A 66827-nucleotide genomic window follows, 5' to 3' on the forward strand; every position below is an offset into this window, starting at 1 on the left:
TGTGGCGTGTGCCAAAGCGAGCCAGCCGGCCACCGCCACTGGGCTCGGGATCAGGCCGGCCCAGCGCCTCGGCGAGGCGTTTGGCGCCGAGCTGGAGGAGCGGGCCGCCGCCGGGCAGGTTGGCAGCGTGGGCGCCCTCCACCCAGCGCAGCAGGGCGGCCTCCAGTGCCGCGTCCCTCCCCTCCCGCTTGCGTTTGCGCTCGGGGTCGCCGCTGCGGTGCCACTCGCTCAGGATCCGCTCCCGGTTCTTGATGATGCGGCAGATCTGGGGCTGCGACACGCCGAACCGCTTGGCCAGCTCGTTCTGCGACACCTTCGGGCCCTCCAGCATCTCCAGCACCCGCACCTTCTCCGTCAGCGACAGCTCCTTCCGCTCCTTCCGCGGTGCCGCCGTGCCCCCCTCTGCCGTCCCCGGGCAGCGGCTGGCACAGGTGGCTGGGGGGCAGAGGCCGCCCGCCGCGGGGGTCCCGGCGCCCAGCCCCACCGGCTCGGTGAAGCTTCTCCCGCAGCGGCCGCAGGCGTGGCCGTGCTCCCCGCCGTGTGCCAGCCGGTGCCGCACCAGGTCCGGCTTCTGCCCGAAGCCTCGGCCACACTCGGCGCACTCGAGCGGTGGCTCCCCCGGCCGGCAGCGGCGGCTCTCGAAGGCGGGTGGCGGGGCAACGAACCCCCCGTTACCGGCACCGGGATGCGGCTCCGGCTCGAGGACGCCGCAGTAGCTGCAGCCCCGTTCTCGCAGCAGGACGGGGAAGTTGCTGGGACCGGCGCGGCGGGACTGGGGGGAGCCGGGCGGCGGGGACACCCCCTCCTCACTCTTCACCTCCTTCCCCAGCCAGTCGCCTGCGGAGACAGGAGCGCGTTGGCGAGCGACACCCTCACCGGGAGCCACGCGGGGCCGAGCCCTCCGGTTCGGTGGGATTCGGCCACCGCCCAAGCCCCATCCCGCCGTGTCCCGCTCACCCTGGGAGGGACCGGCAAGCACCGCATGCGGCCGGGGGCTCTGGTGCTCGCCGTAGCGCCCTGCCGCCGCCGCCGCCTCCCCTCGCTCCACCTCGGCCAGGATGTCGGGTTTGGTGACGGCGTAACCTGTCACGGAGACAAGACGAGGGACGGTTGGCGATGCCGCCGGTGACGGTGGCTGGTCGCGACGGGCCTGGGCTGGCGTTCCCGCACCACGGCTCCTCCGTGAGGACCGGGACACCGACAGCCCCGCGGTGACCCTGGAGCCGCCTCGCAGCCGCCCGCTGCCGTCACCCACCGGGCTGGTGCCAACCTGCCGCCAGCCTCATGCATGGCCGGGCCGTGACCGGCAGCGCCAGGACTGGTGCCGGCCCGGACCCGCGTGCCTCACCCAGGGCGACGGGGCGCTCCCGGTCCTCCTTCATGGCACCGGCACCGTCCCGGTCCTCGGGGAGTCACGGTGGCTGCTCCCGGTGCTGCTCCCGGCGAGGCCTCGCCTGCGGGAGGGACAGCGGTGGCTGAATGCTGCGCCGCACCGGGATGACGGTGCACGGCCGGCCGATAGCGACCCCGCGGCGGGCGGGGGCCTGGGCATCGGCCGGTGCAACCGGTGCCGGGGTCGCCGAGCCGCGGTGACGCGCCGGTGCCGGTGCCGTACCTGGGCCAGGCCCCGTCCCCTCCCGTCCGGCCGGGCCCGGCCTGGCGCTGCCCTGGCCCCCCCGCCGCCGCCGCCGCCGCCGCCGCCGCCGCCGCCGCCCCTTCCCCGCGCGGCCCCGCTGCCGGCGGCGGGAGCGCGCGTACCGGGCCCGCCCGCGCGCGTGGTGCCCCGCCCCGCCCCGCTCCCCTCTCCCCAGCCATTGGGCCGCCGCCAGCGGGCGCCGCGCGGATTGGCCGAGACGCCGACCAATCAGCGCGGGGTCGGAGGTGCGGCGGCGGCCGCCCCGGCGCGGTCCGTCTCTGCTCGCTGCCGCCCGGTATCGCTCCGCCGCCGCCCGCCGCTCGGTCCTCCCGCCGCTCGGTGTCGCTCCGCCGCCCCTCGGTCCGCCCGCCGCCCGGTGTCCCTCCGCCGCCGCCCGCCGCTCGGTCCTCCCGCCGCTCGGTGTCGCTGCGCCGCCGTCCGCCGCCGCCGCTCCCAGCGTGCGCCGCGCTCTCGGCATGGCCGCTCTGCCCCGCCGCTGCTGAGGAGGCGCCGGGCCCGCGCCGCCGCCGCCCGCTCCGCTCCGCTCCGCCCCCGCCGCCGCCGCCCCCCGCCGCGCCCCGCAGGGCCATGGCCGACTGGGCCCCCGCTCAGGTAAGCGCTGCCGCCGCCGCCTCCCCCCGCCCCGGCCGCTGCCCCCCGGCCCGGCCCCGTCTCCCGTCCGTCCCCCAGCGCTCTCGGCGCCGGTGCGGGCCCGTTCCGTCCCCCCCCCCCCTCGCGGAGTCCCGCTCACCCCGCGCTCACCCCGGACGTTCGGCCGCGGTGCCGCCGCGCTCGGTCGGCGGAATCCACGGCCCCGTCTGTGCCCCCGCAGGAGCTGGAGTGGGACATGGAGCCGCAGGAGCTGGCCCTGGAGCAGCCCCCGGCCGCGCCCGAGCAGGGCCCCGCCGCCGAGGCCGAACCGGCGGCCGCCGAGATCTCCCTGACGCTGGTCACCGAGATCCAGGCCGTGGACAGGAAGGTGGACGCGCAGGCCGCCCAGCTGATGAACCTGGAGGGGAGGATGAGGATGGCGGAGACCAAGCTGATCGGCTGCGAGAAGACGGCGGTGGAGTTCGGCAACCAGCTGGAGAGCAAGTGGACCGCGCTGGGCACCCTCATCCAGGAGTACGGGCAGCTCCAGCGGCGCCTGGAGAACATGGAGAACCTGCTGAAGAACAGGAACTTCTGGATCCTGCGGCTGCCTCCGGGGGCAAAGGGGGAGGTCCCCAAGGTAACGGTGTCCTCTGCTCCGTCTTTGAAACGGGCTTCTCCCGCGTGTGCTCCATGCGCGCAGCCCCGTTCCAGGGCAGCTGCGGTGCTGGGCGGGAGGCAGCTTCCCCACAGTGGCATCCGTCTTCTGGCGCCCGGGGAGAAGCACCGGCACGGGTCGTTTTGTGTTAATTACGCGCCGCTCGTTACTTACGTCTGATCCGTACCGAAACGCCTCGGATCAGCCGCTCTGTGCGGGGTCGCGGACTCCGCAGCGTGGCTGGAGCCGTGTTTGAGTCCCGCAGGATTGCCTGGCTCGGCCCCGCGTGCCCGCCTGGCATCGGGAACGTCCCCGGTCCGTGTTCGGAGGCGATTGCGGCACATCCGCCTCAAAAACCCCGCGGAGGGAAAGGAGTCTGTGTCCGGACACTGCCCGAGGAGGGGCGAGGTGCTGGCGGGTGGCGAGGGAAAACCCCGTCGTGTCCCTCGTGGGCAGGGGTGACCACCCGAGCCCGGCGCGGGACCGAGCGAGGCGCGCGGGATGGAGTGGGCATCGCTGCGTGGGGCCGTCCTGCGCAGTGCTGGAGGAATTTGGATGCCCAAACATCTCCGGGTGTTTTCTTCAAGAGGCCAAACGACCGAGCGTGTGATGCTTCTAATTGCAGGTCCCTGTGGCCTTCAACGACTCTTCCTTTAACTTCTCGGAGGAGGAATGGAAGAGCTTGAACGAGTGGCAGAAGGAGCTTTACAGGCACATCATGAAAGGCAACTACGAGGCCGTCATCTCCATGGGTAAAGACAAGCTGGAGCCTTCTCGTGTGCCGGGTGTTCCCGGGGCCCGGCGGATGGAAGCAGCGCGGTGCCTGGCAGGATCGGGGAGGGTGGGGGGTGCGCTGGTCTGGGAACGCGTTGTGCCGGCTTTCAGCAGCAGCCCTGGCGATTAGTTTGGTCCTCACCGGTTCAGTTTAACGGTGGATGGATGTCAGGAGCGCCGCTGCGGCGGCCGCGGCTCCCTGGTGGTCTCTATGGCTGGTAGGAGCCGAACCAGCGCCGGGGTGCTGAGGAGGAGGGGAGAGGACGCTCAAGCCAAGTAAAAATCGGGAAGAGGGGAGTTTTTGTCACGCAAAGGTCCACAGATCCACTGCGCTGGGTGCCTCAGCCCGCTCGCCGCTTAGAGCAGTCACTGGCAGCAGAGGGGTGCCCTGCCTCGGAGCTTCCTTCCAGCCCTTCCTGTCCTTCCAGCTGCAGAGCCTTTCCGAGGGAGAAGAGCGAGTTTGCCAGCTGCTGCTGCAAACTGGTGGTGCTCTGACCCCGGCCTCGCCTCGGGGAACCTTTCTTGCTCGAGGGGTTGCGGTTTCTGCTCCCGTGTTGCCAGGGGTAGAGCTGGGGCGAAGCAGCAGGCGAAGGCGAGCTCTGCCTTCCGCGTTCCCCTCCGGCGGCTCAGGGCAGCGTGTTCACAGCTAAACGGACGCGCTCCGCTCGCTCCTTCCAGTCCCGGCTGCGGGGATTCCTGCTGGGGGACGCGTTGCCTTCCCAAGCACCCCCGTGTGTTCTGAGAAGCGACTTTGCCTTGGCTGGGTATCCGCGTGCACCCCAGTGGACAGGCATCTCCTCCCTGTGCTGGTGTGCAGGCTCATCTGCTGTCCATCTCTGGGTGATCCAGGCCTTTTTCCCCCTTTTTTTTCTTTTTTTTCCTTTCTTCCTTCATTATTTTGGACAGAAGTCTTCTGCAGTCCCTGTGTGCGAAGGAAAAAGGTGAAGGATAAATCCTGGCTCCCATCCCCCTGTTTAAAAGCCAATCCTGCGTCCTGCGCTAGAGGCGCAGGGATGTAACAGTCCCGCTGAAGGGGATCTGTGGATCTGAGCCCGGAGCTTAGAAAAATGTATCTGTGCTTCATCTGAAGGTCTCCTTGGAGTCCTGAGGTTTAGGGGTTTGGCCCTCAGGTAGGGCAGACAGGTCCACCAGAGCAGCGGTGGAAGTGAATACCCAGAGCTGACACTCGTTTGGGAATGAAGTTTTCCGCTCTCCGCCCTAGGAGAGATGGTGATTGTCCCCTTTCCCCCACCAAAATCCGCAAGCAGCCTGTGACTCGGACGAGTAGGATGGAGCGGTCCTGGCTGGAGGGAACCGCCTGGGGAGGGCACTTCCCCTGCTGCCGCTGGCTGACAGCTCTGGCGCTGTCCCCGAGCTGAAGTCCCCATTGTAATGGATCCGCGGACCTTAGCAGAGAGGAGAAGAAAGGAAGCCTGGAGGTAAGCACAGATGCATTTTCTTATTCTCCTCCTCACGCTGCAGGCTGGGAGGTGCTCCTCACCTGAGCAGAGTGTGCTCCTGCAGTCCGCTCATGTTCCCAGGGCCCAGACAAGGTGAGCGGTGCAGATGTGTGGGAGCGTCTCCTTAAGCCTCTCTTTCCATTACCCGTCATCCCCAGCAGCGAAGGAAGGTTGGTGGGCGAAGGTTGGAGAGTCTGCCTCCTGCCAGGGCCAAGGAAACCTTCTCATCCTCTTTTCACGTGCAGATGCTGCCATTTCGAAGCCTGACCTCCTGTCACGCATCGAGCAAGGAGAGGATCCCAACGCCGAGGATCAGGATGAGTCGGAGGGAGGAGAAACCCCTACAGACCCCAGCACCGGTGAGCCATGAGGTTCCTCGGACTCGGCGAGGAGGCAGAAAGCAGGACACGTGGCTGCCAGCGCCTGCCTGCGCTCTTCCGCTTGCCTCTGCCCTTGAGTTGTGCCAGCTCTGCCCGTGGGTACAGGGGTGGCTTTGCTTTCCCGGTCGGCTTACTCGATGCAGCCGTCTCTCCCGAAATCCTCTGTAGAGCGGCGAGGTGTGAGTGTAAACTCCTGTCCTTCTTTCTCCCGTGCGCAGAGTTTTCCTTCCCTGGTCCCGACGACAGCTCGTGGGGTAAATACGAAGAGACTCTGGCTGAAAGCCACGAGGGCTCTGAGGAAGAGGAGAGCATGGAGGTCCCCGGTACATGTGAGTTAGAAGCACAGAGCTTCGCCGAGCGGGAGGTGGGCTCAGGCTCTTGGCACGTGCTGGGCATTGCCCAGGGTGAGATCCTGCCTTTGCCACAGTCTCTGCTGGCCTTGCCCCCGGGGTCAGCGTGGGAGCCGGCTGGCACCCGTGCAGGAGAAGCTGCGGCACACGAGCAGAGGCTGCGAAAGCAGCCGTGGGCTGGCGCGGGGGTGCGGATCACCCGTAGGGCGTCGCATCACTCGGCGAGGGAGCGCGTTTGCTCAGCCTGGAAGCGGGGATGAGCAGGAGCGCGCGTAGTGCAGGCAAGCTTCGGTGGCATTAGCCACAAAGTCCTTAAAAGTCTTTTCCACGGATATGTAAAGTGGTATTCCTCACAGCTTGCTCCGCCAGCCAAACGTGAGGCTTCTCGTGGCGCAGCAAGAGGCGTCTCCTCGCCGCTGCCCGCTGCTCCAGGTCCCTGCTCTGAAGCCCGGGGATGCGTGAGCCGCTTTGGGCGGCTTGTCTCGCCAGGACGTGCCTTTGGCTTCCCGGCCCTGTTCTTGGGAGCAGCTCCACTGTTCTGGCTGATGCTTTCCCAGGATTTCAGCCTGATGCAGACAAAGCGGCCCGTTTGCAAGCCGCACGTTCGGTGTCTGACGGAGCGACAAGCAGGCGAGGAGCCCTGTGACAGGGAGTGCCCAGCGGTCTTCTCTGGGCACGCAAATGCCCGGCAAAGCTTTACCTTCTCGTGCTCTGCAGAAACCTGCGTTTTTTCCAGCCCTGCTCTCCGCATCCCCAGATCCTCTGGGCAATTTTCGTTCTCCCTTTGCCAGGGTCCTTGGTGGTTGCTCTGAGTTACCATTTATACCATGGGACATCCCTCGGCCTCAGGCACTGTAGAAGCCCAGAAGGAAAAGAGATTTTTTTTTTTTTTCCCCCTTCTCTCAATTTTTTTCTTTGCTTTTGTCCTAAAGCACGTTTCTCAAAGACCTGTTCTGCTTCACCTCCTGCTGAGGAACCCACTTTTTCCCTTTGTCTAGTTATATAGAGGGACCTCGTCATTGCACTGTCTGAGCTTTCCCAGGAAGCCTTTGTCAGTGATTTGGATGAGGGGATGGAGTGCACCCTCAGTGAGTTTGCAGGTGACACCAAGTTGGGTGGGAGTATTGGTCTGCTTGAGGGTAGGAAGGCTCTGCAGAGGGATCTGGACAGGCTGGGTCGATGGGCTGAGGCCAATGGTATGAGATTCAGCAAGGCCGAGCGCCGGGTCCTGCACTTGGCTCACAACAACCCCCTGCAGCGCTACAGGCTTGGGGAAGAGCGGCTGGAAAGCTGCCCAGCAGTAAAGGACCTGGGGGTGCTGGTCAACAGCTGGCTGAGTGTGAGCCAGCAGTGTGCCCACGTGGCCAAGAAGGCCAAGAGCTTCCTGGCTTGTACCAGAAATAGTGTGGCCAGCAGGTCTAGGGCAGGGATTGTCCCCCTGTGCTCAGCACTGGTGAGGCTGCACCTCGAATGCTGGGTTCAGTTTTAGACCCCTCACTATGAGACAGACATGGAGGTGCTGGAGCGTGTCCAGAGAAGGGCTACGGAGCTGGTGAAGGGTCTGGAGCACAAGTCCTGTGAGGAGCAGCTGAGGGAACTGGGGTTGTTCAGCCTGGAGAGAAGGAGGCTGAGGGGAGACCTTCTCGCTCTCTACAACCACCTGAAAGGAGGTTGGAGCAAGGTGGGGTCGGTCTCTTCTCCCAGTTAACAAGTGATAGGACAAGAGGAAACAGCCTCAAGTTGCACCAGAGGAGGTTTAGGTTGGATAGGAGGAAAAATTTCTTCCCCAAAAGGGTTCTTGAGCACTGGGGCAGGCTGCCCAGGGCAGTGGTGGCATCACCATCCCTGGAGGGGCTTAGAAGCCGTGTGGATGTGGTGCTGAGGGACGTGGGTAGTGCTGGACTGGGCAGTGTTGGGTTAACGGTGGGACTCGATGGTTTTTAAAGGTCTTTTCCACCCTAACTGGTTCTGTGATTCCAAGTCAAAATAGGTTGGCTCTGTTTGTGTCAGTACTGCTTGGGCAGCTCCCAGATGGGACGTGCCGCCCCGTAGTGCCAGGCTCTGCCGCCAGAGAACCGCGGTCTAAATACCGAGGCAGTTCTTACCTCCGAGAAATGACATGAATGTCTCTGCTCTGCCAGATGAACAGCAGTGTGATGAGGAAGGTTCCGAAAGCCTTGAGCTCCCTGGCTCCTTGGCCGGAAAGTGGGAAGAGGTTTTCTCAAGCCCGGAGGAAGAGATGAAGTCAAGCAGCAAGAGCCAGAGCGGATCGACCCCGCAGCAAAGAACCCCAACGGGCAACGGGCTGAGGCGCTCCTCTCGCCGTGGGAGAGACTTGGCCAAGAAGGATGTTCCCGAGGATGTGGCCGTGGAGGAGGGGCCGTACATCTGCTGCGAGTGCGGGGTGAGCTTCCTGGACAAGGAGCTCTTTGCCACCCATCAGAAGGAGCACGCCAGCGAGGAAGCCTGCACTTCCCTGGAGCACGGAGAAAGCTTCCGGCAGAAATCCAAAACTCCGAAAGGCCAAGGGTCTTCCCGCTCCAAACCGTCCAAGCGCCCCGATGGGGAGAAGAGCTCCGGTTTCAAGTACGGCTTTGTCAGGCACCAGGTGAACAACATGGTGGAGAGACCGTACACCTGCTCCCAGTGCAAGGAGAGCTTCAGCCTGGAAGTGAGCCTCATCTTGCACCAGAAGCTCCATACGGGGAAGGGCGACGGGCCGCTGACGTGCACCTACTGCGGGAAGGACTTCCGAGACCTCTCCAAAGCCATCCGCCACCAGCGCATCCACACCGGAGAGAGGCCGTACCAGTGCACCGAGTGCGGGAAGAGCTTCATCCGGCGGGACCACCTGCTCAAGCACTGGCGAGTCCATACCGGGGAGACCCCCTACCAGTGCCCCGTCTGCGGGAAGCACTTCCGCTACAAAGAGTCCCTGAATTGTCACCAGAAAATCCACTCCCGCAACCCCCGGCCCATGGAGGATTCGCAGCACAACCTGGAGTCGGCGACCCAAACCGGCGACTTCTGCGTGAAAAAAGAAACTAAGCAGTAGCGCTGCGGTGGGAGGCCGGGGCGGAAGGGCTCGCGGTCGCGGTCGCGGCCGAGCAGGTGGACGTGCAGCGTGATGGGAGGGGAACTTGTGTCGCAGCTAATCCGTGTCGTCGTGCTACAGAGCCCGCTTTGTCGAAGCATCCAAGGAATTCCTCTTAAAAACTCTCGTCGGTCGGCCCGGGCACCTTGCCGACCCCGCCGGGTGACGTGAGACTTCCGTAGCGGGCGCAGGCTTTGTGCCGGTTGTCCCCTACGCAGGTTGGGATTTTCGCCTGTGGAGAATAATCCCGAGCGATTTTCCGGGGTCCGTGTTTAGCAGGTGTTTCCCCACCGATCTTTGTGCATATTCCGGAGTGACAAGCTTTCGCTTTCTTTTTTCCCACCCGTTTCACCGCACGGCTGGAAGCGCCAGGGAAGGGGAGAGGGAGGGCAGGAAGGTGCCATTCCTGGGCAACCGGCCGCCCGCTCCCGTCGCGTTGCCGTGTGCTGCGAGGCCAGGGCTGGGACGAAGGGAGGAGAAGCGGGGCGGGAGACGTGGGTAGGGGCACGACGCGGGATTTGTCGCAAGCGGAAAAGCGGAGAGGGGAGAGCGGCGAAGAGCAAGGTGAGAAAAAGTAGGTGCAGGAGGAAGGGTTGGGCAGGAGAAGGGGCTGAGGACATGGGAGCAGGAGGAGTTGGGAAGGGCGGCGCGTGGTGGCTCGCCCGAGGAGGACACGTCTCTGTACTTTTGAAGGATGTCACTGGCACCAGTCGGGCTCTGGTTTCCCTCTGGCCCCAGGGAACGGAGCCGCTGGTCCGTCGCACGGACTCCTGTCGATGAAGGCGATTTTATGATTATTTTTTAACTGGGTTTGGTCTCACACTCAGGTAAGTCAGATGAGTGGAAGCGACTTCTCCTAACCCTTGTAAAGAGCTGTTTGGGTTTTAGTTACACTAGAAGTAGTATATTATTATTATTATTATTAATTATTATTATTATTATTGTTATTATTATTATTATACTACTACTACAAGGAAATGTGTGGCACTATACTTCACGGTTGACCTAAAACACTTCAATGTATGACGTAACTGACCGGAATTTTTCAGCCGCCCCTGTAAATATCGGTTGAGTTCCCGGAGCTAATCGGTGTCGTTCCTGCGGTGGCTCTAAGTGGCGTCTCTTCCGCTGTGTGTCGTCCGCTGCTGGTTCGTGCTCGTGTTTTGTAATAACTTTTGTAAAGTCTGTCAATACAGTGTCTCCATTCTGAAGCCCGTCTCGGGTGGGTGGTGGCAGCCCCGGGCACCGCGCTGCCCTCCGTGTTTCGTCCTCGCTTGCCCCCCCCCCCCGACTCCTGCGGCAACGCCCGCGGCGCCCGTGCCCGCCTGTTATTTATTTATTAGCGTTTTCCAGGGAATGTGCAGAACTGGGGAAGCGCACGAGCCGGGTGGGCACCGCTCAACTCCGTTACTGTCCGTGCTGAGCCACCGGCGAGCCGCGGCCGGCAAACGAAGCTGCTCGGTGGGGTTGCCGCGGTCGGCATCCGGCGTTGGGTTCATGTTTTTAAGCTTTTTTTTCCTCTGCTGCTGCTATGGCTGGAAGCGGATTCCAGTTTTACGCGAGAAGCTCCGTGGCACAAGTGGGTAGAGCCGGGACAGTCCCATGCCGGGAGAAGCGCCGGTGCACGCGGCTGCCGCGCTGCCCCGCACCGCGGAGCTGGGATGTCACGGACTGGCACTCCGGCACTGACTGCAGCGGGCGAGAAGAGTCCCGGCGTGTTCTGCTGAGCGCCGTGGGTTTGTGTCTCACCAGACGGGGTGGCCCAGCCGCCCCATGGCACCTTGGTGGAGCTGGAAGGACCTTGGCACGTGGGGCTGGGGTCGCTTGTGCCCGCTTGCCGGTCGGAGCGGCCGAGCCGGGCCGCGCTGGGTTTGCGTCGCCGCTTCCTCGCTCGCACGTGCCCAACTTCTTTGTACTGGGGCTGCCAATAAACTGTTGCTGCCAGCCTGGCCCCGCAGGGCAGCGCGCCGTTTGTCTCACTGCGCCGGGGCCATGGGCGTCCCAGGGAACGCGGTGCCAGCTGGCGGTGCCAAACCGCGTGGCCTCGGGGATGGGGGCTGGCAGGGGCAGTGGGTGCCCCACAGTGTCCCGGGAGGGTCCTGCCCCTCCCCAGCAGCACGTCCCCCAGCGCTGTGCCCGGTTGGGCTGCGCCCCGTCTGTCCTCACCCTCTCATCTCACTAGGGGGGCATGCCGGGGGGGTCCCCTCACTCCTGGGGTGTTCACGGAGGGGAGACTGGCGCAGCCCCAGCCCTCCCCAGGCAGAGGCTGAGTCTTCCGTGCCTGGCACCAGCACCTGGGGCTGCTCCTGGGTCTCTGCACTTGGACCTCAGCTGTCCCTGTGCCCCCTCTGCCGCCTTCCCCCTGCCCAGTGACCCACAGCTCTGCAGGGTGGTGGCCACAGCTCCAGCAGATGAGTCCCAAGCCCTGGCTGGCAGAAGCTCCCAGTTCTTTCCCCCGTTCACATACTGGAGCAGGTACAGGGCAGCCACCCAGCTCCTGCTCCCCTCGGCCACTGCAAGGAGCTGCCAGCTGTGCCAGGGTGCCTGGGCGGTGCTGCACACAGGGTGCTGGGGGGTCCGCATTGCCCTACCAGCAGCTTCCCCTGCCAGCCCAGCATCCCCCAGTCTTTTCTGTGCCAGAGTCCAGGGCAGGACGGTCCTCTGGCCTCCCCGGGGGGCCACCACCAGAGCCCCCCCCGAGCTCTGGCAAGGCCTGAAGGGTTGTTCTGGCTTGGGACCAAAAGTGGGACATGGGCAGGGCAACTCATGGGTCCCATCCGTAGGGTAGAGCCGGGGCAGGGACGTGGCACTCGCTGCCAGCAGGTGCCCAGCTTCCCTGCTGGGCTGAGCCTGGAGGGTGCTGGGTGCCCACAGAGCTGGAGCGAGCGACCCCGGCCAAATCCCCCCCAGCCAAATCCCCTCCATGCTCTGGAGCAACTGGGTGGGATGGGGCTGCCCCACGCAGGGAGGGGTGTGGGGACGGAGATGTTGGGGGTGGTGGGGAGGGAGAGAGGAGGGACAAGGAGTGAGCGCACAGACAGGGGAACAGCACCGTGCTGGATCCTGCAGTGGTGCTGAGCGCCGCTCCGGGTACGAGCACACGGAGACACTGAACATACACGTATGTACTTTCGTGGTGGATACATGCGCTGTCGGTGTAAACATGTACATACATGAGCATATGAACACGGTCTGCAGCCCAGGTCTCGCAGACACAGCACCATTGGCCACATCCTGACCCCTCTTTGGCTGATCATGATGAAGATCCACTGGTGGGAAGTAAATACACCTGAGAAACTAAATTGGTGATGGCCAGTGTGGCTTCACTAAGGGCACATGGTGCCTGACTAATCTGGTGGCCTTCTCCGATGGGGTTACGGCGTTGGGGGATGAAGGAAAAGCAACTGACGTCGTCTGCCTGGACTTGTGCAAAGCATTTGACACTGTCCCACACAACATCCTTGTCTCTAAACTGGTGAGATATGGTTTTGATGGATGGACCACTCGGTGGACAAGGAGTTGGCTGGATGATCGCACTCAAAGAGTTGTGGTCAACAGCTCGATGTCCCAGTGGAGACCAGTGATGAGTGGTGTTCCTCAGGGATCAGTACTGGGACCGGTGCTGTTTAACATCTTTGTTGGTGACATGGACAGTGGGATCAAGGGCACCCTCAGCAAGTTTGTGACAACACCAACTGTGTGGTGTGGTGGGCACGCTGGAGGGAAGGGATGCCATCCAGAGGGACCTGGACAGGCTGGAGAGGTGGGCCTGTGAGAACCTCATGAAGTCCAACAAGGCCAAGTGCAAGGTCCTGCACGTGGGTCGGGCAGCCCAGAAAGCCAACTGTGTCCTGGGCTGCACCCAGAGCAGCGTGGGCAGCAGGGCGAGGGAGGGGATTCTGCCCCTCTGCTCTGCTCTCCTGAGACCCCCCTGCAGTGCTGCCTTCAGCTCTGGGGTCCCCAGCATCAGAAGGACACAGAGCTGCTGGAGCGGGTCCAGAGGAGGCCACGGAGATGATGGGAGGGCTGGAGCACCTCTGCTATGGAGACAGGCTGGGAGAGTTGGGGCCGTTCAGCCTGGAGAAGAGAAGGCTCCGGGGAGACCTTCCAGCACCTTCCAGTACCTGAAGGGGCTACAGGAAAGCTGGAGAGGGGCTTTGGACAAGGGCGTGGAGTGACAGGACACAGGGCAATGGCTTTGAACTGGAAGAGGGGAGATTTCGATGGGATCTGAGGGAGAAATTCTTCCCTCTGAGGGTGGTGAGGCACTGGCACAGGTTGCCCAGAGAAGCTGTGGCTGCCCCATCCCTGGCAGTGTTCCAGGCCAGGTTGGATGGGGCTTTGGGCAACCTGGTGTAGTGGAGGGTGTCCCTGCCCATGGCAGGGGGGTTGGAACCGGATGGTCTGTGAGGTCCCTTCCAACCCAAACGGTTCTGGGATTCTATATGTATCTCTCCATACGTACAGCAGGACTCCACGCTCCCTCTGCCCAGCAGCTGCCCCTGGATCTCAGCCTCCCCAGTTGCACTGGGACATACAAGCCCAGGGCGGTGACATCCCCTACCCTTCCCAACAGGTGTCACCGCCATCCGGGAGCTGCCGCTCCCTAGGACAGCCCAGGAGAGGCCTGGACAGGGGGCCCCTGCCTGCCATCACACCCCTGTGCCCCCTGGTGATGGCCTCATCCCCATCCCCTTCATCCTTCCCTTTTTCCACAATCCAAAGAGTTTCTGGCCATTCCCCATATTCGGTGTCACCAACTTCCCCCCATTGTCACCCTGTGCTGGGGGTCCCTGAGGGCAGAACCAGGAGTGAGGCTGCGTGCTGGGGGCTGCTGCCACGCACAGGGCCCTCAGGGTGGGATGAGGTGGGGTGGGGTGGGGTGGGATGGGACGGGACGGGATGGGGCAGGGGCAATGGGATGGGACAGGGTGGTTGAGCCAAGTGCGATGGGATGGGATGGGGCAGGGGCAATGGGATGGGACAGGATGGGATAGGACAGGGGCAACAGGATAGGATGGGACAGGATGGGATAGGACAGGGGCAACAGGATAGGATGGGACAGGATGGGATGGGACAGGACGGGACAGGGGCAATGGGATAGGACAGGATGGGATGAGAAAGGATGGGACAAGGTGCAGTGGGACAGAGGGATGGGATGGGATGGGATGGGATGAGATGGGATGGGATGGGATGGGATGGGATGGGATGGGAAAGGAAGAGGGTGCGATGGGACAGGAGGGATGTGATGTGATGTGATGAGATGTGATGTGATGTGAGAAGGGAAAGGGAAGGGGAAAGGGAAAGGGAAAGGGAAAGGGAAAGGGAAAGGGAAAGGGAAAGGGAAAGGGAAAGGGAAAGGGAAAGGAAGGAAAGGGAAAGGGAAAGGGAAAGGGAAAGGGAAAGGGAAAGAGAAAGGGAAAGAGAAAGGGAAAGGGAAAGGGAGGAAAGGGGAAAGGGAAAGGGAGGAAAGGGGAAGGGGAAGGGGAAGGGAAAGGGAAAGGGAAAGGGGGGAAAGGGAAAGGGAGGAAAGGAAAGGAAAGGAAAGGAAAGGAAAGGAAAGGAAAGGAAAAGGAAAGGAAAGGAAAGGAAAGGAAAGGAAAGGAAAAAGGAAAGGAAAGGAAAGGAAAGGAAAGGAAAGGAAAGGAAAGGAAAGGAAAGGAAAGGAAAAGGAAAGGAAAGGAAAGGAAAGGAAAGGAAAGGAAAGGAAAGGAAAGGAAAGAAGGAAAAGGAAAGGAAGAGACAGGGTGCAGTAGGACAGGAGGGATGGGATGGATTGGGATGGGATGGGATGGGATGGGATGGGATGAGATCCGACACAGTGGATGGGATGGGATGGGATGGGATCCGACACGGTGGATGGGATGGGATGGGATGGGATGGGATGGGATGGGATGGGATGGGATGGGATGGGATGGGATGGGATGGGATGAGATGGGATGGGATGGGATCCGACACGGTGGATGGGATGGGATAGGACAGGATGGAATTGTATAGGATGGAACAGGGTGGGACAGGACAGCACAGATGGGATGTGATGATGGCACATCACATGGATGAGACCTCTGGGATAGGATGGCACAGGAGGGTACGGATGGGCCGGGCCGGGCCGGGCTCGGCGGGCCGGGAGGGTCCGGCGGGCAGTGCCGCCCCCGCGGAGCCCCGACAGCCCCCGGTGCGCGCGGGAGCCGCGAGGCGGGGCTCGTCCCGGGCGGACGGGGCCGGGGCCGGGGCCGGGGCCGGTTGCCATGGCGACACCGCCCTCCGACCGCCATTTCACGGGCCCGCGGGGCGCGAGGCCGCAAGGCGGGGGGGGGCGGTCGCGGCCGAGGCGCCGCCAGGGGGCGCCCGCGTCAGCCCCGCCCCCCGCCATGGCGGCGCCCGACGGTGCGGGCCGGGGGGAGCCGCCCCTCGCCGCCCGTGCCCCTCGGTGCCCCCGGGCCCCTGCAGCGGCCGCCCCAGCGACCCCCCCGGCCGCCCTCGCCCCCCGTCTCACCCCCGTCTCCCCCCAGTTCCCTCCGGTCTCTCTCACTTGCCCCCCACTCAGCCCGGGCCCCCGGGACCTCCCGGTGTCCCGCCATAAGCCCAGTCACCCCCAGTCACCCTGCACCCCCCCAGGCCCTTCCCAGTTACCCCTCACCCCCTCCACCTCAGTTTCCTCAGCCCCTCCTCAGTCCTTCCCAGTTACCCCGTCACCCCCGCCAGCCCGGTTACCGTGGGAGCAGCCCCAGTTCCCCCCCCCCCCATCCTCTCTGTCAGCCCAGTTACCCCTGGGGCTGCCCCAGTTTCCCCCAGGCCCTCCCCAGTTCCCCCCGGCCCGTCCTAGTCGCTGCCAGCACCTCCCCAGTCTCCCCCAGTCCTTTTCCAGTTCCCCCAGCCTCCCCAGTCACCTCCAGACCTTCTCCAGTCTTCCCCGGTTACCCCCAGTCTCCCCCCGTTCACTCAGCCCCTCCAGTTCCCCCCCAACCCTCTCCAGTATCCTCCCATCCCTCTCCAGTTCCCCCCCCGTCCCTCTCCAGTCACCCCCAGTCTCTCGCCAGTCACCCCCCGTCCCTCTCCAGTCGTCCCCAGTCCCTCTCCCGTCGCCCCAATCTCCTTCCCACTTCCCCCAGTTCCCCGCAGCCGCTCCTCGTCCCCTCACCCCCGCTCAACCCCTCCCCCGTCCCCCCCTCCCAGTCCCGCCGGTCTCCCCGTTCCTCTCGCTCCCCCCCGCCCTGGCTCGCGCGGACGGCCCACGGGCCCGATCCCGGAGCACCCCGGTCCGTTCCCCGCGCCGCAGTGGCGGTGGCGGGGCCGGGCGGTGCGGGCGGGGGGCGGGTGGGGGGGGGCCCCGACGGTGCGGGGCGGCGGCGCGGTGATGCCGTCGGTGCGGCAGGGGGCGCTGCGGTGGCGGCGGGTGCCCCGCTCCGCCCCGCCCGGCGCGGCCCCCGGCGCGGCCCCGCGCGGCGGCGGCGGCGGCCCGCCCGCCCCCTGCCGGCTCGGCGGGGCAGCGGCGGGGCCGGAGCGCCCAGCGCGGAGCGGCGGAGCCGGGACCCGGAGCCGCGCTCGGTCTCTCGCCGCGCCGCCCCCCCCCCCCGCCTCACCCCCGCCTCGCCTCCCCCGGTCGGGTCGGGCCGTGCCGCGCCCCGCCCCGCCGCGCCGCCCCGCCGCGCCCCCGCCCCGCCGCCGCCCCGCCGCGCCGCGCCGCCCCGGGCCCAGCCCGATGCCCGGCGGCGGGCGGAGGTGAAGGAGCGAGCGGGCGCTGGATCCTTCCCGGCCGCGGCCCCCGGGGCCCCGGGCAGGGAACAAAGGGCCATGGCCGAGGGGGCTCCCGCTCAGGTAAGGGCGTCCGCCGCGCCTCGCCCGTCCGCCGCGGGTCGCGGCCCGGCCCGCCGCCGCTCACCCGGCGCCCGCGGGCCGCACGTCGGGGCGGGCCGCGCCGTCGGGGCCGCGGCGGGAGGCGGCGGGGAGGGCGGCGGGGCGGGGAGGCCGGCGGGGGCTGTCAGCGCGCGGGGCCGCGGCCGCCCCCCCGGGGGGACGGGCAGGGCCGGGCAGGGCCGCCGGCGGCGCGGGCAGCCCCGGGGGCGCCGTGCGCCCGGGCCGGGCCGGGCCGGGCCTCCGCGGCCGGCGGCGCCTGAGCTGCCGTCGGGGGCCGGGCCTGCCCGTCCCGCTGCCCCCCCTCGCCCCGGCGGCCGGGCCCTGCGGGGCGGGGAGCGGCCCCCCCCGCCGCCCCGGTGACAGGCCGCCCCCCCCCGCCCCTTCCCGTGTCACCGCCCGGTCCCCATGGCGACGGGGCGTCCTTGCCCTGACGGCGCCCGGTAGCCCCCCGGGGTGTCCCATCGCCGTGCCCATGGCAACGGGGCTCGGCTGCCCCCTGTCACCCCCGCCCGCTGCCACCGCCTGTCCCCGCCATGTCGGGGCTTCCGGCCCCCCCCCGCCCCATCCCCGCGGCTGCTCCTGCCCGTCCCGTGGGACCCGCACGGGGCCGCCGTCGTAAGCGGCTTAACGGGGTCAGCGCCCCGCGGGGACACGGGGACGTCCCCGCCGCCCTGGGGAGCGCTGGGCTCGGCCGCGCTGCCCCGGGGAGGGGGTCCCCATCACCTTTGGGGTGTCCCCCCCCCCCGCCGTGACTCCTGCATCCCTCTGCCCGCAGACGCCGGAGCCGGTGCCGCAGCCGCGCTGCCCCTCGCCCCTCCGGCCGCCGGCCGGCCCCGAACGCACCTCGGAGCGGGAGACGCAGACGGCCGAGCTGTCGCTGACGGTGGTGGCGGCCGTGCAGGCGGTGGAGAGGAAGGTGGACTCCCACTCCACCCGCCTGCTCGACCTGGAGGGTCGGACGGGGATGGCGGAGAAGAAGCTGATCGACTGCGAGAAGACGGCGGCGGAGCTGGGGAACCAGCTGGAGAGCAAGTGCGCGGCACTGGGCACCCTCATCCAGGAGTACGGGCTGCTCCAGCGGCGCCTGGAGAACATGGAGAACCTGCTGAAGAACAGGAACTTCTGGATCCTGCGGCTGCCCCCCGGCAGGAAGGGGGAGGTCCCCAAGGTAACGGTGTCCTGGGGTGCCGAGCCGGGGTCTGCGCCCGAAGTGCTCCCAAAACACTCATGGAGGGCAGGACCGGGGGGGACACGGCGGGTGAGCAGGGACAGCCCTGGCGCAGGTGGGTCACTCGCCGTTGGGACCGGAGGCAGCGGAGCCTCCCGGCGTCTTCCCCGCTGGGACCAGTGTGTGGTGGGAGATGGACCCAAGGGGAGCGTCTCCCCATACCGGGGCTGGAGGTTGCAGTTCCGCTGCGCCGCGCAGCCTGGGAACAATTTATTCTTTTCTTTTTTTATTTTTTACCACTGTTGGAGAGAAATCCTGCACGTTTGGTGTTTTTTTTTTTTTAATCACCGTTTCTTTTCCCACCTGGGTGCTGCGGTGGGGGTCTCCCGGGCTGGGGAAGGACCAAGCGGGAGCTGCTGCCGTGGGGAAGGAGGGAGTCTCTGGGATTTGGGGGAAGGCGGACGAGCTCCCTGCGCTCACAGCCGGGCTTCGCTGAGCATCAGACGGAGCCCACCCTCGATGTTCCTGCTCCCGTTTCACGACCCTCTCGCTAAAAGAAACTTTGCGGATGGGACCGTGCAAGACATGGCAGAGGGAATGTCGCCCGAGAGAGCGGAGGGGGGGTCTGGAAGAGGGGGGTTCACACCCTGACACCCCGTTAGCGCAGAACACAGCCCGGCGCGCGCATCCTGAAGTTATCCCTCGAAATTATTACTTGGCAAAAGCTGCAGGCTGCTCCCGGCCGATGTGCGTGCAATAACGAAGGGTAACTGGGAGCCCTTCAGGCCCGGGTAGAGTTTTCCCTCGAGTTCTGGGGTAATTGAATCTGGGGTTTTGCGTCAGCTCATCAATAGAGATGAGCTCCAGCCCTACTGCCCGATTTTTATCTCCTTCCCGCTCCCTCCCGGCGGGCGCAAGCCCAGTCGCCTCTGCAGCGTCGTCCCTGCCGGTGTGGGGACCGAGAGGAGGAGGTCGGTGTCGTCTGGGGAAATCCCAGGCTGGGTTCATCACCGGGAACCAGCTGTTGGGCTGAGACCTTTAATCTCGTAGAAATACATTCCCAGGAGTCGTTTGAAATGGGAAAACCAACTTCTCTGTGACCATGGAGTAGCTGAAGCCTGGCCGTGTCCAAGCGGGAGCGAGCTGCTCGTGCCGCCGGCTGGCGCTGGCGTGCCAGGCTCCTGGGGAGCGGGGCAACCGCCCGAGCCTGTGCTGCTCCCGATTGCAGGTGCCGGTGACGTTTGACGACGTGTCCGTCTATTTCAACGACAAGGAATGGGAGAAGCTGGAGGAGTGGCAGAAGGAGCTGTACAAGAACGTGATGAAGGGGAACTACGAGTCGCTCATCTCCCTGGGTAAATACGGCGCGTCCTTGTTCTCCGGGGCTGCCCGCAGGCTTGGGCATCTTCTGACTTCTCCTTGGAGATCCTCTTGGATCCCCTCGAGACCCACATGTCCCATTTTAAATGGAGACTTAAGAACAGGAGGTTGTTTCTAGTCCTACCCTGTTGCTGCCTGGTGTTGCGTGAGGCTGGGTAAGGGCATCCCTCCAGCAGCGCCCAGGTTTGTGCCCAGCTCAGGGGCGAGGTGCTGTCCTGGCTGGGCAGGGGCTGCCCACGGGCTGGTGGGCTGGAGACCTCCCGAGGCCCCTTCCAGCCAGAGGTACTCGATGGAAAACCAGCACCTTGGCTGTTGGAAGGGCTTCCCTTCATCGTCTGGGTCCGCGGTGGATACCAGCCCACGCGCCCCTTTAAAGGAAACTTTTGCAGAGGGAAAAACTGCCTGATGCTGTCTTAGCTACGCTCCTTTGGGGCATTTCCTACTGAAGCTGCAGGAGAAATCCTGGCTCTGCTGGGACCAGAGGTGAAACGCTTTTGGCCTCAGGAGAGCCGGGAATTTGCCTGAGAAGTTCTAAACCCCACCAGAAAAACACACGGGCTGGGTTTCTCCTCGAAGGTAGTGGCACTTTCTCCTCTGTGTGTGGCACCTCAGCTCCTGCCTCCGTGAATCCCATCTGCCCATCCGGGGAGCCCGGCCTGCCTGCAGCACCCGGCTTTTCTGCCTGCAGATCCTTTGTGGATGTTCCTGAGTGTCTTCACGTGTCCCCCCGGGCACCGGGGAGAGGTGGAAGCCGCTGTTAGGATTCCCTGTGCAGTAATCCGTCTCTCCATCCCTCTGTCTCTCAACAGACTATGCAATTTCCAAACCTGGTGTTTTGTCTCAGATCGAGCAAGGAGAGGAATCGCGGGTCAGGAACGAGCAGGACTTGGAGGAGAGCGAGATCATTACCGATGCCACCGCAGGTGAGAGGGCAGCTTGGCACGAGGGGTGCCCTGGGCTGCGGTCGGAGGAGCTGCTCACCCTGAGGCTAAAGCCGAGAGCCGCGTCGCAGCGGGAAAGGTTTGGCTGATCAGAGATTTGATGTCCAGGCACAGCTCAACGTAGAAACCAGGGCAAGTGGAGTCCAGAGACTCGGGCACTAGGAGCCATCAGCAAGGGGAGCGACTGCAACCAGAGCAGGTCCTCAGGGAGCCGGTCGGCCCGGCAAGAAAGAATCAGGTCCCATTGGGAAAACTCATCCACCAAAAAAATCCTCTCCAGCCTCTCTGGTTGTGTGGCTGGTGTGCCTGGGTTTATCCTTGGAGCATCCCCTGGGGCAGGGAAGCCTGCTCCCGTCCTGCGCGCAGGGCCTCGGGGTGCTGCGGCGTTTCTCCAAGGGCTGGGCTCGGAGCAGGACACCAGGGACCCCGAGTCCCGGAGCGACTCCCGCTCTGAGATAACGGGGATGATAGGGAGATAAGGAGGTGTCCCAGAAGAGATGGTGTCACCTCCGCTGCTGGTCTCTGGCCTCAGGCTGCGGACGTGGGGTCGCTCCAGCCCCGTGCGCTTGGTCACGAGGATCTTGAAGTTAAATTGAGGCCAACGGGAAGAGAAAAGTCATCTTCTGCCCACGGGATGCTGCTGGCCCAGTGCTGTGGCTGGGGGATGTGGGGTGCTGAGTCCCCGGGCCGGGCAGAGCGAGTCCCCTGTGCCTGCAGAGGGTCCCAGGCACGAGGCAGGAGCGCGGCAGGGCTGGTTGGAGGGCAGGAGCTGAAGGGAGAGCGGAAGCGGCCGAGCAAACGGAACCCGACTGCGGGAAGTCGGTCTGCGGGGAGTTTCGAGAGCGGGTCCTTCGTCCTGGCTCCTGGGAGTGATGGCGGGTGGGAATCTCTCTTTGCTGCAGCTGGGATAAGGGTTGTGATCAAAACGGAGGAGCTCCTTCCCGAAGACAGCCCTGAAAACCCCGAGCTGCACGGCATGTCGGGGCAGTCGGAGGGCAGCTTCCAGAGCCCGGACGAGGAGGCGGCCTGCGAGAGCCCCTACGGCTCCGTCTCCCCACCAAGGGACCTCCCGGGAACCAGCCTGGGTGACTCGTCCGAATACGTAGCTGACTTCAACGAGATCCAGAGAGTCATCGTTCACCACGGGAGCTGCACAGGTGAGGCGCTCGGCACGCGGCGCCGCGGCACACGGCACGTCGGGGGGGCTGGAGGGCCAGGAGGGGCTGTGGTGGGTCAGGCAAAGGTGGGGAAAGGGTTGGACGAAAGAGAAGGGTTAAATCCCCCCAGAACCAGCACTGGAAGGAACGTTTTTGGCTGCAGCAACCTCAAGAGCAGCTGCGGTGAGACCTCGGGCCGGGAGGAGGAGGCGGCACACACGTGGTGGACATCAGAGCGTGGTCTCTGAGGGCGTCGGACCTGCTCCGGAGTGGAGCGAGCAGTGGCTCAGTCCTCCGTGGGTGGGAAAAGCCCGTGTTACACACGGAGACCGAGGGAAGCCGCGTCCCAGGGAGCGTTTTATGAGAGTGCCAGTGAGCCCCTGCTGCCAGAACCCCACCGTGGCAGCGGGCAGGATGCTGGTTGAGGACTCCTGCCCTGGCGTTAGTCCTGCGGAGGAATGGTGCCAGCCGCTTGGGCACTTACGCACCAGAGACGGCTGGAGGAACGTGTCAGGTCCTGCGTGTTGACCAGCGTGGGGTTCAGTTGGGGCAGGTCCAGAGGACAGGGAGGAGGGTGGCCAGAGGTCCGTTGCATGCCAGCTGCCAGGAGGGAAAGGTGCAGTGAGGTCATTCAGTGGAGAGCTGAGAAGGTGGCACGTGTAGAAGTCTGCCAGTTGGGTGGCAGGTACAGGCCATGTCCTCCAGACGTGCTTTGAAGGTGGAGATGGGAAAGCAGAGAGATGGGCTGTCTCAGAAGGTTCCCTGCCTTCTCACGGCTTCGTGATGGTGTAACACAAACCAGGAAAGATAGAGTTGGGCTCTTGAGGTCCTCCTGGACTCCGTCATGTGGATCCAGTGGTCTCCTCACGCTTTCCTAAAGGAAAGCAGCTGAGCCACCAGTGGGGCCGGAGCCGATCCTCATCCGAGAGCCAGCGCCTCTGCCGACGCGCGGGGCCCCGGCCGGTGGGGCTGAGTGGGAGCTGCGGCAACGCTCTGACCGGGGTGCGGGTGCCGGCGGCCGGTGCTCGAGCGGCGATAGTCCCTGCGTCCGCGTAGGGGGCAGCTTCTTGCTGTGAGGAGGTGGGAAGGAGGACCTGGGATGTGGGTTTTTCCCCACTGACCCTTCCGTCAGAGGGCCGTGGCTTTGATACATCCCGATCCTGTTGGCTGCCTCTTCTAGGGAAAGTGTGGCTGCTCTTCCTAGAAAAGTACATAGGCCCGGCTCAAAGTCCAGCGCGGGATGACGTACGAGGGATCCACCACGGACTTTTCCTCGGGGCGCGCTGGCTGTGCGTCCTGCCGCGCGCATCCCCGGCGGGGCTGATCTCGCCAAACAAAAACACCGGGTCACCTCCGGCGTCCGTGACGCAAGGAGGGAGCTTGACGTGCGGCCGTCCATCCCGCTGCTGTTTGCCCCCGGGAAGGAGCGGAGGTGTCTCCCCGATGCGCCCCATCGCAGCGAGGCCGAAGGAAGGGGACAGTCCCAGGCTGGGGGTGTCGTTCCGGGAGCGAAGCGGGAGCCCGGCAGCCCCGTGCTGCGTTTCCGTCGGGCAGCGCCGTGCCGCGTGTGGGGAGCGTCGCTGTAGCCCCGCGAAACGGCAGCAGCTGGAGCTGCTCCGAGAGCGCTCGGCCGCCCGAGTCCTTGCGACCCGGTGGTGCTTTTATCCTCCCTCTCGTAGCGCCCTGAAATTGCCAAACCTCTTGGCAGGCAGGTGGCACAAACGGCTGCCCCGTCCCGCCCGCTCTTCCTAACGCTCTTCCCGTTTTCCCCCCGCAGAGGACGGGATCGTGATCAAGACGGAGGAGGAGGAGGAGGAGGACGACCCCGACAGCCTGGAGCCGTGCGCCATGTTCTCGGGCAGGACGGAGCCGCCGGCGTTCCCCAGCCACGAGGCCGGGCTGGGCTGCGAGGCGCAGCGCAGCTCCAAAGCGCAGCCCAGGAGGCTGGCGGCCGCCCGCGTGGGCAAGCCCCCCGCCTGCGAGAGGGACTCCGGGGAGATGAAGCCGGCCACGGCCCAGCAGCGGAACCGGACGAGGGAGAGACCCTACATCTGCCCCGAGTGCGGGAAGAGCTTCATGCTCAAGATCAACTTCATGATCCACCAGCGCAACCACCTCAAGGAAGGGCCCTACGAGTGCCACGAGTGCGACCTCAGCTTCCGCAACAAGCAGCAGTTCCTGCTGCACCAGCGCAGCCACACGCGCCGCGGCGTGGGGGTCCCCCGGCGCCCCGAGCACGGCCTCAAGCCGCAGCCGCGGCCCCCGCCCCCGGGGAAGCCCTACAAGTGCTCCGAGTGCGAGAGCAGCTTCAGCCACAAGTCGAGCCTCAGCAAACACCAGATCACCCACGTCGGCGAGCGGCCCTTCACCTGCGGCGAGTGCCGGCGGAGCTTCCGCCTGCAGATCAGCCTCATCATGCACCAGAGGATCCACGCCGGCAAGAGCGAGATGGCCTTCCTCTGCCCCCAGTGCGGGAAGAACTTCACGCGGCCCTCCCACCTCCTGCGGCACCAGCGGACTCACACCGGCGAGCGGCCCTACCAGTGCAGCCAGTGCGAGAAGACCTTCAGCGAGAAGTCCAAGCTCACCAACCATTACCGCATCCACACGCGGGAGCGCCCGCACGCCTGCGCCGTCTGCGGGAAGGGTTTCATCCGCAAGCACCATCTCCTGGAGCACCAGCGCATCCACACGGGCGAGCGGCCCTACCACTGCACCGAGTGCGGCAAGAACTTCACCCAGAAGCACCACCTCCTGGAGCACCAGCGGGCGCACACCGGCGAGCGGCCCTACCCCTGCACCGAGTGCACCAAGTGCTTCCGCTACAAGCAGTCCCTCAAGTACCACCTGAGGACGCACATGGGAGAGTGAGGGGCTGCCGACGGCTTCCTCTCCCTCCCCTCCCTCCCTCCATCCACCCCTCCTCCTCCTCCTCCTCTTCCTCCTCCGCTCATCTCTTCCCCCCCCTCCCTCCATCCTCCCCCTCCCGGCTCAGGGCATGGACATCAAGGAAGCTTTGTGTGGTAGCGCCGCTGGTCTGGTGGAGACGGCTGGGCTGGTTGGAAATAAATTAATTAATTAAAGCGAGCAACGCGCGGCGACGTTAAAAAGGTGATCTATTATCTCAAATTAGCAGAAGCAGCTGATTTAGGGGGAATCCTCACCGTCAGAAAAAAAAAAAAAAAAAGGCAAACAAACCACCACCACCAGAAACCTGTACGGGGTGTTTTGCCGGAGTAGGACTCGTAACTGCTTTTTAAATCTACTGTTGGGGTTTTTAATAAATGTGGAGGAACTTTTTGTTTGATAAGCAAACTTAGGATGGCCAAGAGATTTTTTTTTTTTTTTTTTTTTTTTTTAAGAATTGCTCTGTAGGCTGATTCTGGCACAGTCACTTTTGTCCAGGAGCTCTGCAGAGGTGCTGCCTCGTCCCGGCTCTCCGGGCTGGAGGCGACAGCCGCTCGGCAGCACGTGGTGACGAGGAGCTCCCGGCCAGGGGGAGGTGAGTAAGAAGTAGATCCAGATGACGAGGAAGTTCTCCGTGTGTCTTAGATTTGAAGCGCTGACGGGTGCCTGCCCGGCTTTCGGGGCTGTGATGCACCCCCGAGTTATACAATAGAATAAAATAACTAGTTGCAGTCAAAGAACCTTTTTCTGGTAGGACCCCATCAGCAAGGCTCCTCCAAACACTCATTCCTAGCGCTTAATCCTTCCGCAGCGGCAGACGCCTCTCCAGCGAGCGGCGACTCCGGGCGCCCGGCGCTCCCACCGCCACGAGAGCTGCACCGAAGGCACCGGCGGCCGGCGCGAGACGCGGGAGCGGTTTGTAGACGCAGGTCTTGCCGCGGGGTGCCGGGGGGTCATGACGTACCTGTGCGCCAGACCTCGATGCGTTTAACTCTTCGAAACGCGCTGCGGCGAGCGGGCTGCCCTCGCCCTCGCCGGCGGCGGCGACCGCGCGCTCCACAGCGGGCAGCGAGGCTCCTGCCCTAGATGTAGGAGCGGGTCCTGGGCTGGCTCCGAGAAAAGCCCTGGCCAGCGTGGGGCTGCCCATGGGAGACCACTTGGCTCCCAGGCGCCCGCTGCCGGGGTCCCTCGCCACGCGGCTGTGGCTGTAGTGGCGGTGAGTGGGACACAAGTCCATCACCGTGCCGTTGGCTTGAGCTTCCGTCCCCAGCGGCTTCGTTCTCTGCGATCCCGGCTCGTCCTCGTCGCAGCTGCTGTGGTTGGGCTGCGGCTGGGTGAGACGCAGTCGACGGGCCGGGCCGTGGCTGGAGCGGTGACGCCGGCTCTCCGGTGCGCACCGGGCTCCTGGCTGACGGGTGCCGTGGGGAAGGCGGTGTCAGATCTCGTGTTGGACAGTGGCATCAATAAACAGAGCGATGATGGGAGAAGTTGTCGGGACCTGTTAATGCCTTTGCAGGACTTTGCGTGCTTGTGAACCCCTCCTAAATTTGTAATTTACAGCCTCTCCTGCGCTCGAAAGCGCCCAAGGGTAGTGCAGCCGCACGGAGCTGCTGAGAGCTGCCGGCCAGGCGCTGCCGCGGAGAGGAGCGTTTTGGGGCTGCCAAGGTGGCTCCAGCCAAGGTTCCTGCGTTCCCACTGCCAGGGTGGTGCCTGAAACTCCCTGGGAGCAGTCTGAGGTTTCAGGTCACAATGTGCAGTCTGACACCAGTTAAATGTGCTGGGGTTGGCGTCCCAGGTGCAGGACAGGAGGGCCTGGCTGCAGCCCCCAGCCCTCGGCAGCCTCCCCGCATCCCCCTCATCAGGCCCAAATGCGATTAGGGGGAGTAACGAAATTAAAAGCAGAACTGACTCTGGTTCTCAGCAGCTCGTGTTCATCACGCTGGCAGTGCCACGGACCCACCAGCATCCTTTTTTCTTCCTAAAAATGGGTGGATTCGGCTTTTTTTTTTTGGCAAAGCAGCCCCTTAGGCGCCCGCAGTAGCAGAGGGGGCCTGGCTGCCCCTTCGCGGTGCTGGGACCAGCCCCTCCTCGCCACAACGTCCAGGCTCCAGTGCCAGCAGCCCACCCGCAGCCACAGCTCCCATGCTGCGGTGGGCGACACAACCATCACGGCCCCTGGCAGATGCCGAGTTTGAGGTGGCTGCGCCGCAGGGCACAAAGTGGGGCAGCACGTGCCACGAGCGGGCTCGCCACCTCACTGAGTTGCCCGCAGGTTATCAGCACCCTCCGCTTAATTGGAAGCGGGTTCGTTCGGGGCGTGCTGAGCGCTGCCCAGTCCTCAGCTAAACCACCGCTCAACTTTGGGGGTTAACGACCCCGTGCTGCAGCGGGACCAACGCTTTGAGGGCTCATGTCCCCATAGGTTTGGCCCCGTCATGCTCGCCCAGCCCTCACTGGGCCAGGGTGCTGGGGCAGCTGGTCGTGGCTGCACCCAGAAGGCAGCAGCCCCGGGGACGGGATGAGCAGGATGGAAACCGGAGCCCCCTTCCCTGGGGTGGCTGCTCGGTTGGGTGGGATTTCGTGGGCGCGGGAAGGGGCGGCAGCACACAGCGAAGCAGCTGGCCCTGGGGAAGGGGCTCACGGGCCGGATTACGCTCCGCGCCCGTATGTCACATCTGCCGCGCTGGCACAATCCCTTCAACTGCAATAACCCCCAGCCCCGGCGGGCGGGAAGCAGCTCCTGCAAGCGGGAGGCCTCAACGAGGATCTGGCCCCTCCAACCCACTGGCGATGGCCCGAGCTGGAGCAAAGCTCCTGAGAGCGTTTCAGGTTATAAATGATTAAATTTATTGAAGCAGCCAGAGCATCCGAGGTGGTTGACAGCACCGCGCCGAAGCGTGCCAGCTCATGGCCCTGGGCACCCGGGAGGGCTCTGGCTACTCTGCGGAACAGCAACGTCCCGTTTTAAGCAGTTTATAAAGCAAAAAGGGTGAAAACCCAGCAACAGGCTCCAGGCTGGGTGTCCCACGGGGCTCAAGGGGCCTCCCGGTCCCAGAGCTGCTGGGGGCATGGGCTGGCAGCAGGGTCTGGGAGCAGGGACCGTCTCCCCACCTTGCCACACCCCATGGTGCTCTCTGGCTCTTGCACCAACACTCTGGCACAGGGTGGGATGAAGACTCATGCTCACACACGCACCAGCCCTCCCTGGGCTGCAGCCGCTGGCTGACAGCATCATAGAATGGTTTGGGTTGGAAGGGACCTCAAAGATCATCCAGTTCCAACCCCCCTGCCATGGGCAGGGACACCCTCCACTACACCAGGTTGCCCAAAGCCCCATCCAGCCCGGCCTTGAACACTTCCAGGGATGGGGCAGCCACAGCTTCTATGGGCAGCCTGTGCCAGTGCCTCACCACCCTCAAGAGGGGAGAAGTTCTTCCTCAGATCCCATCAAAAATCTCCCCTCTTCCAGTGTAAAGCCATTTCCCCGTGTCCTGTCACCACACCCTTGTCCAAAGCCCCACTCCAGCTTTCCTGTAGCCCCTTTAGGCACTGGAAGGTGCTGGAAGGTCTCCCCGGAGCCTTCTCTTCTCCAGGCTGAACAGCCCCAACTCTCCCAGCCTGTCTCCAGAGCAGAGGTGCTCCAGCCCTCGGATCATCTCCGTGGCCTCCTCTGGCCCCGCTCCAGCAGCTCCATGTCCTTCTGCTGTTGGGAACCCCAGAGCTGAAGGCAGCGCTGCAGGGGGGGTCTCAGGAGAGCAGAGCAGAGGGGCAGAATCCCCTCCCTCGCCCTGCTGCCCACGCTGCTCTGGGTGCAGCCCAGGGCACGGTTGCCCAGCGTTCACGCTCGCACACGCCAACACACACGTTCGCACACGCGTGTGCGTGCCAGCTACGAAGAGAACTGCCCCAGCCCAAACCAGCACACCAGCACTCAGACACCCCAGCCCCGTCGGGCCGCGGGCAGGGCTGCGGGCTGGGCGACGGGGCACACGGTGCCCCGTCGCCCAGCCCGCAGCCCTGCCCGCGGCCCGGCGGGGCCGGTGTCCCGCCCTTTTCCGGGAAACGCCACTTCCCGGAGCGATGGCGCGGGCCCTGCTGGCGCTGGGCGAGGACCTGCAGGCGGAGACCACCTGCCCCGTCTGCCTGGAGCTCCTCTCCGAGCCCGTCATCACCGAGTGCGGCCACAACTTCTGCGGCTCCTGCCTGGCGCAGGTGCTGGGCACCCCGCCGCGCCCCGCCGCTTGCCCCCAGTGCCGGGCTACCGTGGCCCCCGGCTCGCTACGGCCCAACCGCTCGCTGGGGGCCGTGGCGGGGCTAGCGGAGGCGCTGGCGGGCGAGTCGCGGCGGCTCCTCTGCCCGGCTCACGGGGAGCTCCTGGGGCTCTTCTGCGAGAGCTGCCGCCGCCTCCTGTGCCCGCTGTGCCGCGAGGAGCCCCCGCACCGCCACCACCGCGCACGCCCCGCCGAGGAGGCCGCCCGGCAGCTCCGGGTAAGGGGGTCGGGGGGCAGAGTCTGGGCGGGGAGGGGGGTGCCCCGGGGAACGGGCTGGGTGGGCACTCGGGTGTGGGCTGGGGTCTCCTGGGGAACGGGCTGGGTGGGCACTCGGGTGTGGGCAGGGGTCTCCTGGGGAAGGGGCTGGGTGGGCTCTGGGGTGTGGGCAGGGGTCTCCTGGGGAAGGGGCTGGGTGGGCTCTGGGGTGTGGGCAGGAGTCCTGTTGAGACATGGGCTGGGGTCTCCTGGGGAAGGGGCTGGGTGGGCTTTCGAGTGTGGGCAGGGGTCCCTGTGGGGCACAGGCTGGGGTCACTTGGGGAATGGGCTGGGGTCCTCTCCAGGAACAGATTGGAGTCCCCTCTAGGCATGGATGGGGGTCCCCTCTGCAGATGGGCTGCGGTCCCCGCGGGGCACAGGCTGGGGTCCCTCTCCATTCATGGAGTGGGGTCCCCGCAGGGCACAGGTCTGTGTCACCTCGGGCACAGGTTAGGGTCCCTGTCCAGCCACGGGTTGGGGTCCTCCTCCATCTGCTGGCTGGGCCCCCATCTGGGTGTGGATTTGGGGTCCCTGTCTGAGTCCAGGTTGGGGTCTCTGTCTGGCCAGGGGCTGGGGTCCTGTATCCGTGCCATCTCGCTGGGGCTGCTGGTTCTCCCGCTGCCCATCGCCTCCCCCCAGCCTGCCCAGGAGTGCAGGTCCCTCGTGCTGCCCACCCCTTTGTGGCCCCACCAGGTCCTTAGTGCCCCGTGTGCCCCCAGCTGGGGACCCAGGGATGGGGTGGGGCTGCAGTCCAGGGGTCACAGTCTCCCCCCGGGGTTGGGGACCCCCCTGCCAGCAGCTCGCTCTGCCAGCAGCTCGCTCTGCCGCAGGGCATGGCTCGGAGGAGCACGAGCCGTTTTTTTTTCCTGCTCCAGCGAATTTATGGAGTGCGGCTGAGACACAGTGCTGCTGTCACTGCAAACCTCTTCCCACAAATCCCACTGCCAACACCAAAAGTTGTTTTTCTCATTAAAACAAAAACCCAAAAACCCAAACCACACAAACTTCAGGGTTTCCACATGAAGGTATTCCAGAAATGTTGCTGGCCAAACCGGCTGCGCCGAGGGATCTCCCACCCCCACCGCCAGCGACCCCTCCCTGCAGAGCAGTGTTGTCCCCACGGGGGGCTGTTTGGTGACATCATCTCACCACCGTCACCTCAAAATCGCCAAACAGCCTTTTTTTATTATTTTTTCCCTTTTCTCCAGGAGACGCTCCAAAACAACCTGGTTTTTCTCAAAAATGAGAAAGAAGCACTTAAGCCCAAAGGAGAAGAGAAAAGCGATGGCCTGATGGTACGTTTTCTCTCGCCGTGCCCACGCCGTGCCCTCCAGCCTGCTCACCCACCCGTCTTCACAGGCGCGTCCCATCCTTCCCTCTCCCAAATGTATTCATCTCCTTTCCCATAACACTATGGGATGGCTCAGGGCCCTCCGCGCGGGTGCCTTGCAGGAGAAGGTGGCCTCGGAGCGGCAGAGGCTGCGGGACACCTTCGAGCAGCTGCAGCAGCTCCTGCAGGAGCAGGAGGGCATCCTGCTTGCCAGGCTCGACCGGGCACACGGGGAGCTCGCCGAGGAGCGCGGCAAATACGTCTCCGGCGTTTCGGAGAGGAAATCGCTGCTGGACGCGCTGATTGCAGAGATAGAGAATAAACGTGACCAGCCGGTGGTTGAGTTTCTTACGGTGAGTCTGTGTTGCCCATCTGGGCGCTGTGATGCCCCGGTGAGGCTGGGGGCACCCACCTGGCACCACCACATCCTGGTACCTGTACGGCGCAGAGCCTGGGAGCGAAGGGCAGCACGGTGCCGGCCGGCGTGCCGGCGGCCAGGCTGCGGCACTGCGGTGTGTGGTGTGGCTGGTGTGAGCCTGCAGCATGGGTGAGGATGGGGGTGAGGGTGCCCGGGAGAGCGGTGTGACCCCCCAACCCCCATCACCCCGCTGCACGCAGCAGGGGAGCAGCTGTACCTCACTGCCCCAGGGACCGTGGTCCTTCTCGGCAGCGCCACAGCTGACTCGGTGTTTTCTCTCTTCCAGGATGTTGGCAAAACCCTGAGCAGGTATGGAATGTGCTCAGCGTTGCGCTCCCGCTGCGCGGCTCGTTTGGGCAGAGGTTTGGGAATGCTGCGGCAGCAGCCGGGAGGGAGGTGGCTTCGTGCTGCAGAGCATTTGGGGTTTCACGTGTTGGCTGGAACCAGAGGTGGCTGCACTCCTGTTAAAGACGGGATTCTCGAGCCAGTGGCTGGCACACAGCTCCTCTGAGATCTGTTGCTGTAGGGGATTTTCCCTCCGTTTCCCTCCTGGCCCCGGGTGCTGGCAGGCTGCTCTCAGAGCTCCTCTCCGTGTTGTTTCCCCCTCAGCTGTGAGGTGGCAAAGGCCCCGATCCCGGAGCCGGTTTCCCCGGGGCTGCAGAGGACCGTGGAGAGCCTCTCTGAGACGAGCCGGCTGCTCATGGCTTTGGTGGACGACTTCAAAGGTAAAGCCAAGGAGTGGCAAGTGATGCTTTGCTGTGGAGCTGGTGTCCGGGCCCCAGGCGGGCATCCCGCGGGGCACCGGGCACTGCTGTCCCCATGCTGTGCTTCCCCTGGGCTCGGCTGCAGCAGGAGATCCTCGCTGCCTGGCGCCTTTGCCTGGAGTCTGGGAGCAAAACCACACCTGCTCCAGACGGGACCTGTCTCCCAGATGGGCTTTGCTGGAGCCTGGGGCTGCAGGAGCTGGGAAGCACGTTCCGTATCCGGCTTGCTGTCCTGATGGAGCAGGAGAGACGCCCCAAGAGGAGAGGGACTCATGTGTCTTCCTTTCCTTCCTCTAGTGAACCTGCTGAGAGTGATGGACAGAGAAAGGGGTAAGTTTCTGGAGCTGGTGGGCACAAACGAGGGAGAGAAGCTTTCCAGACTCTGGGCATCCTTGGGGCAGAGTTGGGCTCGCACCACATGTCTGAATCCAGGGTCTGTGTAAAGCTGAGTCCCTTCATTTTGACTAGGCCTGCTGTAAAAACCCAGGTCTGTGCCCATGCCTGGCAGCGCCCAGCAACGCTGTCCTCTGACACCAAAGGAGGGCCGGGACAGCGCGAGGCCCTCGGCCACCCTGTCTCTGGAGGCTTTATGTTCCTTCAGTGCGGCGTGGAACTCTGGTTAAGCAGAGGGGCCATACAGATTTTGAGCTGGCTTTTAGGCACGGATCTGAAATACTTTTGCAGATGCCCCTGCCCCTCTGCTCTGCTCTCGGCAGACCCCCCTGCAGTGCTGCCTTCAGCTCTGGGGGCCCCAACAGCAGAAGGACATGGAGCTGCTGGAGCGGGGCTAGAGGAGGCCACGGAGATGATGGGAGGGCTGGAGCACCTCTGCGCTGGAGACAGGCTGGGAGAGTTGGGGCTGTTCAGCCTGGAGAAGAGAAGGCTCTGGGGAGACCTTCCAGCACCTTCCAGTGCCTAAAGGGGCTACAAGAAAGCTGGAGAGGGGCTTTGGACAAGGGTGTGTAGTGACAGGACACGGGGTGATGGCTTTGAACCAAAAGAGGGGAGATTTCGATGGGATCTGAGGGAGAAATTCTTCCCTCTGAGGGTGGTGAGGCACTGGCACAGGTTGCCCAGAGAAGCTGTGGCTGCCCCATCCCTGGCAGTGTTCCAGGCCAGGTTGGATGGGGCTTTGGGCAACCTGGTGTAGTGGAGGGTGTCCCTGCCCATGGCAGGGGGGTTGGGACTGGATGATTTTCAGTTCCCTTCCAACCCAAACTGTTCTGGGATTCTACGCCCAGAGTCCACGCAGTCCTGGCAGCATCGCAGGGCCCGGGGCTGGCTGGAGCTGTTCGCGCTGAGGCTGGTCTCTGCCCTCTCAGTTTTCAGGATGAGAGACCTGACGTGCAGGATGGGCGTGCCTCAGTTTCCCCTCTGCTGTGGTCCCCTCTGTGAGCCGGGCCCCGGCGGAGAGGGTTTAGCAGAGGACGTGGGGTGGTGGCACCGTGTGGTGACACCTCTGTGGGCGTGCGGGATGGCCGCGGGATGGCAGCAGAACATCCCACATGAACGGGCGGCTCCAGCCGCGCAGGGACATTGCCAGGTTGCTCGGCGGAGCGGCGTTAAGAGCTGCTTTTCCCTTTGATGGGCTTCCATCCCCCTTGTCACTGAAGCAGGGACTGGCCTGGCACCACTGCTCCCTTGCAGGGAATGCTTCCTCACACCTGCGGGGATGTCTTCCTCCCCCATGCCCAGCCTGGCTGCAGCCCCATCCCTTGTAGACCCAGCAACATCCAGCACAGGATTAGCAAAGCTGGTTTAGCCAAGTATGCCTGTGGGTCCCAGTGGGGAGGGCAGCGAGGGCCCCGTGTCCTGTGCTGCCCGAGGGAGCTGTGGGTGCCCGCCGTGCTTACAGGACGCATCCCGGCTCTGAGGAAGAGGAGGAAGAGGTGCTGGTTTGCTCCTCAGCGGGCAACGGGCTGACGTTTCTCTCTCTTGTGCATTAGTGAATGTGATGCTGGACCCTGAGACGGCAAGCCCCTACCTGATGCTCTCCAAGGACCACAAAACCATGTGGCTGGAAGCTGGACAGCAGAACCTCCGTGACACCCCCAAGAGATTCACAGGGAGCCCCAGCGTCCTGGGCTCTCTGGGGTTCACATCTGGGAGGCATTACTGGGAGGTGGAGGTAGGGGATGGGGACAGCTGGGCCGTGGGGGTGGCCGTGGAGTCTGTGCGGAGGAAGGACGCGCTCAGCACAGCCATGGAGAAGATCTGGGCCCTGCGGCTGGACTGGGATCGCCGGTACACGGCGCTCCACATGACTCCCACCCCAGTGGCACTGGCGGAAGGGCCCCGGCGGGTCAGGGTACACCTGGACTATGAAGGGGGCCAAGTGACATTCTACAATGCAGAGAACATGACACACATCTTGGAGTTCAAGGCCACCTTCACCGAGAAGGTCTTCCCATACTTTTGGCTCTGGTCACAAGAAACCAAGATCCGGCTGTGTGCCTGACGGGGATGGGTGTCTCCCAGCCTCGTGTCCTGTGCCCTTGGCTAGCTCAGCAGGCAAGAGGTGTGGGAATGATGCAGCGTTGCATTGCAAACTCACCGCAGCTCCACCTGGGCTGGATCCTCTCTGCACGTTGCTGCATCTCCTCCTGCCAAGTCCTTCGGAACATTAAAGATGTGTTGTTCTGCCTGGGGGTGTCTGCACGCTGGTATCCCGGCCAGATATCACAGTGACGGTGTCCCACCTCTCCCTGTAGGTGCTGAGGACACACGCAGATAAGTGGGAGAGGGGCAGGGAAGATGCTGTGGTTGCCCATGCTGGTTTTTGGCAGCGCTGCGTGGCTGGCTTTGGTGTGTTGTGGGAAGCATGGGGGTGCAGCCACCCCACACCCACAGCTCAGGGTGGAGCTGAGTATCTGTTGATAGTGGTGGTAACTGCTCCCATCAAAACCAGTAAAAACTGTTGCTTGAAAATGTTCAGGGAGGGGACAGAGTGGACCTGAGGGCTGGAATGAGGGCACAGACCCAGCTGCTCCAGGCTGGAGGAGTGACAGGGGTGTGATGGGGATCTGTGAGGTCCTGGGTGGTCAGAGAATCATAGAACCATCTGGTTGGAAGAGACCCTCAAGATCATCGAGTCCAACCGTTCCCCCTGCACTGTCAGGGTCCCTAAACCATGTTCCTCAACACCAAATCCACACGGTTTTTAAACCCCTCCAGGGATGGGGACTCCACCACCTCCCTGGGCAGCCTGTTCCAATACTTCACAACCCTCTCTGGAAAGAAGTTCTTCCTGATATCTATCCTAAATTTCCCCTGGCGTACCTTGAGGCCATTCCCTCTCATCCTGTCATTTTTCATCCCTCTCCCGGGGAGCAAATGCGTGTTGTTTCACACCAGACGCCTCACACAAGCGGCCGCCGGCGGTGCCGCTCCTTTATTGTCCTCACAAAGCTCTCCTCTGAGGAGAGGTGATGTGCGAAGGGCTCCTCGGCTCACCGGGGCGCGGCGACCCGCTGAGTTTATGCCCTTTTTCCCCTCGTTTTTCCCCGTTTTAACCGCTTCCCCTCAGGCCCAGGGAGGCCGCTGGGGCTGTGGCGCCAAAGCGGGCGGGGGACTACGCTTCCCAGCATGCAACGCGGAGGAGGGCAACGCGTGAACGCGTTGCCCTCCTCCGCGTTGCATGCTGGGAAACGTAGTCCCCGTTTAGGCGCTCAGTCAGGCTGCCAGCGGCACCCCATTGGCTGGCTTCTCCATTGGGCAGGAGCGACGTCAAGCACCGCTTGGGGGCGGGGACTGAGGCGCCCGCCGCCGTTCTTACTGGTCCTAACGGGCGCAGTGGGCGGGGAGTTGGAGCAAAGGCACCCGCCCCCTCCAGAGGAGCGTTTTGATTGGTGGAGGGGTGGTTTGGCGCCAGCTTCGGAGCGGGCGACGGGTAGCGGCTGGGGTCAGAGCGGCGCTGACAGGAGGACGGGCGGCTTCGTCTCGGCTCGGCTCCATGGATCCCGCACCGGGCCGTTCCTACCGCCGCCGCCTCCTGCTTCTCTCTCCGGCTTCGCCCGCCGTGGTCAAGTCTCTTTTTCCCGCCGACCTCTCGCCGGTCTCCGACCTCCGCCTCACCATGGAGCAGCTGGGACGCAGGTCAGTCAGAGCGGGGGCCCCTTTTCGCCCCCTCACCCCCCCTCTGCCCTGACTCAGGGCCTCTACGATGCTCCCTCCCCCCCCCCCCCCCCCCCCAAAAAAAAAGCGAGGCCTCCGGCGCCTCTCACCCCCTTCTTCCCTCCTGAAGCGAGGCCTAACGGAGCTCCCCCCTCCCCCCGCCATGCGAGGCCTCAGGGCCGCTTCTCCCCCACCCCGGACCCAAGCAAGGCCTGGGGGGGCTCTTCTCCTCCCCTCATTGAAAATAATAATAATAATTAAAAAAGCGAGGCCTCGTGGAGTCGTTCTTCCTTTGCACCCCACCCCCCCCATCCACAACGAGGCCTTGAGGAGCTTTTCTCCTCCCCCGTCCCCCCCCAGAGGCCTTAAGGAAGTCTTCCACCCCGCTCCCCAAACCGCAAGGCCTCGAGGAACTGTTTTCCTTCCCCCCTTTCAGAAGCAAGGCCTCAAGGGCCTCATCTGCCCTCACTTCCCCCCCCAAAAAAAATGCTGCCTCGTGGATCTTTTCTCTTCTTCTCCTTCCTCCCCACCCCCCCTAATCGGGGCCTTGAGGAGCTCTTCTCCTAATCTCCTCCTCCCTCCAGAAGCGAGGCCTTGAGGACCTCATCCCACGTTCTCTCCTTCTGAGCACCCCCCCGTTAAAACCGACGCCTCGCGGACCTCTTCTCCTAACCCTCCCCCAAAGAAGCGAGGCCTCCAGGAGCTGTTTGTCGCTCCCGCCCCCCCACCATGAGGCCTCGAGGAGTTCTTCCCATGTGTGTCCCGTCCCCCACCCCCGCCCTTGCAAAGCCGAGGGCAGTTTTGCTACGACTCCCCTTAACACCGCCCCCACCCCTGCCCGGTGCTCGGGGCTCCCCCCCCTGCCCCTCTGCCCACCGAATATCCCCTTTCTTCCTAAGGAGCCCCGAGACTGGCCCCACCCCCCCCCCCCCCCCCCCCCCCGCAGCTCGCCCCGTGGGAGCCGTTGCCCACACGCGGTCGTGGCTGCTGCGCTGTGGGCCGTCTTCTCCCCGGGGTGTCCCACCACGCGCCACCATCTCGCCCTGGTTCTGCTCTGGGCACCCACCTGGCTCCTGAGCCCTTCCCTGTGCCTGGCTCCAGGCCTGGGTGCTCCCCCTCTCCCACAAATCAATGCTGGTACCTTTGTGCCTGCTCTTCCTGCCTTCCATCCCACCTTGGCTGCATCGTCTCCTGCGACCCAGCTCCTTTAACTCTGCTGCCCGCCTTCGCCCTGCACACCCCTCCTCTCTGTTTCACACCCAGAAGGTGCTGAAGTCTCTGGGCTCTGCCACTCCTCTGGCCCCGCGGTTGCTCCATCCAGTTTGGCTGTTACTGGTCTCCAACTCCTTCATCTTGTTATTCCTACAGCAGCCTCTACAGTTTGTCTCTTGTACGGCTCCTGTTTTGCCCTGGCCTCCTCTCTGGTCCTGATGGCCCTCCTGGTATTTGTCGTTTGTTTGCTGGTTTTGTATCGTTCTCATTTCTGTAATCACCTGCTTTCTTTATGATCCTTCCCTCCTTCAGATTCCTGGCATTCCTGTAAATCCACCAATTCACACCGGTAGATTCAGTGATTCACATCAGCCCCCTCCGTGTTCTTGTTCTGCACTGTGGGTTTGTAGCCCTGGCAAGTTGTTTTTTTAATTGGCTCGTGATGGAGGAGCCAGGTAGCTTTCCCAAACATAAGAAGGTACAAGAAGGATCATGAGAGCTCCTCCAAGTTCCCTGCCTGCTGGCAGGGCAGTGTTTGTACTTGCCACGTGTCGGGTCGGGCTGGCCTTCCTCAGCCAGGCTCTGGGTGCCTCGAGCCCCTTCACCTCCAGAATGATTTGAACAAGTCTGGGGAACTGCGTGAGCAGAGAACTTGCTCAGTTGATAAGACAAAATCTGAGAGCTAACTACATACAAAAATGAGTTTGAGTTACAAGTTTGGTATTTTTTTTTGTGCAAAACAATAATTAAATTGTTGCCAGAGATGGTTGCAGTCCTGAGAAGGATAATGGGGCTCTGATAGAGGTGTTTCTAGAGGATGGTTTGAGAGGTGCTAGTGTGATTCCAGGCACCAGTAACCTATTGCACACTTAAATTGGTTTTAGTCCTGAAATTTTATTGCGAAGTCTGTCATTTTGTTGTGTGAGGACCTTTGTTTGTGAAGGCACAAGCTCAGGACAGGCTTTAAAACATGGTTTTTACAAACCTCCTCACAGTTAGTGTGTCATGGAGAAAAGCTTGGTGGTTTGGTGCCAGGTGACCAGAAATGCAACCAGGATAATTATTGCCTTAAGTGGCACCCTCCCTGTCTCCTTCTGGAAGCTGGACTTGTAACGTTACCAGTGCTGCGTGGGCAGGTTTGAAAACAAACCCGAAACCTCAGGTCCCTGTAGGTGTTAGATCTGAGGATATTTAAGTGTGGTGAGCTGGGGGTGGCATGGGCTGCGTACCACCTGCACGCAGGGCACAAGAGGCTGCAGTCTGCAGGATTGCCAAGCTGATGGGGAAGGTTTCAGGTTATGATCACCTGTGCTGCAGATCCACGTTCAGGCTCTCCTGGGTTGTATTTCTCACGTCAATGAGCACTCACACCGAATGCCTCACTTCTTTTACAGTCAGCACGACACCGCGGAGCAAGATCTGGGAAACAAGAATGCTAATGGCTTACAGAGAACAGTGTCGTCGGAATCAACGGACTCAGGTATGGCTTTCTCAACTAGAATCATGGAATCATCTGCTTGGAAGAGACTCTCAAGATCGAGTCCAACCGTTCCCCCTGCACTGTCGGGGTCCCTAAACCATGTTCCTCAACTCCAAATCCACACAGTTTTTAAACACCTCCAGGGATGGGGACTCCACCACCTCCCTGAGCAGCCTGTTCCAATACCTCACAACCCTCTCTGGAAAGAAATTCTTCCTGATATCCAACCTAAATTTCCCCTGGCATAACTTGAGGCCATTCCCTCTCATCCTGTCATTCCTAACGTGGGAGAAGAGCCCGACCCCCATCTCCCTACAATTTCCTGTCAGGTAATTGTAGAGAACGAGAAGGTCCCCCCCTGAGTCCCCCCTGAATTAATAGGTGACAAGGGAGGACTGAAAAGCATCGTGTCTTTATGTGGCTTTTCCTGCGAGCAGCTGCCAGGGTTTGGATAGATCCCTGCAGCCTCTTTCCATTCTTGTGCTCTGGAAAGGGGGCAGGCAGGCAGAGCATCGCTCGGCAAGCTTCTGCGCTTTGGGTTTGGGTTGTAGGCTGTGTATGTTGTGTGGTTTTTTGCTTTAATTGTCCTGGAATGTGTTAGCAGAAGAGCTAGCGTGGAGGATAACCTGGTTCTGCCCCCACAGGGGCATTCTTTGCCAGAGAGGACTTTTCCCTTTTTTCTCAGGGACCTGTCATGCTTTGTACTCCAGCATGATGTTTATCACTCCCATTTTCTGCTTGCCTTGATGTTCTGCTCTGCACATGGTGGTGGGTCAACACCTTGTCCTGAGTGTGTCAGCCTCTCCTGCAGTAGAGACAGCTGAAGAGGAAGGCTGCTAAAGGCAGCCCGGGGTAGGATTTGCTGGTGAACTGGGTTCTCACCATTTTCTGCTCTGTGGTGTCTTGCAGGTACTGGCCTGTGAGCGTTTATAGCTGCGTATTGGGGCTGTGGTCTGGCAAACTGGGAGATAATGGTTTGTGCTTTGTTGTTAGGACTCGTTGTGTACCTGCACCCGGCTCCGAACGGGACCGGTCGGAGTTTCTGCCCTTTGGAGGGTGATGACGTTGGTGCAAGCGAGTCGTCACCGTGCGGTTTCTCACTTGACACCCAGACTGTGCGAACCCGCTCGAGTCAAGGCTGCGAGCAGGGTTTGTCTTGTGGCTTAAGGTTTTTTTTTGGTGGCTTTTTTTGTTAACACGAGGTGACTTCATCTGGAACCTGGGGAGCTGCGGCTTAGTGCTGCTGCTTGCCCAGAAGTAGTTGTTTTTTTTTTTTTTTCAAATGAGGTGTTTTATCAGTAAACATGAAATAAGCTATTACTCCATAACTTGTAGAATCAGGGAAGCTTCTGACACTTTGTTGTCCAACCCAGTGACATAAATCAGAGTCTCCATCTGAATTTGTGCACCAGTCTGACCGTGATGGTACTTTCAGCCCTGAAAGGCACTTTTGGAACGGCTAGAATGCAAGTGCAGCTCCCAAACCACAAAGTGGGGTGGAATAACCAAGCTTGCTAAATCTCCACTGTCTTTTTGGGTTTTTTGTTTGTTCTTTCTTTTTTTTCCTTAAGGCCTGCTTTGGAGACAGGGAGCATAGAGCTTACTAAACACTTCTGACTCAGGTTACTGCCGTGCTGAGACCACTACCTGTCGCGTTAGTCACGTTAATTCTTTGTAATTTATTTAGATGACAGTTATTGAAGTAGGAAGTCTCATCACGACGCTGTAGGGTCCGTTCTGGGAAGCTGTCGGCCTGTCACCAGGGCTTGTGATTACAACCAGAATACAAATGTTCCTCGAGGGTCTGCGATGGAATAAGATTCGTATTTGGCTGTACTTAAATGCTGCATAGCTGGAATTGTGGAATCATGTAGTGTTTCACGTGATTTATGCTCATGGAGTGCTTGCTGTTATTCCCAGTACCCTCACGTGCCATTTGGGAATGGGCCTGGAGCTTCTTCATACAAAGAGGTGTAACTAAACAGAGGCTCAAAAGCCCCTAAAGGACCAACTTGTCTATGAAGATGAGTATGTGAGAGAATAAGCCAAGAGCATTCCGTGTTGTGTGGCAGGACTCCGAGGGCTGGAGCACCTCTGCTCTGGAGACAGGCTGGGAGAGTTGGGGCTGTTCAGCCTGGAGAAGAGAAGGCTCCAGGGAGACCTTCCAGTGCCTAAAGGGGCTACAGGAAAGCTGGAGAGGGGCTTTGGACAAGGGTGTGGAGTGACAGGACACGGGGCGATGGCTTTGAACTGGAAGAGGGGAGATTTCGATGGGATCTGAGGGAGAAATTCTTCCCTCTGAGGGTGGTGAGGCACTGGCACAGGTTGCCCAGAGAAGCTGTGGCTGCCCCATCCCTGGCAGTGTTCCAGGCCAGGTTGGATGGGGCTTTGGGCAACCTGGTGTAGTGGAGGGTGTCCCTGCCCATGGCAGGGGGGTTGGGACTGGATGGTCTGTGAGGTCCCTTCCAACCCAAACCAGTCTGGGATTCTATGACTCTGTTCTATATGATATTCCAGGCTGGGCTCAGGATGCTTTTTTCAATTACTCCCGTTTTTCCCCCAAGCACTAACAGCTGATGATTTGATGGTGAAAACCCAAGCGTGTGGAGTGTCTGTAGCTGTGGTTGCATCTACGCTGAGATGAGGCTGCAGATGGGGCTTTCTGTGTTAGTTTCCTGTCTGAGCTTGGGGTCTTCCAGGGGAAATGTGGCAATGTCCAATATTTTGTGTTCCATAGGTGCTGAGATGCTGCTCAGTAGCAAACACTGTCTCTCCTCTGCAGGTTGTGCTTTGAATTCGCCTGATCCTGCGACCGCAAACGATATCATGGAGGACACGTACGTACCCCTATGCCGAGCCTGACTCGTGGCATCATTAACAAACCGTTAACAAACGTCGGCTAATGAGAGCCTTGACCTGGCTTTTCCTTTGCCTTTCTATTTCCCAATCTCCTGCTCACCAACTGCAGAGTTTGTATTAATTCTTGTTCCTTTTGATACCACCCATTTCTCTCCTTTGCTGGATAGCTGCTTGCCAAGTCCTGAGTCCGAGGTAATGTGTTGTACCAACCAGCCTGTTTGGCATGACTCTGACACCTTACCAGGAGGCTGAGGCTGCACCAAGCTGCGTGGAAGTTGCAGCTTTCACTCAACGCTTACGTTATCATTTGTGCTTCTATATGCCTTACCCGGTGTCAAGCAGTTCCTCACAGCTTTGAACTTGCCACTTTCAATTAGATGATTTTTCTTTTCCTAATCTTCTATCCCCAGGGATGGGGCACAGATTTGGTCTCTGTTTACTGAGCTTTTCTTCCTTTGACTTAGCTTCTTGTCTAAACAATGCTGAAAAGAATTTGGGGAAAGGAAGGAGAGGAGGAGTCTAGCTAGTTTCAAAAACTAGGATGGGATCAGCTGACTATAAATAGCTTTTGAGAAAGACAAAGTGTCATCAAGAAGCACGTTGGCTTCTGCTTGGCATAACTCTCTGTGACTTACACTACAAATCAACCTTGTATTTAATATCCTCTGGCACTAACTGGAGCATTTCTCTTGCTTTTAGATTTGAGAAAGCGATTCTTGAATCGAGCAGGCTGAAGTAAGTATGCTTCTGTTTCAGCTTTTTTGTCAGTGACTGTTGTAGCTTCTGGAGTTTTGTTGGGGGGGGAAAGTGAGTTTTACTCATGTTACTGTCTTTTTAAAACAAAATGTTGAAATAAATCTTGGTTCTCTTTTCATTGCAGCGTTCGAATGCCCTTCAGAAGAATACATTCCCTGCCAGTAAGTGAGAGTGGTGTTGGTTTCTATAAATGTTAAAGGATTTAGCGTGTTAACTGTTTTTAATTGCATACATTCCATAAGTTGTTAGTTTTCTGTCTTCAAGAACAGCTGCTTACTTAATGAAAACTTAATGTAAACTGGTGATACTTAATGAAAACTGGCAAAATTGCAGCTTGTAAACTGAAAATCTCATTGGAGTTGGTGTGAAATTTCAGCAGTGTGGCTCTGTCACTAGTGCAGTTGAAGCATTTTGGTACCTGTACCGTATGTCAGCACAAAAGACTCCTGCACATAATTTGCACAGATTTGGAGTCAGATACCTTTTGGTCTTTGTTAGCTGCTCTTTTGCCTAAAATGTAGTTGTGCAAAGATGATATTGCACAATACTGAACTGACACTTGCGTGTGAACGTTGTAGCAAAGCCTCCTGGGGTCCAGCCCTGCTCTGAAGAGAAACCTTTCCGGGTCTCTGGATGGTGACGACTTTCAACCATTGGAACAGGATGAAAATAAGGAGAACGTAAGTGTTGCTTTCTGTTGCCTGGGATGATATGGTGTAGGAGGTGGTACCGAGGAAGCTGAATTCACACCCCCCTTCAACAGTGGAAGAGGCTTTTGCTCCCTGCCAGGCTGTGGTTCAGCCACCACAGAGTTTTGTGTACCTTATTTGAGGGGAACTCGCAGCAAAGTGCGACAGCACTGGTTGTAGCAACCCCAAACTGATTATAGGTGAATACATTTTGGAAGACTTTGATTGTGCAGCTCCACCTTCACGCTGCTGAGCCTGACTCCTTTCACAATGCGGCGAGGGAAAACATATTCGTGCTGCTGGCTTTAGCTAGCTACGAGGGGTGCCTCCAGAAAGCTGTTGAGATAGGTCACCTCATCTCTTTCCACTGCTGACATGGGGAGCCCTGGCTCCTCACAGCACAAATCTCCTTTCACCTGCTTGATCCAAAGGGCCTTGCTGCTGGAAACCCCGTCAGCAGGACTCTGATGGGTCTCTACAGAAGAGTGGGTGTCAGGAGGCAGCCTTTAAAAATGATCTTTTTTGCAGAGAAGTTGACTGACAAATAGAAAAGCCTTAAGCCCGCAGGTGATATCAAAAGGATGAAAACTTGATTATGTTAAACAAATCACTATTGTAATGTCTTTAATTAAAAAACACTTGCCTTCAGACTATTCCTGTTGGTAGCAGGGAACTTAAATCCAAAAGGTCAGGTAGCTTAAAAAAAAAAAAAAAGATGAAATGATCAAAGCATTTTACACCGTTTGTAATTTTGGTAAAATGATCACTTTGCACCTTTTTAATTCAGGAATCCTTCGAGTTTAAGAAGCCAACCAAACCAGCTTCTCGTTCCGTGCACGCCCATTCCCATGACGGAAAAGGTGTTCCTGGACCAAGGCAGAATTCATCTGCAGCTCAGACAGTAAGTAATACAGCGTTCTTTGCAACTAATTCTCACCTCATCCTCTACATACCTACTACCTGGCAGGAAGAAAAATTGCATCAGGATTCTAAGATTGCTGTTAATCACAACTCTTCACGTGCCAAATAGAAATACTTACCCATCTGCCAGATGAGAAAACTCCTCACATTCTGGCTTATGAGCTGGTGAGAAATTTGAAACGTGAATTGTTCTGAGTATGTGAGAGATTAGTCAGGAGAGAGCTGAGATCACGCTGCAGGAAGTCGAGGGAGTGTGGACCTTGCTGTGAAATTGAGGAATTTAGTTTGTAATTGTGCTCACTATCACCAAAGTAGATGTTTGTGTTGAGGCAGATGCGTTTGGAACAATGGAGCCATCTGTGTAGATGTGACTGGATCTTATGTCCAGGTGTGGCATCCAGGAGGAAAATATTACCATATTCCATTGCTTAGAAAAAGCCACTGCAAAACCACGACAGGTCCCTGCACAGAAACAGAGCTGGGTGGCTAAGTCTTGGCTTCACTCCCGAGTCTGGTAGCCCTTCATAGATCTAAGGAAGAAATTTTTCACTCGAGGGTGGTGAGGCACTGGCACAGGTTGCCCAGAGAAGCTGTGGCTGCCCCATCCCTGGCAGTGTTCAAGGCCACGTTGGATGAGGCTTTGGGCAACCTGGTGTAGTGGAGGGTGTCCCTGCCCATGCAGGGGGTTGGAGCTGGATGGTCTGTGAGGTCCCTTCCAGCCCAAACCATTCTGGGATTCTATGATTCTATCTTGGCACTCCTAATCTCCTGCTCACCAGCTGCACAGTTTGCATTAATTCTTGTTCCTTTCGGTACCACCCATTTCTCTCCTTGGCACCTTCGCTGGATAGCTGCTTCTAGAGGAGAGGCTTATTGCTTAATGAGTCTAACGAGGCACTGTGCTCTTGTAAGGATCAAATAAAAGCGTTGGAACTCAGTTTGGGATCTGCTCAAGTGTATTCAAGGGGTGGAGTAACTTTCTGTAGGGCAGTGAGAGGCACGGTGTCACCTCTGGCTGCAGCACCCTGCAGTGAAGAGAAGGAATGTTGTTAGAACCGACTGTCTTCTTGCAGTTTCCCGTGGGTGAGCAGGAAAACTACAGGCCGGTTTTCCAGCAGCAGTCTTCTCTGACTTCCTCTGAAAGCGAAGATGATGATGGATTCCTAGAGCTGCTGGATGAGCAAGATCTGAAGGTACGCACCAAGGAAGTACGACGTGTTTCAAAATCGGCTCTGTCTCGTGTTAAGTCTGCCAGCACGGATGTTCCAGCAGGAGTCAGTGCAAGGCAAACTGCAAGGAGCCAGGTGCCAGGGAGTGCAACAAGATGAGGTGCCACCTCTTTCAGTGTCCCTGTCTTCTGTGTGCCCTTCCCTAGGGCAGACAGGGGGATTGGCTTGGGGCGCGAGCAGCGGTTAGGTGAAGAATCGCTGCTGTTCCTTAGAATTGCGTTACTAGGGAGGATTATTTGAAAAGTTGGTGTCTGTCTTGAGAAACTTGCTGGAAGAGCTAAAGGTAATGTTTGCTTTCGAGCCACCTCAATAGAAGGCTGTTTCCAACTGAGTTTGAAATGCCTAAAGCTTTGGAGGAACATCACTGTTAATCAAGCAATGAATTGATACAACTCACCTTCTCTAACCTGCCTCGACTCGGTTCTGTTATTCCTTTGAGTAGTGGACTAGTAATTGAGTTGAACTCCTAAAACAGCTCTGACATAAGAATTTCCCTGGAATGTTTGCCCAAGCTGTGCAGAAGCTGTAGATATTTACAGTCTCTGCCCACAGAGAAATAGATGAGAATGAATTTTTCTTTTTTTTTTTTTTTTTTTTTTCCCCTCAGAACGACGAGGAGATGCCGCCTGATGTGGCGAGCCTCTGGACTGCACCGCTGGTCATGAGGAAAGCCGACAATCGGGTGAGTGTTGTGGCAGTGCACAACAGAGCAGAGACAGGGTCTTTGTTCTGGCAGCCCTTTTCACTGCTGGGACAAGTGACCCCACTGTCTCTGCTGCTGGATCCCTAATAGCAGCAGCAAAACAAGATATGGCAAAAGCCCCCCTCCCTGTTCTGTTATGTCTAAAGCCTGTGTACCTGGAAGGCTTCCTCAGTGCAGAACAATGCTCCTTGTTTGGATGTAGGCATTGACTTTTCACAAAAGTGCTTCATAAATGCCAGAACATCTTGACCACCCTTATCAGGTGCTCCTTGACATACCTTGAACACCTTCTGCCCAGGCTTGCCTGAAATGCCTGTAGCCCAGTATTCTGATAACAGACTGCGAAGGGAGTTTAGGCTCCACCAAAAAGCTCTTAATCTGCTGATAGATTGTTTGCTAATTGGTATGAAGCACTCTGCTGGCACTTATGGTGCTCCACCCTCACCCAGTCCACACTGGAAGAAACAAATGTCACTGGAAACATTGGTCCTGAATTTACATGATCCTATTTAACATCCTGCTGTTGCTGTGCAGTGGCAGTGTCCTGTGTAAGCAAAACTGGTAACGGTCTGAAAGTCTGAGGCTTGCTTAGTTTCTGATCTTTGCAAGGCAAGCTGGGAGTGAAGGCAAGCCTGGAGTGAAGGCAAGCCTTTGCTTTTCTCCTTCCTCATAGGCCAAACGATGTCGGTTGTTTGGCTCTTCATCTCTGCCTGGTGGCGTAGGAAGAACCACCCAGAAAAGGATGGAGAGATCCCAGGAAGAGAATTCTCCAGGGAAAAGCAAGAAGAGGAAGAGCCTGCCTGGAACACCTTCTGAGGATTCAACGGTTGGTGGCTCAGCATGAATTGATTGGGAGAGGCTCTAAGATAGGTGTCTGGCTTGGGAAGGTTGATGAGAGCTTTTTCAGGAGAATTGCTGACCTACAAAGCTGGAGAGGGGCTTTGGACAAGGGCATGGAGTGACAGGACATGGGGCAATGGCTTTAAACTGGAAGAGGGGAGATTTTGGTGGGATCTAAGGAAGAAATTCTTCCCTCTGAAGGTGGTGAGGCACTGGCACAGGTTGCCCAGAGAAGCTGTGGCTGCCCCATCCCTGGCAGTGTTCCAGGCCAGGTTGGATGGGGCTTTGGGCAGCCTGGTGTAGTGGAGGGTGTCCCTGCCCATGGCAGGGGGGTTGGAACTGGATGATCTTTGAGGTCCCTTCCAACCCAAACTGTTCTGGGATTCTGTGATTCTACAAAACTGTGTTCTCTCTGCATAGCGCAGATCTGGGGGAGCTGGCGCAGTGTTTCCATTATTTCCAGTATTTCCATACTCTTGAGCCTGAGCTTTGCCTAATGCAAAGGGGAAGCTGAGGAGTCGTAGTTCAGGGCATCAGAGTAAACTCCTGAGTTTTCTGTCGTGTTATGGGAAAAGGATCTTTCTGCCGTCAGTGCTCGGAGTTGATCTCTAACCCGTGTCCCTCCAGAGCATGAAAATGGTGAAGACACAATCCTCCACGGCGGAGATCGAAAGCATTTTGGATAGTGACCAGAGCGACCTTATTGGTGACTTCTCAAAGGTAATTCAGAAGATTCAAGTGTTTTAGTGGCTTCTCTTGGTAGAGATGTCTCAGACCAGCCTGAGTACAGCACGTATGCAAATTCCTATGGAAAAGCTGTCGGTGAAACGGTGCTTGCACGGGTTAGACACACAGCGATGCACGTGTGGTTATCCAAAAAGATCTGCAAAATCCCTTCGATACGCCTGGAATTGTCTCAGTTAAATGCTGTCTGTTTTTTAGGGTTACTTGTTCCACACTGTCGACGGGAAACATCAAGACTTAAAATATATTGACTCAGAAATGGTAGGTGTTCCGGGGACAGTAAGAAAAATTCTTCAGTGGGGAAAAAAAACCAAAACAAACAAAGCCCCCTCAGAACAACTGAACTTTTTCTTTTTTTTTCCTTCCCCCCTTCCAGATTGTGTCTGTGCTGACTGGGAAGTTTGCAAGCTTCATCAAGGAATGTGTGATAATTGACTGTAGATACCCGTACGAGTACGAAGGAGGACACATCAAGGTATGTCGACCCCATAGGAGCAATGTAGAGTTGTCTGAAGTTCCAAACTGGAGTCGCTTTGCTCTGGGGTCGCTCTCCAGTAGCGAGTATCCAAGGCCATGTGTGTATGGTACAGCTGAGATGCCCAAGTCCCTCCGTGGGGTCTGGGATCTTGTCACACCTACACCCTGCGTGACTCCTGGCACACTGAGCTCATGCTTGGTTCATAAAAACACTTTTCCTTTGAAGGAGGGAACGTTCCGCTGTCCTTAGCAGAGGAGGTGACTTATGTGGCAGGCAGGGAGATGGTCCCAGAGGATGTGAGATGCTCTGTGTCCAGCATCCTGATATCTAGGGAAGCTAAATTTAGAATATTAAACTTCTTTTAAACCACAGACTTCAAAGAACAAATGGCCGTGCAAAACATAATTGGTCTTGAAGTTTCCTGGCCTGCCCTCTCGAATGCAATGGGATGGGAAATCCAACGAGCCACCACCTACAGGTGTTGAAGTGGCCACCTGAAGCAAGTCCAGGTCACCCTAAGTCAGTGTTAGACTATCTGTAACGTTCTGCTTGGGTCTGAAGCTGTATTCTCAGCGGCTAGGGAGAGTTGACAGAGCTCCTCTAGGAGACAGAAGATGAGGAGATGGTGTGCAAGGAAGTGGGATAGGTTCGTTACTGTTCTCCTCCACTCACTGTGTGTGCTCGGGCATGGCTCTGCCTTTACAGGGTGCTGTAAACCTACACATGGAAGAGGATGTGGAAGACTACTTGCTGAAGAAGCCAATCCAGCCAGCGGAGAACAAACGAGTGATAGTAGTGTTCCACTGCGAGTTTTCTTCAGAGCGGGGTCCTCGAATGTGAGTTATCCCTCATGCCCCGACACGAGAGCTCACTGCTGCGCTGGCTGAGAGCAAAGCTTTCAGGGTGGCACCAGTTATTGTGCTGATGTGCTCCTGAATGTGCAGTCTGTCATGAGTAGATGTTGGTTGTCACCTCTGGCAGGGAATGTGACACAACCCATGATGCGAATGGCCATGATGAAGTTGGGCTGGTGAGCTGGAATGCTTAGAGACAGAGAGGGAAAACCAGTTAGAATCATAGAATGGTTTGCGTTGGAAGGGACCTTCAAAGATCATCCAGTTCCACCCCACCCTGCCATGGGCAGGGACACCCTCCACTACACCAGGGTGCCCAAAGCCCCATCCAACCTGGCCTGGAACACTTCCAGGGATGGGGCAGCCACAGCTTCTCTGGGCAACCTGTTCCAGTGCCTCACCACCCTCAGAGGGAAGAATTTCTTCCTTACATCTAATCAAAATCTCCCCTCTTTCAGTTTAAAGCCATTGCCCCGTGTCCTGTCACTCCACACCCTTGTCCAAAGCCCCTCTCCAGCTTTCCTGTAGCCCCTTTAGGCTCTGGAAGGTGCTGGAAGGTCTCCCCGGAGCCTTCTCTTCTCCAGGCTGAACAGCCCCAACTCTCTCAGCCTGTCTCCAGAGCAGAGGTGCTCCAGCCCTCCCATCATCTCCATGGCCTCCTCTGGCCCCGCTCCAGCAGCTCCATGTCCTTCTGCTGTTGGGGCCCCCAGAGCTGAAGGCAGCACTGCAGGGGGGTCTCGCAGAGCAGAGCAGAGGGGCAGAATCCCCTCCCTCGCCCTGCTGCCCACGCTGCTCTGGGTGCAGCCCAGGACACGGTTGGCTTTCTGGGCTGCCAGCGCACGGTGCCGGCTCATGGTGAGCTTCTCATCCACCAACACCCCCAAGTCCTTCTCCTCAGGGCTGCTCTCCATCCCTTCTCCACCCAGCCTGGGCTGGTGCTTGGGCACAGCTCTGCAGCCAGTGTGGCACGTCCGCCTGTTCCTGCACGGCAGCGGCTTGTGGCTGTAGTGCCGGGAATGGGGAGCTCTGGCCGAGCACTGGTTTTGTGTGTCACTTCTTGGCTGCGCGATGTAACGCAGGGCTCTTTCCTGCCGCAGGTGCCGGTTTGTGCGGGAGCGGGACAGGCTGGGGAACGAGTACCCCAACCTGCACTACCCGGAGCTGTACGTCCTGAAGGGGGGTTACAAGGACTTCTTCTCGCGATGCCGCGTAAGTGACGTTCTCTTAAATTCACCTCTGCCACGCTCAGAGGGGAAGAAACGACAGATAAATACGTACCCCCGCACATTCCCACCCCACCGGACTTCTCTTTGGGGCAGGCTGTGTGTTGCTGGGGTGGGTTTTCCTGCTCCGTTTCCCGGTGCTTTCCCGTACTGAGAACAGTTACAGCGTTGGCAGTGAGGCTCCGAGCCTGCTCCACGCTTCAGAGCTGTCTTGCTGCCATAGCTGAAAGGTTTTTCCACTTTTTTTTTGTCTCAAGAGTAACATACAAAACTGGTTTCTGCCCTTTTATAACAACTGGGAGTTCAAAATGTCACTGGGAGAAGGAATTTCAGACTGCTCAGCCTGCGCGGACTAGGAGAGAAGAGGCTTGACAGTAATTGCCGTGTAACAAATCCAAACCTGCAGCCTCATACTGTACTAAAATAACCCCGAAAAACCTGAGCTTTGGGTTTTCACCTCTAGTTCAGAAGAGGAAACTAAGAACTGCCCAGCAGCTCCCTTCCCAGCCTCGTGAGGATGGTGTTTCTCGTGTCGCCTGCCTTCCGCTGCTTCAGCCTTTCAGTGGCTGTACTGGTTTTCTGCTGTTCTGACACAAACCAGACTGGCCTGGCTGTCACTTTAGTCCCTCTCTCTCTTAGATTACGGTCCTCTCGGTGACTCGTTGCGTTTTCAGAGAGACGTGAGGTGTCTGGCCGTTCTGTGGCTAGCTGGGAGGTGCTGTGTGTGCTTTTCCAGTGGGATGTTGGGTGTCCCGCCATTTGGGCCACCCTGGGGGATGCTAGTGTTCACAGCTGTCCTGGTTTTTGGCTCTCCCTGCTGACTCCCCTGCGGAGGTGGATGCCTGGGTTTTGTTCCAGGCCCGTGGGTGTCCCCTCCCGAGGTGAGAGGACCAAGAGCCTCGAGGTGGCAGCATGGAACCAGCCGACGGGAGCCTTAGTGCTCTGGGGCTGGTCTGGGAGCCAGGAACTGGGCGGTCTGGGACGAGCGTTCCTCCAATCTGTGTTGTCTCAAGGTGAACACTGGATAGACTCAGTCTGTGTACTGGTGTCTGGCAGAAAACTCGGGGTGAGAGCTCTGCAGACAAGAGCAAGTCCTCTGTTTAACAGCGATCACTTCTGAGTAGCTGAGATCTGAGTATCACTTGGCCTCGTTCAGGCGTGTCTGGCGTGAAGCTCCTGCAGAGTGGGGCTCTGGGTTGGTTTGTTCTGGTGGTGGGTGTCCAAACGGTTGTACTGGGCTCCCTGGACGAGTCTCAGAGAGTTCACGGCTCTGTGAGACACCGAAGTGAAACCAGCTTCTCTTTCCCCAGAGCTTCTGCGAGCCCCAGAGCTACCGCCCCATGCACCACAAAGACTTCAAAGAAGATTTGAAAAGATTCCGCACCAAAAGCCGGACCTGGGCCGGTGAGAAGAGCAAGAGGGAACTGTACAGTCGCCTGAAGAAACTCTGAGGGCTGAGCCCAACCAGCAAAGACTGCCCGTCGTGGTGGGGGGGAGGCTGTTCTGGGTGGGTAGCGGGTACCGGCGCTCTTTTCATCTGTCTTACTGGGAACACCGTGGAATTTGTGGCCGCAGGCTCGAACCGAGCGGCCCGGGTGCTGGCTGGGAGCGGACTCTTGGAATGCTGCGTCGTGGAAACGACTTCCCGCGTTCCGTGGCATCCACCAACTGCCCAACAGTCTGCCCGGGGAGGGGTGGGGAGAGGCTGTCGCGTGCCACCTACACGGGGCTCGGGCTGGTGCGTGGGTGTGAGCAGCTGAGGGTGTTTTAGTGCCTGTTGATTTTTTTTAAAACGCTTTATTTATTTAAATACAGTCAAATGAAGCTAATTCCACTGCAGTTCAATCACCTGGGTCGTGCTGGAACTTTTTCTGCTAAAGGGCAGCCTGTTGCTGGGAGGGGTGTGTGTGTGGGGGGGGTAACTATTTTTCTTGGCTGCAGTTTGATTCTGTGTTTTTGTAGCATATAACGCGTCGTGGGGAAGTAAAATGGGAAATAGTTGGGTACAGCTGGAGGTTCCCACCGCGCCGAGCTCCTGTTTCGCTGTGGGAAAATTTGGTCTGAGGGGAATTGCTCATTGTACGGAGATACCGTGGTCACCACCTTCACTTATTGCGTAGTAATTTGAATTTAGCTGCTGCTTTGCTTCTGGAGAGTTGGTGTTTCAAAGTGGGGAGAACTGGGAGCTGAGGACAGTTCAGAAAAGGACTGTCTCGCGTGATCCCAGGAGCACCGGGTGGCAAAACCGATGCCAGGTTTCTTGCCAGCAGCGATTCACTGCTGCTGGTCTCCGTGAGGCTGCGTGTTATTGTCAGGAAACGTGTCCAGAAAAGAGCCCGGCTGTGAGGAATCCTGGGGTCACGTAAGACCCAACTCATGAGCCTCACAGTAGCCCAGTGATGTTGGGGCAGGGCCAGCTGCTCGCCGCAGCAATGCTGTGGTGATTGCTGGAGCTCCTCTTCCTCACGCGTGAACTTCCTGGTGACTCCAGTGCTCCCGAAGCTGGGCGCGCAGCCTGGGAACAGCCACGTGCCCTGGAAGCTCTCGGCTCTTTAGCAGACATCCAGGCTTGGCTCGCTCTGTGCCGTCATATCCGTGTCCAAAAAATACTGAAATGGAGGTACCTTATGTGCAATTTTGACTTTATTTTTTTAAAAAACTGTTTATTGTTTCTTAAAACCTGCTGTTGATCCTCTTGAGAACAGAAGGGATAAACTTTGAACTCTCTCATTTAAAAAAAAATATCAGATTTTGCTGGCTTCCCTCAAAGCTCTATATCCCAAACGGGAAGATGATGAAGCACTAAATCGGGAACGGTGATTACCAAATCGCTCGACGTAAGTGACCGTGTCCCGTGTCTCACCTGGGTGGTCCGAACTCCCGGGGGAAGCTGGTGAGGTGCCTGGGGCAGCGGTGCGGTGGGAGGAGGTCTGGTGCCGGTGAGCCGCGCCAGTGACCCGCACTGCTTTTTGGTGCAAGACCCGCTGTGCCGAAGCGCTGAACGATCCGTTCAGCAGTGTGATGTCCGTACAACTCCGTAGGCAAACAGTCGCTCTGCCAAAGTTGGACTCTCCAGCAGCTGGACACTGACGGAGCCGCGATGCTCTTTTCCGAGGTTGCTCATCTGGAGCAAAACGATTCCAGCAATCCGTGGCTTTACGGTGGCCTTTCCTGCCAATGCCCCTAAATCAGCTCCTTCTCCCAAACTTCCCGATACTCAGGAAACGGAACGTGGTGCAGGCGTTGCGGTTCTCTGGCCCGGCAGCAACGTGTGCTTCGAGGGACGGGATATACACGTCACCCCATGGTGCTGGAAACGTGACCTGTTGCTTTGTACCCCCCCTCGTTCCGTGTGCGCTGGTCAGGAAGAGCCCTGGGGCGGGAAGGGGAAGGGGAGGGATGTGTGTTTCTGAACGGCATCTGTGCCATGTGCTCAAGAGAATGAAGTACCTGGAACCCCAACGTTTGTCAAACTCGACTCGGCCTCGCTGCGACAGAAGGTGCCCTGGTTTGCTGCTTGGCATCACGGAACACGCGTTGGCAATCGCCGATTTTCCTGTCTTGCGTTCTCTGCCCATTGCTTCCAGGATAACTTGGGAATCCCAGGCTGGTTTGGGTTGGGAGGGACCTCACAGACCATCCAGTTCCAACCCCCCTGCCATGGGCAGGGACACCCTCCACTACACCAGGTTGCCCAAAGCCCCATCCAGCCTGGCCTTGAACACTGCCAGGGATGGGGCGGCCACAGCTTCTCTGGGCAACCTGTGCCAGTGCCTCACCACCCTCAGAGTGAAAAATTTTTTCCAAATGATATTTAAATGATGATGAACAGTGCCGTGCTTTCCTGTAAGCTCCAGGAATTGGACCAGTCGGAGGAAGGGCTGATTTTCTGGCCCAGCCGGTGGAGCTGCGTGGTGTTCGCGTACCTGTAGCTGGCAAAGGCGGCTGGTTGAGACCTCACAGCCCCTGGCAGGGGCCCAGGACCCAGGCAGGGATGGATGGAGCTGGGAAAGCCCAGTTCAGCCCCAGTCCAGGCTGTTTCCAGGCTGGTGGGGACTTGGGTCTGCAATCACCCCCCCGATTTAGGGCCGCAGCCATCTGAACTTCAAGGTGAAGTGTTTCCATCGTACCGTCCACGCTGCGGAGAGTCTCCTCTCGCTTGGATGAAGGTCCTTGTTTGTGCTGGCCGCTTTCCCGGCGGAGCACCTGAGAGGGCGGTTCGTTCAGGATGTTAATGGCTTTGGCAGAGAGCGCGGGGTGACAAGCAGGTGGCCATCAACAGGGCTGTGACTTCAAATCCACCGGAGGCCAAAGCAGGGAGCTGGGTGGGTTGGTGGTTTTTTTTCCTTTGCCTCCATCTGTCATCCCTAAAACTGATGTCGAAAGCTGCTTACGGCTTCATCGGCTTCTGCCACGAGCCACACGGCTCGGTGTTTTCTTTCATCTTGCTTCACCTTCCGTGGCCTGGAAGGACACTTGTGCCATCCTCTTTGTTATCTTGTGGTGTTTGTGGCTAACAGAAGGGCTGGTGGCCCCTGGGCAATCAGCAGCAGGTGTTGGGCATCCCCCTGGTGCTGCCTCACTGCGTCTCTTCAGCCGTTGCCTTGTGAAAAGGCGTTTTTAGCCACAACTGGGATACCAGACAATTCCCTGCTTTGAAATCCTTTTGGAACTTTTCAAACAGACCTTCTGTCTTTGCCTTTGGGTTCAAGTGATCAGCTAAAATTCCCTAAACCAACCCTCCTCCTGCTGCTTGGCACGTGGCGAAGCTGGGCGCGTTTCAGGGCAGCGGCTGGGAGAGCGCCGTCCCCCCAAGGCTGGGGGTTTGGTAGGGAGAAGTGACGGAAAGAGTCGCTTCCGATGAAAACGTCGGCTATGCCGATATCCGGGAGGTGCTTTTCGAAGCAAACTCACGTGGCTTTGCCCGGCAGAAGCCACTTTGTTAAGAAAACCAGTTGCTTTTTGTCTCGGTGTTGGCATTTAGTGACAAGTGGGACCAAGATGTCCCCTGGAGAGCTGGGGCATGGTGGCAGCGCCGCGTAATTCCTGGGAACACTGGTACCAGGATTTGGCCAGGCTGTCACTTGGGTTTCTTTTGAATCAGAGCCGGGCAGCGGCTGCCCCGCAAGCCCTGTCATCCATGGGGTGACCCCCCTGTGTCACGTCCCACCTGCCTTCCCTTTGGTCCACCGTGGCTCCATGGGGATCCTGCTGCTGCCTGGTCCCTTCTCAAAAGCCCCTGCGCTGCTTTGGGCACAGGGATGCCCCGTCACTGGGGAGGGTGAGGGGACCGTCCCTGCTCTGTGCCAGTGCCTCTGCTTCCCCAGTAACAGCGACAAACGGGGCGGCTCTGCCCTGGCAAGCAGTGCCCGTCGCCCTCCCTTCACCGGGAGCAAGGAGTGGAGGCTGTGAGCCAGGGCGGAGGGTGGAAGGTCCCGGTGAGAGGTCACCGAATCCAGGCAGAGTTGGAAATGAAGCTGACCTGCTGTGGAGCCAAGCTTCAGGCGTGCTGGAGAAAACTCCCTGTGCCCGTGCCAGCCCTTGGCCTGGTGACGGCTGCAGCATGGCTGCATCCCTGTGCCGGTGCCAGCCCTAGGCCTGGTAGCAGCTGCAGTGTGGCTCTGTACCTGTGCCGGTGCCAGCCCTAGGCCTGGTAGCAGCTGCAGTGTGGCTCTGTACCTGTGCCGGTGCCAGCCCTAGGCCTGGTAGCAGCTGCAGTGTGGCTCTGTACCTGTGCCGGTGCCAGCCCTAGGCCTGGTAGCAGCTGCAGTGTGGCTCTGTACCTGTGCTGGTGCCAGCCCTTGGCTTGGTAGTGGCTGCAGCGTGGCCGCGTCCCCGTACCAACGGGGAAGGAGTTCGGGAGGCCAGGCTGGCACAGCACTGTGGCCCCAAGGGACGGGGCACCGAGACTCCCGCCCTGTGCACCCCTGCACCTTCCTGCTGGGACCAGCCACGTGCACGGCTCTGCACCGTCGGTGCCAGCAGCCACTGGGTCCCACCGCGCTCCTCGGGGACCCGCGCCGGAGCCGAGGGGCCCGGGCAGCTGCTGCCTTTTCAGGCTGCTCTGGGCTGATGGATTGGCTGCTACCTCACGTGGCGGCACTTAGCAGGCAGCGGGGCGCCGGGCATCCCAAGTGGGTGGCACAGACCATCTGCTCAGCGGTAAGGAATGAGGGGTTTTCCCTGGCAGCACCCTGTTCTCTTCCCTGCTGGAGCCGGGGCTGCGCTCACCGAGCAGCCGCTGTCGCCCCCGTGCAGCTCTCGCTCCCGGCTCCGCTCGGCCCCCGTCGGCCGCCCCGGTTTGCCCCGTGTCTTGTTTCAGATGCACAGAGCTGATGCCACGCTCTCCTGGTGCTGCCTGCTCTTGGTCCATGCCACGCACATCCCTCTGTGCCATGGCCAGGATGGCATATCCCTAGCCCTCCCCATGGGCCAGAGACCCCCAGGGTGGGGGAGCCGATGGGCGCGGGGCTGGGGGCAGCCGCGGAGCTGTGAGCGTGGGACATGAATGACACTGGTGCCACCTGGAAAGGGCGTGTGGGGGGACAGATGCTGCTCCCCAGGTGCTGCCATCTGCCTCCTCCTCCTCCTCCCTGCAGCAGCACCTGGGAAATTTATTTCTGCTGCATCGCAGGCGCTGCCCAGACTATTCCTGGAAACCACCGGTGCGTCAGACCTGTCACTTGTATCAGCCCTGTGCTGCTGGCACCGCTGCCCGGGCACGGGCTGCCCTCGGCTGCTGCCTGAGGTGTACGAGGTGGCAGAAGGGAGTGGGCAGCGATCTGCATCACCGGGGTCTTCCTTGCCCAAAATGCTGCCCCTGCAGCGGGTGGGCAGGAAGGGCAGGCATACCCAGGGGGAGGCAGACCCAGTGGCACCTCTGTGCCCCGTCCAGGCTTCATCCCGTGGCTTCACCTCCTGCAATGGGGCCACGGTCATGAGCGTTTCAAGGTGCCACGGAGCCTCGGGCACCTTTGGAGAAGGGATGTCACTGAGATGCCCGTGGCTCTGGCACTTGGGCCAGCACGGGTCTGCCTTTGGGGGTTTTATCTGCTCTTGAGGGGCACGGCCCTGGCAGCTGCAGACGACGGGTGCCAGCCGCGGCGGGGGTGTTGCTGCTTCCCTCCCGCAGAAGACCCGGCCCCGTTTGTTTCTGTTGGACGAACTCCCCAGCGCTGTTTGCTGGGGCTTACGGCTCAAGCAAGGAGCCAGAAAAAGAGGGAATAACATCAAAAGAGTGGCAGGAGGCCAGGGGGAAGGCGGCCAAGCGCCTTTTCCTTCTTTCTCTTTCGCTCCGTGCGGGAAATCCCCCGGACTGTGGGCTGCCTCGCGTCCCTGCGCCGGGCGGAATATGGCCCTGACCCCCACACGGCCATGGGGCCATGGGAGCGGAGGGTCCCTGACGGCTGCTCGGGGGTCCCGAGGAGGGCACGGAACTGGGGGAGGCTCAGCGGGAGGAGAGGGGCCGAGGGAAGGAGCTCCTGTGCGGGGCCGAGCTGATGCCACCCCGCAGCTTTTGCTCCGCCTCGGCGGGCAGCCGCGTGGGGTGTCTTCGGCATCGTTTGGTGGGACGGGAAGGTCGGTCCCTGCTGGGAACGTACGTGCCGGCGGAGGAGCCCCGTGACCAGATCCCAGGTGTCCCCACCGAAGGAATTCAGCAGGGCGGGGAAGGAGTCGGCGGCTCCTTTGCGGTGACGAGATCAGCGCGTGCAAACACCACCGCGGCGTTGCACAAGCCTCTTCCAACCACTGCCAGGTGCCACGTGGAGCTGCAACCCCGGCTCTGCGGTGCTCATCCCTGCCACCCCTGCAGCGGGTTTCCCCATGTGCTGTGGCTCAGCAGACCCCGGTGCTGGCGGTGGGTCGGGAAGCGCAGTGGGAGGATGCTGGCAGCAGCTCTGCCAGGCAACCCGTGTGGCATCAGGCCTCTGTGCCACCTGGCCCGGATCAGCTGCTGCGGCTCGACGCTGAGCGGGGGCTCCCCAAGGGGCTGCACCCCATTCCTGGGCACAGGCGCCACGTGCCAGGAGATGGCCATCCCACGGCCAGGCTGGAGGGTCTGGCGCCCTGGGAGAGGGTGGGAGCGCAGTGGGAGCGCGGGGTTGGCGGGTGTGCCCTGGGAACAGCCCCGGGGCCGCGCACTGTGCTGCCGTGGCCATGCGTGACACCCAGCAGCGCTGTGATTAGAAGGTGCCAGCACTGCTGCGGTTCAGCCCTGCTTCGTCTCTGCTTCCTCCTCCTGCCATCCTCCTCCTCGGGGCAGGGGCGGCCCCATCGGTGCAGAGCCGGGCAGGTCTCCGGCTCCGGCCACCACCCGCTGCAGCCCTTCTCAGGCAGGATAAAGAGCAGAGCGGTGCCTTGGGAGGCAGCAGTACGATGAAGGATTCCAGCCTATCTCCCACCACCGAGTTAACCGATTTGGCGTGCAGGGAGCTCCATGGGGGACCCCTCTGCTCACGGGAACTCTCCGGGCATCACCGCGGTCCCAGGAGATGAGGGGTCTGCACCTGCAGAGCAACCACAACTGCATCTGGGGCCACGTTTGGGGCTCTCCTGGGGGTGGAGTCGGTGCTTTGTGTGTGCAGGGGCTGAGTGTGGTCCTGGCGGTTACCCTGGTGTTGCAGGAGGAGGAGTGGTGCCCCAGGCCCCACGCTGGGAACAACCAGTCACATCCTCACCAGTCCCACAGATCTGCTTCCCCCTCAGCTGCTCTTCTCCCCTCCATCAAATGTGGTTGGATTGGGTAAGAAGTTCAAATGTGCTGTGCAAGGCAGATCCCACAGCTGCTGCTCAGCCTTGTTTCCCTGGGAAACCTGGCCAAAAAACAAGGCAGGACTCAGAAGGAAGCTCCACATATCCTGGAATACCGCGTTCAGCTCTGGGGTCCCCAGCACAAGAAGGACATGGAGCTGCTGGAGTGGGGCCAGAGGAGGCCACGAAGATGATGGGAGGGCTGGAGCACCTCTGCTCTGGAGACAGGCTGGGAGAGTTGGGGCTGTTCAGCCTGGAGAAGAGAAGGCTCCAGGGAGACCTTCCAGCACCTTCCAGTGCCTAAAGGGGCTACAGGAAAGCTGGAGAGGGGCTTTGGACAAGGGCATGGGGTGACAGGACACGGGGCAATGGCTTTGAACTGGAAGAGGGGAGATTTTGATGGGATCTGAGGGAGAAATTCTTCCCTCTGAGGGTGGTGAGGCACTGGCACAGGTTGCCCAGAGAAGCTGTGGCTGCCCCATCCCTGGAAGTGTTCAAGGCCAGGCTGGATGGGGCTTTGAGCAACCTGGTGTAGTGGAGGGTGTCCCTGCCCATGGCAGGGGGGTTGGAACTGGATAATCTTTGAGGTCCCTTCCAACCCAACCGTTCTGGGATTCTATGATTCTGTGTCACCTTGATTCGCCCTGCTGCCCACGCTGCTTTGGATGCAGCCCAGGGCACGGTTGGCTTTCTGATTCCAACGGAGCTGCAATGTGGGATGCCCTTCGACAGTGCATACGCCATTGATCGTTGCCCAGTGTGACACTTGCTAATGAGCATCTGCACCAACCTGAAGGTGCTGCCCTTGGGTATGGTGCTCCCTGCAGAAAATGGAGCAGTGGGCTTGGTGGCAGTGTGGAAATATCATGGCACCGGGAAGCTCCTCCAAAAGCTGGTCTTGCCTCTCTCCATCTTTATGGCTGAGCTGGAAATGGCTGTGCTGAAATGGGCCTGTGCCACTTGCTCCTGCAGCCTGAAGCATCCCCCGAGCTCTCAGTTCCCAGGAAAGATAATGATCTTTTAACGGGAAGCAGTGCAGCCTCTGCAGCTGGTGCGGGTAGCGGGAGGAATGGGTGCATTTGCTTGGCGGAGCTCCTCCCTGTCCTCTTCTCCTCTGGGGTGAAACCGGTCCCTTGCGCGCTACACCGCAGCAGTTAAATCCCAAAGATGCTCAGAGGGGGTGAGAGACCAAGGTCCCGCGCCGAGTCTCTGTGCATCCCGGGCCTGGAGTCCAGAGCTGCCTGTGCTCTCCACGGATGGCCAGAGGATCTCCTCTCCTCCCCACCCTCGCTGGCTCTAGCACATCCAGAAATTCCTGCTTCCCACCTCCAAGCTTGCTCCCCGGCCCACCACAGACCCCTCAGTTTGCTGGTCAGCGTTCAGGCCCCCTCTAAGGACCACTGGGGACAGTGCCCAGACCAAGATATTTCCAATGACAAACTGCCCGTCCTTTCTGCAGGAGGACTCCGGCTGCGCCGTGCCCCTGTCTCCAGTTACACAAAATCCACAGCCAGTGGAGCGGCGGTGCCCCACGGTGACTTACTCTGCGCTGCAGGATTATTTTGGGAAACTTGGCGACAGCGCGGAGCTCACATCGAGCTGGCACCTCCCCGTGCTGTGCCCTGGCTGCAGCGCTCCGGGAGCGAGCGCAGAACGCGCGGTGACGGCCTTGGTGACATTCCGAGTGCACGGACACCATCCCCTTCCTTGAGTCTCACCAGTCTCAGCCTGAGCCAACTGGGGTACGGTGCAGAGAGAGGGTGTGGGGAGTCCTTCTCCAGTTCACCTCCGCCCTTGGAGGCTCTGTCCTTATCTCTGTCTTCTCCTGGTGGAAACCAGCAGGACCTGCTCGTCCCTGGGCGCGGGAAGGAGGGATTACCAGGGCAGAGCCATCGTTTCCAGCACCACCTGCTTCAGTGAGTGCCTGAAGTCACTCTCTGATTAGCAGCAGCTTCATTAAGATGGCAGCTTTGTTGTGCTACGGGCTGTACGTGCACACACACACACACACACACGCGCACCACAGCTGTGCACAGCTGTCCTCTGGATCCTGCTGAGGCCGTTTAATGTGTTACTGTTCCCAGCTGCTCACAGCTGACCCTTTAGCTGGCTGCTGGGACCATCGGAGTCGGTCACAATCTGGTTTTTGTCACGAGCCACAATAGCAACAAACCTCTGCACCGGAGGCCGTGGGGCTGCGGGGTGCTGGGGGCAGCGCGCCGGGCACTGGGGCACTCTCCTCGTACCAACACCCTGCTCCTCGCCCGGTCGCACCTCACTCCGAGCGCCTGTTCCTAGGGGATTTCGCCCCAAACTGACATCAGGCACGATGTGAGCTGGCATTTCAACTCACCTTTGGTGCTGTGTCAACAAGCTCTGCCGTGGGGTGCGGAGCAGAGGAGGGACCACGCTCAGCTCCGGCTCCGCCGGGCAGCAGAAACGGCAACGACGGCTCGAAGAGCGGGCAGCAGGAGCGGGGTATGATCTTAAACTGCGGCAGCTGTTTGCAAAACAAACGTGTGGCCGTGGCCTAGGAGACAGTCCCTTGCCCGGAGAGCTGGCAGTTGGCATAAAGACGTTCCGAGCGGGGAGACAAAGGCACGATTGTGACCGCCGCGGCACGGACGGGGTTCAAAGAGGCGAGTGGCTGTCGCGCACGGAGCCGCGCCGGAGCCGCCAAGTCCTGGAGGGTTCGCACGCCGTGGGTGCACGCTGCTAAACGGCAGCTGGAGCTCGTGGAAAACAATTCCCCAAGGCCCCTCGCAACACTGGGAGGCTCCTGGCAGCCGAGAGCTGATCCCGAGCACGGAGGCTGGGACCGGGCAGGGAGAGCAGCCCTGCAGCTGCCGGGAAAGGCAGGTTTCAGGGGGATTGTGGCCGAGGGAGAAGCGCAGGGTTTGGCTCGCCGGGTGCTGGGACTGGAAGAGAAACAACCAGCAGTGCCTCATAGAAAAACGCTCTGGGAATTTCCGCGTGGGCTTTGCTGGATGCCTGCGGACCTGCTGACCCCGGGCTGTGCCGGCGCTCGGGCCCCAGCTGTATGGAAGCTGAAGGCCGTATCTGCCGTGGTCCCCATCCTCATGGCTGGCTGGCTGCCGAGCTGCTGTGCAAGCTCAAAGCCCCCACGCTGTGCCCGGGATCCCAGCTGGGGATGGTGGGATGCTCAGGTCTGCCCTTTGTTTGATCCTTCCAGCCTGCTGAGGGAGAGGGAGGGCTGCATGGATGGGCTGCACGGATGGGCTGTATGACCCCCACCCAGGCACATGCAGACCCTCACCCTGCAGAGTCCTCCAGTGCTCAGGCTAAGATGGGCTGAGACCACTGGGCACCATATGCCCTGGTTTGGTTCCAACAGCCGGGATGCACCGTGGTGCTCAGCGACTCACACTGAGCCTCAGGGTCCTGTTCACCTTCTCGTCTGTGTTTCGTTCACCTTCTCACACACACACACACGGCTTTGCTGAGATAGTGTTGCTTCTGCTTGACGGAGCATCTTTCCACGACCCCTGCCTCCGCTCCAGCGGGCTGGTGCAGCAGAGCCGAGCGGAGCAGCCTGGATGCGGAGCTGCGCCGAGCACGGCTGAATGCAGCAGGGAATTTGCAGCAACCTGGACATTTCGTAGCCATGAAGCAGCGGCTGGACTTGGAGCCAGGCGCTCTTGTGCTGCCTCTTTTCTTCCCCAGATGGACGCACGAGCCCTTTTTGTCGGAAGCGTGTTTGTGCCGGGTCGAGAGCAGCGAGCCTGGATGGGAGCCTGGGCTCTGGCCCAGGGCGGCTCGGCTGCAGAGGGAACGCTCGCCGGCACGGGCAGCTGGCGGGTGGCAGGAAACGCTGGCTGTTACACGCGTTTACGCCCTCCTGCATGTTAGTGGGAATGCAATAAGGAAGCCTGAGGAAAACAAAAAGCATTTGGTTAACAGCCCTTGGAGTAGCTTCCTGCCCCGTTTCTGCGGCTAAGCGCTCTCGCTCTGCCCCTGGCCAGAACTGAGCAGGAGCTTCTGTGCCTTGGTCAATGCTTTGATGGCAAAAATTTGGGTTCAGATGTTTTTGCTTCCTCCTGGAGGTGATGAGGAGATCGCTGTGCAGCCAGCTAGGCTCTCCCTCCTCCCTCACCACACCAGACAGCTACAATAGACTTTTCTTTCTCTAGAACGATGTCGCTGTTGACAAATGTATGTAGACACCCACCCACTCACAAATAACTCCGTTATTTCCGAACAGAGCTGGTCTTTGCCGTGATTGCCTGCAGTCCCCTGTGCAATCAGGCTGCCTCTGCGCTGCGGCGAGCATTGTTCCACGCTCCAGCAGCCCAGGAACTGCCTCTGCAGCAGATCCCGGTGCAGCCGGCTCATCCAGGGCTGGATTTCAGTTGAGTCACCGTATCAGGTTGCTCGAAGCATCCCTTACAAGACATTTTAATCAGCCCAGGAGGAGAAGCTGTTCCAGTTGAAAAGAGCAAAGTACTTCAGCTCTTCATGGCTCAGCTGCATACACAGGCACTTCGAGTACGTAGCACTTGAAGGAGTCCAAGAGACACGGAGATTGACCATGTTCTCTCCCACCATAACCAATGCCCTGGGGCGCTTTCTTCTTTCACCAAATGTCCACTGAGAAGAATTTCAATATTGAAATAACAGCAGCCAAGATTTGTACAAAAGGCACTGCTGCAGCATTTCTACAAGTGATAGTACTCGTCATCCTTCATGTTTTTTACGTGCCTGGCTGGACAAACTGGGCAAAAGCGAATTTTAGCAAACCTCGAGCTTTGCTTTCCACAGATGTGGGGTGTTCAAGGTGGGGACAATCGATGTGGGCATGAAAGCCCTGGTCTTTTTAGAAACGTGGGGTTTGGCAGCATGCTGAACCCCTTCTCCCCCACCCCCTTGTTGGTCTTTTAGCTACCTGCCTCCCCGCCGCGCTCAGAGCCGTGCCGGCAGCGAGCAGCGACCCACTGCAGGCACCCGCGGTCTTTGCTGATGACAGAGGGCAACGTCATCTGCTCATTTTCAGGAACGCCTTATGAGGAAGCAGTAGTAGCAATCCTATCCTGCGCATCTTTGTACGTATGTGGATGCATAAAAGGGCAATTTTATGCCATCTCTTTGTTTAGCAACTGTAAATGCTTTAAAATTAATGGCCTGTAAATATTAGAACCAGACATGATCACTGCAAGACTCATCTGAAGAGCCCTGTTCTGCAGAGTTAGTCTCTGCACAACATCAGGATGTAATTTCTGATATTTCATTAAGCTCCTCTCAGCTGTCCTGGCAGGAAAGAAGGTATTTTTTAACAAACATTAGTGTTTAAAAATACGCTGATTGTTTTCAGCTAAGTGTGTTTTCTGTAACAAATAAATGGCAACGGGACAGCTGAGCACCCCATGCGTGCGCGTTCTGGTTTTGTGCAGCAGGTCGCTGATACGCCAGCCCTCCCTTAACAATAGACTTCCTTTTTTTGAGCTGTTCTTTCAGTTTTGGCCTGGTTTTCCTCCCCGAACAAGAGGCTGTCTGTCGTCAACTGCTAGAAGAGAGATTATCTCTCCATTCTTCGTGCCTGAGCGTTCCGGCTGGGAAGCCCCACGGGATTACCACCGGATCATTTGGTAATAAATAGCCATATTTGTAATATTTGGTTACAAATCGCATCCTAATACTCTTTAATAACTGGCCATGTTTACCATCCAAACACAAAATTTCTCTTTCATCACATTCCCTCCCAGATTTCTTCCGACCTATCATTTCATCTAGCCCGATGAGGAACCTTGGAGACCATACTTACGCCGATGTTCTTTCATCATACTGCCAAACGAGCCTCCAGCTCTCCTCTCCCAGACTAAAGCCTGGCTCCGCGGCAGCGCGCGGGGAGTTCGGCACACAGCCTTGGCAGCAAAGCCGTCAAAAAAAAAAATTAAAAAAAAACAAAATAAAAAATTATGTATCTTGCTTGGGAGTTTCCTCACCGGGCAGGCACCGCCACTGCAATGAAACGGGAGGATTTTGGAGCTGCGGGGACTCGAGTGGCCCGATCCCTCTGATCTCCCCAGCTCCAGCCCTTCCTCTCGGCTCTGGTGGCCCACAGCCAACCAGTAACCTACAGCTCAGGGACCTGGGTGGTGTTTGCTGTCGGAATATGGCCCTACAGGCTTAACCTGGAGACTGGCAGAGTTTGTTTCAGTTTCTAAATAAGTCAGGAAAGTTTCTTTAGTGACCAACTGGCCAACTTTAGTTATTCCTTTGCTTTCCCAGTGCTTAAATCTCCCATTTCATGATTAAGGTTTAAAACTGGTGAGAAGGAGCAATACCGAGCTGCTGCTGTCTCAGATTAAAAAACAAAAGAAGAAGAAAACCCCAAGTAACCTCTCTTAAAACATATGAATGCACTTTTGGATTCAGTGATTCTTTTCTTTAATCAACACAGCAATAATTACGCTCACAGCTTGTTGCCCAGTAAAGAAGGGAAATTGGGTGCACTACAGCCCCTCTGTCCGCTTTCCCTGTGAGACTCTGGCCTTGGTCCCATCACAAGGTACCTGGAAGAGCCAGTCCAGCAGCTCTCCAAACGGGCCCTTTTCTTCTCTTCGGTCGTGTCGTAACCCACTCTCTTTTTTTTTTTAATTTCCTCTCCTGTCTCTGTGTAGCTGACCTGGAGGAGTCAGAGCTGTCCCTGAGGTTTTCCACTCCACTGTGGCTGTGGTAGCTCATGGCTCTGCTGGAGGCAGTGGCACAAGTCCAGTATCACCGCAGGGATCGGCCCTCCGGGTGGGAGCCCCGGCGATCCCCACATGCACGCAGGGACAGACGGACGTATGTCAGACAGAGCAGACCTCACGGATGCAGCTCTTCTCCGAGGGCTGCAGAACAACGTGGAGCAGCACGGAGGAGCATCCTGGTGCTGCCGTGTGCTCGGTGGGTGCAGCGGGAGGACGAGAGAGGGTGAAGGTGGCAGCGGTGTGAGGGTGCAGGGCTCAGCTTTTGGAGATCTGGTGGGACCCACGGAGCGCCGGCGCAGCGTTCAGCCCGCTGTCCCCAGTCCCGCTTCTGCAAGAGACGTGACCCCGTTTGAAAACCTTTGAGCCGGTTCCCCCAATTTAACCACCTCTGTGACAAACCTTCATTAACGCGCCGGCTGTTCTTGTTCCACCCCCTTGCTAATAACATTGCATTCTCACCAGTGCTTATTTGGGATGACTGTGGGAAGATTCTGAAACTAGATACAGGCTTGGCAAAACATTCATTATGGCTGTGGCTCATCTTCTCAACCCAGAAACTGCATATTCCCTCGGTGCTCCAAATCCGCTTCCATTTGCTGAAGCAGCAGTTTGACATTTAAGTCACTTGGCCCTTCGCGGTGGTTTCACGTTTTACTTCTCAGGTTTCCTGAGGAATTTGTTGCAGACTAATACTTAATCATGCTCTGGTAGGGTGACAGCTCAAGTTTAGCAAAAAAAAATCGCTAATATTCAGATCTGGAACAATTGAATTCGAAAGCAGATGCTTTCCCAAAGCAATGGATTTATTTGGATCCCAGTTTTAGGGAGATGTTTGGGCTGGTTACAACCAGCTCTACTCTGTCAGCACGTACAGCTCTGTGCAGTGCATTCCTGACAGTTGTGACAAACTGATTATCCCTTATTCTCTCTTCCGAAGACTCCCCGGCCAAGTAGAGGAGACAATAGGCGTTGGAGCCTGTTCTCAGACAGAGGACAATTAATCCATTGACTTTTAAAACTGCTTTGGGGCTGACACTGCCAGAAGTCGTCCATTAACAAAGCACGGGAGGGATGTCCACATGGGACACAACTTCAAACGGAGAGGTCCCTTTCCAAAACTCTCTCTGCAATGAGAGATTCATACAGCTAAAATGAAAAGGTTCTCTGCTGGCTAAAAGAGAGGACTATGAAGGTGTCCAAGTGCTCTGTTAGCAGGATCTGAATGTTGCCCTTGCTCCATCCAGTTTCATCTGGGGTTTATACAAACCACAAGCATGATCTGCAGTTCACTAGCTGGTATGTTTGCTAAAATCTTTAAACAGCGACTTACTAATGGTGTGGGCCTCTAAGAACTGCACAAGGCTCCTCTCACCAGGAGAACAACTACAGTAGCTTCTTTCATGGACTGTGGACGTTCCTCTTGAAAAGCATGGCCTGAAAGTCACCTCTCACCTTAAATACCTTGTGACGTTTGTCTGGATGCTGTCTGACCCCACAGCTGTTCAAACTCCCTCTTGCCTCTACAGTTTCTCCTGTTACCTAAAATTCCAAGTCTAACCTATCCCATGTATCTTCAGCTGGTCTGCGGCTCGCAGATGTGCTTGAGTAACTCCAGAACTCGGGCTGTTGGAGGACTAGGGCATTTTAGTAGCATGTATTTCATTACGATGTGTAACGACCTTTGGGGATTGTTTTTAATTTAGGAAAGAATTCTGGAGTCGATTCAGGCTTTCAAGCCAATATCTTCTTCACTTTCATATGGCATCTTTATGTTTCTGAAGGTTTGCTTGCCAGTGTCTGTCACCAACGTACTCAACTCTACTCTGAAACGAGTTAATTGCGACGTAGCTTTCCGATCTTCTGTCCTCCTGACT

At 59.4% G+C, this 66827-nt stretch overlaps 4 protein-coding genes across 6 annotated transcripts; all 4 read left to right on the plus strand.

Moving 5' to 3' along the window:
- Window positions 1-2209: 2209 nt before the first annotated feature.
- LOC104378672 (zinc finger protein 783-like) lies at window positions 2210-9825 on the plus strand. 2 transcript variants are annotated; one of them, XM_086615000.1, is made up of 8 exons: window positions 2210-2248; window positions 2469-2867; window positions 3511-3637; window positions 5365-5478; window positions 5718-5832; window positions 6250-6253; window positions 6883-6988; window positions 7991-9825. In XM_086615000.1, the coding sequence occupies exons 1-8, from the start codon at window positions 2225-2227 to the stop codon at window positions 8902-8904; spliced, it is 1803 nt and encodes a 600-aa protein (XP_086471126.1). In that variant the 5' UTR covers window positions 2210-2224; the 3' UTR covers window positions 8905-9825. The 2 variants fall into 2 exon arrangements, with proteins under 2 accessions (XP_086471126.1, XP_086471125.1); XM_086614999.1 differs by lacking the exons at window positions 6250-6253; window positions 6883-6988 and having other exon boundaries at window positions 2225-2248; window positions 5718-5828.
- A 7840-nt stretch (window positions 9826-17665) lies between these two features.
- On the plus strand, window positions 17666-24414 carry LOC104374669 (zinc finger protein 777-like). The gene is made up of 5 exons (XM_086615004.1): window positions 17666-17968; window positions 19197-19323; window positions 20158-20271; window positions 21192-21446; window positions 23224-24414. The coding sequence occupies exons 1-5, from the start codon at window positions 17765-17767 to the stop codon at window positions 24315-24317; spliced, it is 1794 nt and encodes a 597-aa protein (XP_086471130.1). The 5' UTR covers window positions 17666-17764; the 3' UTR covers window positions 24318-24414.
- Window positions 24415-28433: 4019 nt separating this feature from the next.
- Window positions 28434-34035, plus strand: LOC104378702 (E3 ubiquitin-protein ligase TRIM7). Its single transcript, XM_086614216.1, has 7 exons — window positions 28434-28841; window positions 30088-30174; window positions 30332-30562; window positions 30914-30936; window positions 31237-31352; window positions 31689-31721; window positions 33338-34035. The coding sequence occupies exons 1-7, from the start codon at window positions 28434-28436 to the stop codon at window positions 33847-33849; spliced, it is 1410 nt and encodes a 469-aa protein (XP_086470342.1). The 3' UTR covers window positions 33850-34035.
- Window positions 34036-35343: 1308 nt separating this feature from the next.
- CDC25A (cell division cycle 25A) lies at window positions 35344-50943 on the plus strand. 2 transcript variants are annotated; one of them, XM_086614217.1, is made up of 16 exons: window positions 35344-35486; window positions 38111-38196; window positions 40979-41033; window positions 41755-41790; window positions 41936-41972; window positions 42390-42491; window positions 43288-43413; window positions 44495-44614; window positions 45258-45332; window positions 46027-46179; window positions 46821-46913; window positions 47136-47198; window positions 47314-47412; window positions 48121-48251; window positions 49367-49478; window positions 50803-50943. In XM_086614217.1, the coding sequence occupies exons 1-16, from the start codon at window positions 35344-35346 to the stop codon at window positions 50941-50943; spliced, it is 1572 nt and encodes a 523-aa protein (XP_086470343.1). The 2 variants fall into 2 exon arrangements, with proteins under 2 accessions (XP_086470343.1, XP_086470344.1); XM_086614218.1 differs by having other exon boundaries at window positions 43288-43401.
- The last annotated feature ends 15884 nt before the right edge of the window (window positions 50944-66827 follow it).

The sequence above is a fragment of the Tauraco erythrolophus genome, chromosome 7 (genome assembly GCF_009769465.1).
Source record: "Tauraco erythrolophus isolate bTauEry1 chromosome 7, bTauEry1.pri, whole genome shotgun sequence".
Taxonomy (NCBI): domain Eukaryota; kingdom Metazoa; phylum Chordata; class Aves; order Musophagiformes; family Musophagidae; genus Tauraco; species Tauraco erythrolophus.

What these genes read in the sequence shown, in the direction of transcription:
- LOC104378702 (XM_086614216.1), top strand. Translation starts at nt 28,434, where the DNA reads ATGGCGCGGGCCCTGCTGGCGCTGGGCGAGGACCTGCAGGCGGAGACC. An exon ending in AGGCCGCCCGGCAGCTCCGG is followed by an intron (nt 28,842 to 30,087) that starts GTAAGGGGGTCG and finishes CCTTTTCTCCAG; the next exon opens with GAGACGCTCCAAAACAACCT. An exon ending in CGGTGGTTGAGTTTCTTACG is followed by an intron (nt 30,563 to 30,913) that starts GTGAGTCTGTGT and finishes TCTCTCTTCCAG; the next exon opens with GATGTTGGCAAAACCCTGAG.
- LOC104378672 (XM_086615000.1), top strand. Translation starts at nt 2,225, where the DNA reads ATGGCCGACTGGGCCCCCGCTCAG. An exon ending in CGAGGCCGTCATCTCCATGG is followed by an intron (nt 3,638 to 5,364) that starts GTAAAGACAAGC and finishes TTTCACGTGCAG; the next exon opens with ATGCTGCCATTTCGAAGCCT. An exon ending in GAGTATTGGTCTGCTTGAGG is followed by an intron (nt 6,989 to 7,990) that starts GTAGGAAGGCTC and finishes CTGCTCTGCCAG; the next exon opens with ATGAACAGCAGTGTGATGAG.
- CDC25A (XM_086614217.1), top strand. Translation starts at nt 35,344, where the DNA reads ATGGATCCCGCACCGGGCCGTTCCTACCGCCGCCGCCTCCTGCTTCTC. An exon ending in GTCGGAATCAACGGACTCAG is followed by an intron (nt 38,197 to 40,978) that starts GTATGGCTTTCT and finishes TCTCCTCTGCAG; the next exon opens with GTTGTGCTTTGAATTCGCCT. An exon ending in CACCTTCTGAGGATTCAACG is followed by an intron (nt 46,180 to 46,820) that starts GTTGGTGGCTCA and finishes GTGTCCCTCCAG; the next exon opens with AGCATGAAAATGGTGAAGAC.
- LOC104374669 (XM_086615004.1), top strand. Translation starts at nt 17,765, where the DNA reads ATGGCGGAGAAGAAGCTGATCGACTGCGAGAAGACGGCGGCGGAGCTG. An exon ending in CGAGTCGCTCATCTCCCTGG is followed by an intron (nt 19,324 to 20,157) that starts GTAAATACGGCG and finishes GTCTCTCAACAG; the next exon opens with ACTATGCAATTTCCAAACCT. An exon ending in TCACCACGGGAGCTGCACAG is followed by an intron (nt 21,447 to 23,223) that starts GTGAGGCGCTCG and finishes TTCCCCCCGCAG; the next exon opens with AGGACGGGATCGTGATCAAG.